The sequence below is a fragment of the Acomys minous genome (assembly GCF_964271855.1).
Source record: "Acomys minous genome assembly, chromosome: 5".
Taxonomy (NCBI): Eukaryota; Metazoa; Chordata; class Mammalia; order Rodentia; family Muridae; genus Acomys; species Acomys minous.
In genome coordinates, this window is record NC_140494.1 from 24,973,887 (window position 1) to 25,045,975 (window position 72,089).

At 42.6% G+C, this 72,089-nt stretch overlaps 1 protein-coding gene across 1 annotated transcript; it reads right to left on the reverse strand.

Moving 5' to 3' along the window:
* Positions 1 to 3,435: 3,435 nt before the first annotated feature.
* On the reverse strand, positions 3,436 to 59,570 carry LOC311597536 (uncharacterized protein; the record flags this gene model as incomplete). Its single annotated transcript, XM_084781729.1, has 17 exons — positions 3,436 to 7,754; positions 9,363 to 10,562; positions 13,676 to 13,887; positions 15,675 to 15,889; positions 16,687 to 16,977; positions 19,206 to 19,332; positions 31,871 to 31,983; positions 34,254 to 34,332; positions 40,128 to 40,341; positions 42,115 to 42,250; positions 42,555 to 42,588; positions 46,808 to 46,956; positions 49,133 to 49,193; positions 50,983 to 51,089; positions 54,287 to 54,460; positions 54,617 to 54,731; positions 59,317 to 59,570. 15 exons carry the CDS (start codon positions 59,568 to 59,570, stop codon positions 13,677 to 13,679), a joined length of 2,280 nt encoding a protein of 759 aa, XP_084637855.1. The 3' UTR covers positions 3,436 to 7,754; positions 9,363 to 10,562; position 13,676.
* Between the last annotated feature and the right edge of the window lie 12,519 nt (positions 59,571 to 72,089).

Genomic DNA, 72,089 nt, shown 5'->3' on the forward strand with positions numbered 1-72,089 from the left:
TTCCCAGTGGAGAGCTAGCTAGGCACTGTCGTCCCCCTGGGGAAAATGTTTAGGGCCAAGAGATCCTTGCTTCTCACTCCCATCTGTTCTTTTTGGATGCCAGAGCCTGTGTCTTCAATTCCCTCAGTGGTGACAGCCACTATGGACACACCCTCAATTCACTCCCAGTGAGATCCAGCTATGCACTTTTTGAGAGATGGCTTACACACACACACATACACACACACACACACACACACACACACACACACACACACACACACACACCTGCTGGAAGGAGGTAACTAAGGTGGTGTTGCCAGGCCTGCAAGGTGCTAACTCCTTCCTATGTGGCCCCATCAGGTTTCCCTTGAGGATCCAGACAGTAGCCCTTCATCAAGGCAAGGCCTGGTTTTTCACCACTAATTGAAAACCTGATTCAGTGTTTTTCCTGGGCATAATTGTCCTGTGCTTGGGATTCCTCACTCTTTCCTGGGTTACCTAGGAAACCATAACTGTTGCTGGCTCTGCTGTGCTTTCCTCCTCTGTTTCATATTACATAGCCTAGGCTGTCTTGGAAGTCCCTATGCAACTGAGCATGGCCTGTTCCTCCTGCCTCCACAGACTGAGTGCAGTAACTACAACCATGCTCTTCCTCATTTTAATCAATACAATTTACTGACAAATGCTACTTCGCAAAGAATTTTAATTACTGAGCCAAGCATGCCTGTATTCTCTTGCTCCATAACTTAGGCAAACCAAGTGGCAATGAATATTGCGGAGCAAGCGTCTGTGGGGCAGAATGTACAGTCCCTGGATTTATTCCAGGGTGTGGTATAGCTGGGTCACATGGTAGATTTATAAGTAGTTCTTTGAGCATTCTCTGTTCTGATTGCCAGAGTGGCTGCACTAGTTTGCATTCCCACCAACAGTGAATAAGGGTTGTCTTGTCCCTGAATCCTTGCCAGCACTGGCTTTCAGTGTTTGTTGTTGATGAACTTAGCCATTTCTTTCCCTCTTTCCACCCCCTCTTCCATGACGTTCTCTGAGAATCGGTGGGAGAAGTGTGACACAGATATACCACGTAGAGCTCTCCAGAAAGTCGTCTTCGCTACGATTTGATTGGTTATGGGCCTGTGTATCAATTGCCATCGACTGCAAAAAGATGCTTCTTTGAAGAGGGTTGAGAGAGATGCTGACCTAGGGATATAAAGACACATACTTAAGGGGCAGTTTAATATTATGTACATTTAACAGAATCATAGTATTAGATATTAGGTATGAAGCAGACCTTAAATCTAATCAGAAAATGGCTGATTGCTTCGTTAACATTTGTGATACTGCTGCATCAGGGGAAATATCTTTTCAGGCTAGATGTTACTGTAGCTTGCAGGATTCACATCAGGGAAGGCTTCTCTCCCCTGGTAGCATGCACAGGCGCTTCCAGGTGAATATCACCTTGACGTTTCCACTTCCTATGACTTACATTCTTGGATTTTTTTTTTTCAGCAATAGGTTCATAACATTAGGCTCTGGGAAATAACTAAGAGCAATGGCAACAGCCTGTAATGTTTGCAAACTGTCTACGGGACACCACCAACCAGCAATACAAAAGGGGGTCATCTATACTTGTAAATGGGTTTTTTACTTGCTAGTCTACCGTATGTGGGAAAGACATCCTACATATGTGTAGTTTATGAACGTTCTGTAGTAGTGGGTTTTTCACATGCCAGCATCCTTTCCACCCCTCATTTTCAACAAGTACAGACGCACCTGCCCCTAGAAGACAAATGCGTTCTCCTGTGTGTGCGGGGACGGCAGTGATGCATACTCCGCACGTGCAAATGTGGACAGCTCAGAAGAGAAGCCCCGTGGGAAGCACTGTGATCGGTGACCTCCACATTGCTCTGTCGTGGACTGACAGATGACATGTGACATGTCGTGAAGTAGGGGGGGGGGCTACAGATCCCTCAACATCAGAGTGGAGGTTCAGTGTCCTTGTTACAGAGGAAGATGGCTCTAAGCGGCTATCCACCAACTTTATGCCTCCACCTCCAGGCCCAACGTCTATGTTCTTGTCTTCTCCATCAAGGCAGAGGCCCTGGTCCATGGAAGAGCCATGAGAACTGTAGGCAGGGAGACGTTTGCTACCTAGAGACTGTTAGCACTCATGTGGCTTGAAGTCACCTTTATTCATTTATTTTCATCTTTCTTCATACTTTTCTTCATTTATTCCTTTACTTATTTTATACATTCATTTTAATGTGAAGGAAATAGAATTCAGATCCATACTCAAGCAGACAAAATCAGCCTGGATGCGCTATGTCCAATCACTGTATGTATACCTATATAGATAAGTGTGTGTATGTATGTATGTATGTATGTATGTATGTATGTATGTATGTATGCGTATATACTAAGTATGTATGTTAATTAGTTCTCACTATATTGTCCATGTGGGCCTGGATCTAGTGTCCATTAACTCTTCCTCCACCACAACACTGCTGAGCCAGGTGTTACTATTTATTCGTGTGTACTTTAGACAGAATTTTGTTGTGTTGCCCAGACTGGCATGGAATTTTGGGCTCCAGTGATCCTGCTGCCTCAGGAGTTTCCATGGAATGATGTTGGCTCAGTTTATTAACAATTAAACTTTATTATACAACCCAACTAACACACACAAGAAGGAAAAAAAGGTTAAAGGGATAGAAGAATAAACCTCCTGGAATCCTTCGGCAGGACGGGTCCTTAGGTGTCTCTGTCCCACGAGCTGGTCCAGTCCCTTCCTCTTTCTCCGCGCCTCCTCCTTCTCTGATGAACCCAGTCCAGGATGGCTATATCCCAGGCCTGCTCCTCTCCTCCAGCCAGTGGCTGGCTGGGCACAGCCTCCTTTGTTACTAGTGTCAGTGTTTTTTTTATCAACAAGGTTAAGATCACTGTCAGTTTCTCTGGAGTATTTAATCCGCTTCCTTTCTGGAGAATCAAAAGATTGGAGTTTTTCCCTTTGATCATTTTCTTTTTTTTTTTTAAACCTTTCCTCACGTTCTCTCCTTTCCAGATAGGCTAGCTCTTGTTCTGACTGTTTTATCTTCCGGTGAATTTCCAGGTTTTGCTTGTGTAGGTCTGACAGTTGTTGGTGTTTGAGAAGAACTTCTTTGTTGGGAAACTGTCTTCTTTAGAGTAGACAAGCTAGTTTATTTTAGTCAGTGAGTTTGTCTTCTTCATTCTCTTTTTTAGTCAGCTCCTCTCGTGGCTGAGGCTGTGGTGTGCGAAGCTGTACAGGAGGGGCCTGTTTCTCTTCCTCCTCTTCCTCATAGTCACTGTTTCCTCCACCAGAATGACCATGGAGCACACAAGTGAATAAACTCTACACCACACTGGCACCCAGCCTGCTCTGGAATCTGCGGCTGAAGCATGGTTGGGCAAGAGGATCCTAGCCCAGGGACCCCTGCAGCATCTACACCTGACATCTACCCTCGAGTACTGAGTCTGGCCGCAGACTCCTCCTCCCCATTCCTGACAACCTAAGGCAGGGCTCCCAACTGCACCGGACATGATATGCTAATGCACTTTAAATTCCTCACTCTCATTCATTGAGAGAAATGAGCTGGTGGCATGAGACAATGGTGCCACAGCAGTGGGAGTGTCATAGAGGCTGCTAGCCACCTGGCAACTGGAGAACAGAGAGAAATAGAGATTGAGGTATCTCTCCAGAACAAGACAGTATGCGGTCCATGACCTCTATAAGACCCCATCCCTCGCATTCCACCACTTTCCACTAATGCCGCCACATTTTGAAAGCAACAGTGGAGTAATCCACTGATAACAGAGCTCTAAAGGGCCAATTACTTCTTCCATGACTGCATCCATCAACCAGGAGAATGAGTGTTCAACATGTAAAACTTCCTGGGAGACACCTCATACCTAAACCATAAAAATCTATGTCAGCAGGACATTAATCCCACTGTATCTCCGTTATGATGATTCAAACTCCTCTGAAAGGCTGAACTTCCTAATATCTTGAGAATGAAGATTGTAGCACATGAATTTTGGATGGAAATATATCCAGATAATACATGAGACTTGGGCTGTCTGTAACTAAGGCTCTAACCTAATGGGAATTTGTTCAACCAATATCAAGTCTGTTGTCTCACTAGTGAGTTTTAGCTTAAAAAACAATGTACTTACTTCAACTGTGTAGTAACTTCCCATAATTTTTAGGAAATTGGGGGTCTCACTGGGTTGCTTTATTTTTACAAAAGAAATTGCAATATTTGTTAGTATGTAGATTTAAACTGTTGATAGCTGCCCAAGTCAAATAGTTATGAAAGGCAAGTAGCCTAGATGTCCATCAATAGGTGAGTATTTGTTTTCAGGGATAAACAACCTCAGCTCAGTTTTAGGCAAGTTTGTATACCACTTATGGTATTTTCACAAAATTAACTATGAACATTTCTTTCCTATCTTGTCTTTCAGAAGGTTTTAAAGGTAACATACAAACAATGGGTTTTGTTATGGAATTTGCATGTGTATGTTCACAAAATGATCATTTCTTTCTTCTTGTGATCATTTTCTACCTCTGCATGTTAGACACACATGTATGTATATATGTATTTACATTTATTCACATATAATTTTAAGGTGTTTTATTTTTGAAAAGTTCATACATTATAACTGTGAAACATGATTGTAGCTATTCCCTGTTTACCCACCCAATTTCCCATAACCCCTCACAGTTTTAAGTATAATTTTTAGGTACTAAAGAATGCATGTGGTTTTTTTACAAAAAAAAATATGCTTATTTCACTTTACATAATATCCAGTTCCATCTATTTTCTACAGATGTCATGATTTCATTTTCCTTTACAACTGAGTAAAATTCCGCTTTATATTTTATCAGACTTTCTTCATCTTTCCATGAAGGACATCTCAGTTGTCTCTCTTTCCTAACTATTGTGACTAGTACAGGAATAAACATGAATACGTAAGTGTGTCTGCAGCATGGTGACTTAGAGCCTTCTACGTATGTATTCATAGATGCAGGCCTTTTAAAGACAAGAGGAGGTGACGAAATGCCTCGCAGAACTCTGTTAGTTATTAGTGAAGTGCTCCTGGGAATAAACCGTGCTGGGCATCTCTGGTTTCAGTGTTAGGATGCCAACCACTGCCTTTTCAGAGGCCTGCCTCCTTTCCCGTTCTTGAAACACAGTACACTGAGTCACAAAACAAATGCTTCTCCAGCTGTTGACCAAGATAGTCTTCACCAGAACGCTTGGTCAACAGTACACGTGGTATTTGTTTCCATGTGTTTTATGAAAATATGGCCTCAATAGACTCTTTTTCACACTACAGGAATCCAAGCTCTTCCAGCATTGCTACGAGAGAACTGTATTTATCTATAGGAAGCCCCTGTACTCCAAAATAGTTTTCTATACATCTAGTTGTCTTGGGTTATATATTCATTTCCTCTTTGGGAGCTTTGAAAACTTCCAGTGGATGATCTTTCTTGAAAAAAAAATCATTTTTTAAATCAATTTCCTGGCCTTCCTTTGGCCATAATGACCATCATTTCCAGGAAACACTATAAGAGTAGCAAGCATATATGATTTTTGTATATTTCTCTTTGGAAATCTTGCATGTCTTTGATTACTGTTATGCCTTCACTTAACACATAAGAAAATGTAATCATATTTAGATGTTTGAAGAAAGTTGCAAATTGAAAGCCAACACAAAACATATTCATAAATCTTAATCACAAATAAAGTAAACTCAAATCTTCAAAGGAGCTTTCCAAGATAAATGCACTTTTGTTTGATCAAAGAATTTTTTTTAGTTTTATAACTTACATGGCATAAACTACTGGTAAAAATCATATTTATATTTTGGTTTCATTCATCTTGATTTTAATTATCCTCTTATATCTGAAATATTATTTCTCACCCATAGGAACCCTAAAAATATACTCCTACTTGACAGGAAATCAGAGATGGTTTGAGTCTGAGTCCTGGAAGTCTGAGCAAATCTTGAGAAATAAACCAGAAACCAAAGGAGCCCTGTTTTCTTGGTGCCAGATAACATACGGTGCCTTATCCTGGATCATCAAGGAAGTCAAATGTAGGTATTAGCTGATACTGTCAATAAGATCATGGTGAGTATAGACATGTTTTCTGCAACTGGACAATTTCTCAACAAAACATTTTATTTTCATGATAAAGTTATTTCAGGAACTAATTGGAGTTGTTTTCAAATCTACATAAAAGTATGGTAAATTAAGACTTTATTCAAATTCAAACAGATTGTTCTAATTGAAAGTACTTCATACTCTTATTTGGCTGTGGAGGAAAATTCTTCACCTAAGGTTTCGCTGGTATTTCTTCACAGATGCAGCATTGGATCTTTATTTTGTTTCATTTGTGAAACCTGGGGGGAAAAATGATCTGTAATGTTCTTGCCCAGAATCTTCCAGTGGTGAAATCCTCCAACGCTGTTCTTCCTGTCATGGCTGAATCAGTTCAAGTCCCGGGGTCTTCCTCCAAAAATACCCAGTGTTCTCTTTGGCATCTTGGAGGACTGGTTCCATCATGGAAATGTGATAAGTAGCTGGCGATGATGAAATGTGTGGAATATGTTCCTGGTGTCAAAGTAACGAGCCTGGGAGACTTGAGGCAGCATCCCTGAGGGGAGCTTAGGAGACTGGACTGCTGAAGTCCACAATCTACTGAGAAGAAAAGAGTCTGAGATTTCTCTGCATAGGGGTGTTTCTAATGACTAACACGCCTTCCAACCGCCTTTGCCTATAACACTATCTGGTGGTGAATTTTCAATAAGACAGCTTCCAGAGAAATGACTCCAGAGAGTGGGCAGTGGCAATATCTACTGAAAAAAAAAGTGGCACTAAGCTTAATTCCCCCAGGAGAATTAAGGAGAGTAAGCAAAGATATGTGACAGTAAAAAGAGAGGGTGCGCCATCTCAGGGATTGAAAATCAAACTCATAGCCTATTTACTTTACATGTGTGAGTTTATATTGGATTTTTTTTTTACTTTTTGGCATTTTACTCTGAATACTGGTTCATAATTGCTCCACATCCTGCTCAGTCTTGGTAGCATCATCCATTTCTATAGAACGTGAATACCAGCTGAAGTGTGTATGAGTTTGAACTGTTTCTTCACTGTCTTCTAATTCTACCTCTTGCTTTAGCTGCTCTGAAAACACAGTTATATCGCCCTCCTGTAGGGGTCACTCATGTGGTCTCTTCTGAGAGCAGACGTGTCATAGGCCATGGTTTTCAGTGATACATGGGCACCTTGGCCCAGATAACCACCCATGTCCTTCATGGAGAGTTTTAGTGGCTTCCTGGGATTGCTGATCTATATTGACATGGTTGACATAAGGAACATTGGTACTCCCAGCTTCTCCACTGGTTGGTTCCCTAAGCTTCAAAGCCTTGAGACTCTCTCAGCCCTCTGGGCCTGTAGTTCCAGCTGCAGCTTCAGTGTAGCCCATGATGCCTTTCGCTGACCCAAGCTTTAGATTGGTCAAGTTTTTGTGGTCACATTTTTTTTTAATGATTTTTCTCTAAACTCTCAACTTTAGTGGCATCTCCAAAAAGATATTCTGATACTTTATGTTGCATTCTTAATGGACCAATGTGAGTGGAATGCAGGCTTTCTCGGAGCTTATCCACCTGAATCTCAAATGATGAGCTGATGGAATCACCCTGGTTGAGAGCAATGTCATCAATGAATCCCAGACTTTGTTATCACAGTCAATTGCCTGAAAGAAAATAGTGAGGTGAAAATTCCAGCTTCAATATTTAAAATCTTGTCCTTAACATGATTTTCTAAGCTAACAGTAATGATTATCACTAATGAGGCAGAATATAGAACTATTAATGTAAGTGAGTTGATAGCTCAATATTAACATGACTCTTGACTAGTTTTTCCTTATAATCTATCACATTGATATTCAATTTTTGAAGACTTTTAAAATATAGAACACTTTGCAACATTCTGTGCTCTTGCTCCTCCCTGGGAAATTGTGATTATACCTGCAAGGGGGTTGTGTAGGTATTTCAGTAGGCAAATTCTGACAGAAATATTGCTTATGACACTTTTCTTGAGAGACCTGATGTAGAGAAGAGTGAATGTTTTGGAAACACAATTGACACTATAAAAATAAGTATTTCCCTAATATCACGTATTGAAAATAGTGTAGAACCGGTTAGGAACCTGAAACATTCTATTGTTATAATTTGGTGAAGATTTATTTGATGCATGTGTGTTTATGGCAATTGTAACATTAAACATGGCCGCGCATTCTTTGATACCTCTTTGATCAATAGGTGGTATTTAATTTCTCTTTCCTTGGACCCAGTGTATAGTAGGATGATGAAAGAAACATTATTCTTCAAGTTTTACTTAACCTAAAAAAATGCAGTCCCTTCAGTAACATTATCATGAGTTTCCTTGGATACCCTCATTATCGGCATGTAAACGTGAATGTTCACACAGATCACTTTATTAAAGTAGATTAGGGAGGCACCAAAGGATCTGTAAGCTAAAAAAGTGGGTAATTTTAGAATGTTGAATAACTTCACAAAGTTTTATTTATTGTTTTCCATTTTGAGGCATCTGGTCTCTCTGCTTAGCATGGCCTCCAGCTTCCAATGCTCTACTCTTGTCAGCCTTAGGTAGCTGGAGACAAGACTATCCCACCACAGGGCTCATATGCGTATGCCACAGGGTGAAGGGGCAGCGTGCTTTATGTAGGAAATAGAGTGAAGTAGAAGCCAGAGGTCATGGGGCTTTAGCCTGAGTCAACAAACAGTCCTATTCAACCCTGTCTTTAGGGCCCAAGAATTAGCATAGTGGTTAGAGTTCTAATTCACAGTACACAGGAGCTCCATTGCCAATGCAGTCAGCCAGCTTTTTTGTTAAAAAGTAACTCGGGTCACCATTTCGCTCTAATTTAATATCCCTTCATGAAACAAATGCAAGTTGTATGGCTATTGGGTTTGGTGTATTTGAATGGCACATTTAGAATAATAGTTGACAAACTGAATAGACATTTGAAAAGCATAAAAGTTAAGTAAAACCATTGAAATTTTAAAAAATTAATTATTCACCAACGATCCCAAATCCAAGCATGATCAGGAGGCTGGAATTAAAAGATGATTAGTTTGAGAATACACTGAGCAAGGTCATTGGCAAAAACTCTCAATGTGGCCGTGAACATTTCTCTGGGATGTGAATCACTATTTGTGGAGGAACCATGAAGCCCTGACTCTGGTTCCAGCATCAGGCACAAAAAGGGCCTTGTTGACTGTCGTGTGCAATGTAAGGTCTACCACTCTGAAGCAATAGTTGATCAAAACTATTTTACCTTTGATGAAACTCTAGAACATTTTCAACACTTCAGATGTCGGAGAAGGAAGTGTAACTCAGCAGTGAAGCTTGGACGTATTTTGTAGGAATCCACATATTTAATTCCAGCAGTAAAGGAAAAAAATAGCTCCAGTTATTAAAGCACACTAAAAATAAACATAACTCACAGTAGTGGCTATGTAACTCACAAATTATATAAAGCTAATTTTATTATGTGCCCTAAACATTTAAAAATAACAAATAAAGAATAAGCATAACTACATGATCTGCTGCATAGAACTTGGTGTGTTAAACAAATTCTGAGATGAGCGAGCAAACATGAGTGTATAAGCAATGATCACAGCATGGATGCTAAGAGTCAAGGACAAATCTCTCATGATAGTAACGGAAGGAATACGGTTAGACGTTATGGAGAAAACTCACTTAATAGAGGTGAACTTGAAATCTGAGGGTAGAGCTATGGCCTTTTGTAATAATTTCTCTGTAGATTTAGACAAAATAGAGAGAGACCTTAACAATAAAGAGATCCAAAGAGACACACTGCTCCCACCAAAGGCCAGAGGTAATGGACTCCTCATCAGTGAGGTTAAGGGCTCCCTGTGTGCCATGTCTCCTCTGAGCTTCTCTTCCATTACTGTCAGTTGAGACAGCTAGCCTCTACATGTTACTATAGTACTTGAATTCCTTGAAGAAAGAACCTCACCTGTAGCATTCTAGGAACTGCCTTCCTGATTCACCCTGAGATAGTTATGAACAACAGCATAGGATCTTACGCAGGGCACTCAGCGGAGACCACAGTGTGGAGCTGTGTCTTACATACGGGCACCTTTAAACTGCCTTAGGAAGTCCAGCATGATCTGACTAATTCCACTCAAGAAAACTGCAAGAGCAGCAGAACTGCTAGACCTGATTCAAAATAAATTATTCTTCAACTTAAGGAAAAAACACCCCCTTTTTCTTGAATATATTAAGGGGAAATGCCTTCAAGATCTTTGGATCTCATCTTTGTTTACATAAGAACTCACCGTGCTCCTGTAAAAAAAAGCATTACCTGGATTTTCCTGCAGCAATGGATGAGAACTGCCTGCGTTGCAACACATTCAGCAATTTCACCTTCGTTCGCTCTTTCTTTGCTGTGCTCCCATTTTACACGTCTGAAAGACTTAGCCTCTTATCTTTAAGATGAAAACTCAGGCGGCTGACAAATTTAAAGTATACAATAATGTAGTTAATACCTTGCCCTTTAATGATGTAATCTCAGTGCAAATGTTGTTCCTGTGTGACTTACTAGTTATACATGAAAATGACAGAAACAAATGAGGCAAGCAAAGGATGCCTGCACACAGGCGCAAGCTACTTTTCTGCATATAAGGGAAGCATGAGAAGACCACCAAAACTCTATAGCAACTGCACGGGGTGAAACTGAAGTGAAGATTTCAACAGTAGAGCTACACAATAAAAAATAAACTGCATACGCCTGCTTGCTTCTTGTGTCCATGCAGTCTCAACAGAGGAATATCAAATGACTGAGAAACACTTAAAGAAATGCTCAACCTCCTTAATCATCAGGGAAATGCAAATCAAAACAACGCTGAGATTCCATCTTACACCCATCAGGATGGCTAAGATCAAAAATTCAAGCGACACCACATGCTGGCGAGGATGTGGAGAAAGAGGAACACGCCTTCATTGCTGGTGGGAATGCAAACTAGTACAACCACTTTGGAAATCTATCTGGTGCTATCTCAGAAAAATGGGAATAGGGCTTCCTCAAGACCCAGCTATTCCACTCCTTGGAATATACCCAGAAGATGCTCCAGCACACAGCAAGAAAATTTGCTCAACCATGTTCATAGCAGCCTTATTCATAATAGCCAGAACATGGAAACAGCCTAAGGGTCCCTCAATAGAAGAATGGATAAAGAAACTGTGGTACATATACACTATGGAATACTATTCAGCTATTAAAAACAAGGAATTCCCGAAATTTGTGGATAAATGGATTGAGCTAGAAATGATCATAATGAGTGAGTTAACCCAGAAGCAGAAAGACTCAAATGGTATATACTCACTTATATCTGCATATTAGCCCAAGGGGCATGTCCCACGAAAGCCTTCACTTACCAGGAAACTGAGACAGAGGGGAGGACATTCTAGTGGGACTCTAGATGAGAGAAGCATGGGAGAATGGCAAAGTAGAAGGATCCAGAGGGTCCTAGAAGCCTACAAGTAGAACATTATGATAGGCAGATTTGAGCACAGGGGTCCCGCTCAAACTAAGGCACCAGCCAAGGACAATACAGGCGGTAAACCTTAAGCCCCTACCCAGATCTAGCCAATGGACAGAACACTCTCCACAGTAGAGTGGAGAGTGGGATACTACTTTCTCACATACTCTGGTGCCTCAACTTTGACCATGTCCCCTGGACGGGGAGACCTGATGACACTCAGAGGAAGGACAGCAGGTTACCAAGAAGAGACTTGATACCCTATGATCATATAGAGGGGGAGGTAATCCCCCTCAGGAACAGTCATAGGGGAGGGGAATAAGGGGGAAATTGGGAGGGAGGGAAGAATGGGAGGATACAAGGGATGGGATAACCATTGAGATGTAACAAGAATAAATTAATAAAGGAGAAAAAACAAAAAAAATAAACTGCAGCTCATTTACAACCCATGTAGGCAGTCTCTGTTTTTCTAATTCTGCCATCCCTACAATAAACGCTATCAGCGTAGGTAGAATCCCCACCATACAGTGCCTTAACAGTCAACATGTGTGCGGCTGACAGCACTGATATTTCTAGGGAAAGCACAGACTAAGAAATCACCCCCAAAAAATGGGAGGGGAGAAATGGATAAAACTGAAATATAATTTGAGAGGGTGGCAGCCATCCTCAAGAAAAGCTTGACTTAAAATATTGTCTGGGTTACATTTCAGAACCTTGTTGTTGAATCAGGATTATTATAGAAGATGAGTGCTTTGCTTTATTATGTACATTTTTGCTTTATTATATACATTGAGATGTATCTTTAAACCTTAAAAAGTTTTACGGGTATTGTATGCAATGTACCTGCATGTATGTCTGTGTTTCTTGTGCTTTTTCTTTGGTTTTAGGTTTGTTTGTTTTTTTTATCGGGTGGGAGTAATTTGTTGTCTTTTTCTTTTTGGTCTATCTGTTTGCTTCTCTTTTTCCTGGCTTGTTTGTTTGTTTATTGACCAATTTGTTTTCTAAAAAGAGAAGGTATAGATTTGAATGGGCCAGAGGTGGAGAGGATTTGGTAGGAGATAGGGAGGAAAAACTGTGATGAGAATGTATTGTCTGAGATTTTTATGTTCAATTTAAAAAGAGAAAGAATGATTTTTTTCTTTGAAAGTATCTCTAGAAATTACTCAGCTATTGTTTAACTAAGAAACACACATCAGCACGACCCTGTGTGTAGTAGGCAGTAAAATTAGCAAGATGGGGTAAAGGTGCTATGAGGAACATGAAAATTTAAGGCTTATTTTCATTTAAGAAAATGGAAAATTTTAACTTTAAAGTTAAAGTTATTTAAAGTCCGCCTCAGTCACAGTCATAGGGGAGGGGAGTAAGGGGAAAATGGGAGGGAGGGAGGAATGGGAGGATACAAGGGATGGGATAACCATTGAGATGTAATAAGAATAAATTAATAAAATAAAAAATTTTAAAAACTGATGTTTATTCTGTATTTTTGTAATTCATAATGTGCTCATACATAATTTAAACTAAAATATGCACGTGATTGTTGACTGTCAATTTTTAACTTAAAATGACAGATGTTAACCCTGGAGATTGTTCAGAAAATCACTAAAAATCTTAAGGCCCAGACAAAGTATTGTCACCTAAGAGCTAGAAAAAAAATGAGGCTAAATATACCTTAGGCTATCTAAAAATCTATTTTTAAGACTTGTACTATATTTATTGTCTTATGGGTGGGAGGCACATGCATGTGACATGCATGTGGCAGCACCCATGTTGAAGCCAGAGGTCAGCATTGATGAGTTCTTTCCTCCCCCCATGTGGGATGCAGGGATTGAACTGTGTTGTCATGATGTGGCAAGCACCTCCACCCACTGTGCCATCTCAACAACCTCTGAACATGTCATTCAGATGCCAGCTTTAAGGGAATTTAAAATGTACTAATTTAGCTCCATTCAGTGACTCAGGCTAACAAGGGGGTATCTCTGCACAATGAGGACCCTGAGTCAGCTAAACACTCACTAGTTCATCAGTCTGCATATACAACCCCAAGAAAACTGAAACACAGTAGAAAGTTGAAACCACAGCTAACCTTAGTGAGCTATCCATCCAAGCTCCGATTCTAGGCCGTGGGTTTGAAATAGGCCCCTGACATGTGCTTCTGTTCTGCTCCAAAGGTTTCTGTCAGAAGGCCCCTCTGGAGCAGACTTGCAGTCAGTGTGGATGTACGAATGTCCGTTCACCTCATTATCAATGCCAATCCTCGAGTTGGTGTGCAATAGCCTCACAGGAGTCCTGGAGATCCTGCAAAAAAACAAATACTTCATGTCACATTCCTTTCCTGGATGACCCCTGAAACTGTATTTTAAAAATTGCTGTAAGGAAAAGTGGAATTTCCCAGCAAACCATCTTTTAACAATCAAAATAGTTGAGAGAATACCCATTTTAACAATTGCACGTTTAAAATTCATATAATTAGTTCATACAATTCAAAGGTGATTTGTTTTTACCACGAGTCATATACTTTTATTTTACTACACTGGTATAATGTTTTAATAAATGATTTTATTGTTTATAGATGCGCACAATTAGTTTTATTAAAATTAAGATTAATTATACTAGGTAAAATTTTAGTGCCTAACAATGTTACATGCTATATAATTTCATTTTTAATTAAAAATATATATGCAATATAATCCAATTATACATTTTCCTTCCTCAACTTCTCCCAGGTCCTACTCATTTCCTTACCCACTCAACTCCCCATCTTTTCTTTCTTTTTCTTTTAAAAAAAAATCAAGAAACAAAAAAGATCAAGAAACATACACTTGTACAATCACAAAAACAGAAAACAAAATGTACAAGCAAAAAGATCAATAAGACAAAAAAATGCCTAGACAAAGAAACATGATGTAAAGAGTACACAAAAATATCACTGACTTTGTCTTCTCCTGGCCAACTACAGGGCGTGGAGCCTTCCCTGAAGTGTGATATTGCAGACCATGCAAGAGAGGCTGAAACGGTCACCAGTGATGCAAGACTTTATTTGCAAGACTACTGCCTGCCGGAAGGGTTGTACTTGGAAAAAAATTTTGATACTGCTGTATTTGAAGTGTAATAAGGTAAGATACGTTGAGTTTGATAATATGTTAATTGGTTTCATAATTGCGGGCATTTAAATACATATAAATATGTAAAATGTCTCTACTTCAGAATATGCAGCTGAATGACTAAGTAAAAGCTGTTATTGCATGCACTTGGTGAGCCGGGTTAGGAAGATGTAAATATTTTCAATCATTCTTCCCACTCTTCATAGTTCCTACCTTTACCTGGAGATGGTACAAGTAACCAGATTTAAGGGGGAACTCAGCGGCTGAGTTGGTGATCCAAAAATAACTAAGCCTACCCCCCGGAAGCCAGCAGTTCATAACGTCTTCATCAAGACATCAGATTTGGGACCTTCCATTTTTTGCCATTTATTCAGCCCTCCCTCCCACACTGAATCAGCAACTGTGTTTAGCCACTTCATAAGCTACACTTCCCTCCACCCCTGTAGTGGTCCTTAAAGACAACAGTGTGCTACAGTAGGGAAACTCTACTGTACAGTTTGCCTCTACATTCCATCGAGGTGACAACAAATTTGGAAATTATAGATAATTAATTACTAAGGGGCCAAAATAATAGACTTGGTGGTGCATGCTACATCCTTTGAGTTTCTATTATAACCTTCCCTCAAACACTTCTACTTAAGTGGACATTGATGAGAAGATTTGTAGAAATACAACTGAGAGTAAGAAAGCTGCCCAGAAAAGAAAGAAAGAAAGAAAGAAAGAAAGAAAGAAAGAAAGAAAGAAAGCTGCACATGTACTTAGCTGAATGCCCACACCTCGTGTTAACTTACAGGAATATTAAAAGGGATGGAAGCTGCATCCAATCATCCCCCAGCAGAAGAGGAAGCAAAGGGGGGTTCACTCATGGGTTCTACTTCTGGAAGATAACGTTCTTTCACACTCCCTTACCCTCGGGAGCCATTGACTACAATAGTTTAACTTCAGCCTCCTGTGTTTCCAAGAGTCCACGCTCTGACTTGCCTGTCCAGTTCGTCCTTCAGGGCTTCCCCTCTTCTCACTTGGTCCTCGTATATCTGCTTATATGCTTCCAGTTGTATTTTAGTAGAATTCCTGTGAGATTCTGCTTGCAGCATCTCGGCTTCCATTTCACCCATTCTGCTCTCCATATCCACTCTCATGGACGTGATATAATCCTGCCTCAGTTTCTCTTTCTCTTTGTCGAGGGCAGCTTGTTTCTAAGGGGCAGTAAAAAGACCCATTTTAAAAGGGGAGGCCCACGGAGAGTTGGAAGGGAGCAGGAGGAATGTTGAGTGTGATCAACGTGCATTCTGCTCATGTTTGAAATTACCAAGAATAAATTAAATAAATGACCTCAAATAACAGAAAAGTTCCATGTTTAATTTACAAACATCATTGTTTATATTTTAAATAGAAGAAAAACTCCGTTGAAAAATCACTATACCACAAATCATTATTGTAACACTTTCTTTACTTTTGAATCCATGATCCAAAGAACATTTTAATTGTATGAGAAGGGAGTTGGAATTTAAACTATTTACCATTAACATAAATGTATTTAAGCAGGATTATTTTTAATGAACCCCTTGGTGCTGTAGACTGAACCCAGGGACTCCTGGATGATAAGGAGATACTCCAGCACAGAGCTATATCCTCACTCCTGAGTTAATCTTATCATAACTAAAAAATTAATAGTCTAATATAATTTTATACTAACAATAGATTTTTACAAACAACTGAAGTACATTATAAAATCCCACATCACAATGTTTTTCTTTCCCCGCAATTTTCCACATAATCTTAAAAATCAAATAATTCCCTAATAAAGCCAGAATTCTGAATGATGAATTCATTTAGTCAAAATGGAGATGGTTGGCTATAGAAATGGATGGCTTCTCTTTCCAGAAATCCACAGAAGAGACTGCCATGAAATACGTACACTGATAAAGGAGTTAGACTGAAAGTAAAATTGAAGTGGAAGAAATTAAAGTACACCACTGAATAATATAGTCACCTGTAAAAATAGATTCACGTCGTTTATTCTTTTAATTAATATTCTTCTATGTTCCTCTTCAATGGCTTGCTTATACTTTTCTAGCTCACAACGTTCTGTCATGTGGTTTTCTATGTGGGTTTCAAGGTGGAATATTTCCTCTACGAGCTTCCTATTGCTTTCCTCTAGCATTTCACATTTCTCCTGGGCTTCTGTTGTCTCTAGTAATTTCTTCTGAATAATCTCATCTTCCTTTTCTAGGCGTTGCCGACATAATACTGCCTGTTGCAGTTTTGTTGAGATCTCTTTATGCTGTGTGAAAACAATTAATATTGTCTGGTAATGTAGTAGGCAGAAAAACGTCAACACAACATCAATAGCCATTTTAGCATGAATTTGGCTGCCAACACCATGAAGAATATGCTAAATGTTGATATTGTGTGCCCCAGTAAGTGACACACATGCTTTTCCAGCTTCACTTGCCACAATTTCTACATGAGACTTAAGGAAGTCACATCAATTTCCTTTGAACAATTCTGAAAGCTGCCTCCCAAAATCATTTTCTAAATAAGACCCTAATTAATAATCATGTGTTATAAAATTATTATGAACTGTAGATAATTTATGATAATATGAATGAAATACTTCAGTTGACGGACATAATTTAAAATAATAGATAATAAAAAAGAAATGACAGATAAATTTTACAATAGCAGATATGGTGGATTAGAAGTTGTCATTGTATGAACTAGTGAAATAGAAGAGCCAGGATTGAAACACTTGCCCATCTTTCTTAAAAAAGACAAAGCTGAAGTTGGGAAAGCTCATATAAATATTCTTTACAAAGAAGCATCTAGATGTGGCTAATTGTCAGCACCAAATAACAGCAGGATAATGGCCCTGTGCCCTATTAGAGGTTTCCAAGTGAGGCTGATGTCCCCTCTGGGGCATGGGTGACATGCAAAGACAGGAAACTGACCAGGCTGTGGAAATGTAACAAGGGCCTGAGGACTCCTTGGATGGAAACAGGACCACTGGCTGTGGAGATTGAGAGAGGGGATGACAAAGGAGCCTGAGTCTGAACTCCTCGGTGTGCACTCTGGACTGAGCAATGTGTGGAGTTGATGCCCATCCCATTGCCCAAGAAAGTGACACAAGAATGTGAAGGGCTGGAAGAGACCAATCAGTGGGAAAGTAAACACCAGGAAATATATCTTCCACACTATCTCAGAGTTTTAGAAAGTTCTAGATGTAGCAGTGAAGGTCCCCAAAACAACAGAGGGAAAATTGTAACCCGCAGGATGGGGATTTCATATTTATAGCAGAAATCCCAGTCCTCACATAGAAGTGTCGCTCAGTAGGAAGGGCACAGTGCTTTAACGTGTTTAAATTGCTGGTATGACTTTTCTTCCCATGTGAGGCCATTCCTCTAAAAAGCAAACAATGGAGGGTTAGGGTTAGGAGAGGCCACAGCACTGTGAATAGGAAGAAACACCATGAATGTCATATCTTCTGTTGCATTTTCTTAATTTCAATTATTTTTAGAGATTTGTACTGTCTTTTATTTTAAGCATGTGTCTCCTATATCTCTGTATATACTTCATGTGTATTTTAGTATTTCCTTTATCACTAGTTCATATGCCTTCCTTAACACCTACACTCCTGGTTTTTCTATTCCCTCCTTCATTACATTAATGAGTTATGGTTCCCTTAAAATCTAAAAAAAATAACCTATAAACTATTTTCCCAGTCAGGAAAACTCTCTGAGCCTTATCAGGTGCACAAGCGTAGTTCACATGTGTCTTTTGTCCAACTTAACAGCAGAATGGCAGTCCAACTGTTGTGTCTGTTACATCAGTCATTTCTTCCCCACAGATCATAAGAGACGACATACTTTCAAGAGAAAACAATTTAAATTGGAGGCTCATGTGTAATAAGTAACAAGGTGGGGAAATGAGAAAAATAAACCTAGAAGATATATCCCTCCAAAAAGACGCAGAAAAGACTTTTTTTAAATTTGAGAAATACGGTTATATGTTCTCTTTCTTAAATTCCTAATGTTTACTTCTCATCCCCTCCTGGCCTGAAAATTTTCTCCATAACATACAAACTACTTTTGAGGTTTTGAAATTCCATCTACTGCTTGAACAATTATTTATCTTTGATGGATTGCCTGATTTCTCTGAATTTTAGGGCTACACACAATGGCCTCTTTATATGAGTTGAAAATTATTCCAAGAATCTTGTCTTGAACTATGTGATTCAGCATGAATCCTATTGGTATCAATAGAAGAAAGTAAATATATAAAATTGTTGTTTCTGAAAATATAGGGTCTGGGTCATGGTTTTTCTGACTCAAGGTTGGGCAAGCATGTTTAGTTTAGAACAGCATAGGAGTTTTGAGATGCAAACAGGGCACATTTTCAACATAAAAATGACATATTTTATATGATCGCATGTTTAAAAAAATTAGAATCTTCTTTCATATTGATATTATGCTAAATTAGGTGATTTTCAGCCCCAAATTAATTTAAATTTACCTTGCATCTTAGTGAAAATATTGCATCCAATTCACAGTGATTTGTACTTGAAGAGCACCCACAGGTGCACTCTCCATTTTCATGTGCATCTGTGTCCTTCTTCAACATTCTACACAGGTTCTTGTATCTAGAAACAATGTGCAAAAGAATAAGGTAAGAATTATCATCATTGTGTGTGTGGTTGTGTATGTGTGCATTTGTGTTGATTTTGAGATAAGCTGGTCTTGAGTTCTTTATCCTGCAGACTACACTTTACAAGTATTTGGATTATAGTCATAGAACAATATGCCTCCCTAGTAGCTGAAGTTGGTTTGTTGTTGTTGTTGTTGTTTTGTGTTGATTTGGGGGTTTGGTTTTTGTTGTTTGTTTGTTTGTCAATTTGTTTTTCTTATGGTATTTCGAGTAAGATTTTTCTGTATAACCTTTGCTGTCCTTGACTCCCTTTTTAGAACAGGATGGCCTTGAACTCACAGAGATCCTCTTGCCTCCACCTCTTCAAGTGCTGGGATTAGAGGCTGGTGCTACCATACCTGGAACTTAGTAAATGAAGTTTTAAAATTATAAACACTTATTACATTTTAAATCAAGAATAGGTTTATTATATAAAAAGAAAAAAATTATGTTTATAAACCTTTCTTATTACTATGGTCCTATTATTATTTTAGAACATTATCTTGCACATTGGAAAGGAAGAAGTCAAACTATGACTATCTGCAGATGACATGATAGTATACGTAAGTGTCCCCATAAATTCTATCAAGGAACTCCTATAGCTGATAAACACCTTCAGCAAAGTGACTGGATACAAAATCAACTATACAAATGACAAATAGGCTGAGAAAGAAGTTAGGGAAACTACACCCTTCACAATAGCCACAAATAATATAAAGTATCCTGGTGTAACTCTAACCAAGAAAGTGAAAGATTTGTATGAAAAAAACTTCAAATCTCTGAAGAAAGAATTTGAAGATTTCAGAAGACGGAAATATCTCCCATGCTCATGGAATGGTATAATCAACATAGAAAAATGGCCATCTTACCAAAAGCAGTCTACAGATTCAATGCAATTCCAATCAAAATACCCACACAATTCTTTACTGACCTTGAAAGACCAATTCTCAACTTCATATAGGGAAACAAACAAAAAAAACCAGAATACTAAAACAATTCTGTGTAATAAAAGATCTTCTGGAGGAATCTCCATCCTGGATCTCAAGCTGTACTATAGAGAAACAGTAATAAAAACAGCACGGTACTGGCATAGCAATAGGCTGGTTGATCAATGGAATCAAATCAAAGACCCAGAAATAACCCCACACACCTATGGACACTTGATTTTTTGACAAAGAAGCCAAATCCATACAGTGGAAAAAAGATAGCATTTTCAACAAGTGGTGCTGGTCTAACTGGATGGCTACATGTAGAAAAATGAAAACAGAGCCATATCTATCACCCAGCACAAAACTGAAGTCCAAATGGATTAAAGAGCCCAACATAAAACAAGATACACTAAGTATGTTAGAAGAAGAAGTGGAGAAGAACCTTGAGCTCATTGGCACAGGAGACAACTTCTGAACAGAACACCAATAGTTCAAGCCCTAAGAACAATCATTAATAAGTGGGACTTTATGAAACTGAAAAGCTTCTATAAAGTGAAGGACCCTGTCAACAGAACAAAATGACAGCCTACAGACGGGGAAAAGATCTTCACCAACCCTACATCTGACAGAGGGCTAATATCCAAAATATATAAAGAACTCAAGAAATTAAACACCACTAAACCAAATAATCCAATTTAAAAGTGGGGTACAGAACTAAACAGAATTCTCAACAGAGGAATATTGAAAAATACTTAATAGACAGAATCTGGAAACAACCTATACGCCCCTTAGTCAGAGAATGGATAAGGAAACTGTGGTACATTTACACAATGGAATACTATTCAGCTATTAAAAACAAGAAAATCTTGAAATTTGCTGGCAAGTGGATGGAATTAGAAAAAAGTCATCCTGAGTGAGACAACCCAGACCTAGAGAGACACACATGGTATATATTCACTCATAAGTGGATATTAGCCACATAATAAGTGATAGCTACACTACAATACAGAGACTGATACCTCAACCAAGGGCCATGTATGATGTGGACCTAGACCCTCTGCTCAGATGTAATAGCACAGTCTCCTTGTGGTCACACAATGTGGAGAGTAGGGACTCCTTTGGACATGCACTCTGGCCACCAAACTTTGATTGCTTCCACCTGGCAGGGCAGTCTTGCCAGGCTTCCGAGGAAGAGGTAGCAGGTAGTACAGATGAGATTTGATGGGCTGAGGTCAGATGTTATGGGAGGAGGGCTCCCCTTTCTGAGGGCTAGAGGAGGGAGGAAGAGGGGATGAGGGAGAGATGTTGGACCAGGAGGTGATGAGGGAGGGGGATACAATCGTGACGTGAAGAATTTGAACTGCAGAATAAGCAGGTAACTTATATTACTAATCCCACTATATTGGGAATAGCTGTGAGGCTATTCTGGTCTAGGCATAGACAATGCTTCTTGTTGGCTACAGAATCCCTGTGAATTATTATTCGATGCCATTCTTCGTACAGCATGAATGAAGATTTACAGATATCTTTTTTCCTCCTCATACAAAAAGCAGAAAAGCAGCCTTAATTGTTCTGTGCATCACACATACCTTATACATTTATAATTTTAGGACATATATATATGTATAATGCTTGTGAGAAATTGTACATTTTCAGAACAAAAGAACTGGACACTGACATCCTGCATCCTTCATGTTCCAGCACCAAGTGCTTCAGTTGCTGTTCCTCATCACAACATGACAGCTCCCAGGACAGCTTCAAAGAAAGCTTCCAATCCCAATTGGTCCAGCATTTCAGACTGTCCCACACAGGACTCTAATTAAGCCTAGAATTTCTCAACATTTAGAAACCGGACCACAAATGCTATTCCTAGCTTGTTTAACCACTTCCCCAATTTTATTTGGGTCCCTACAAAGGTATTATTCATCCCAAATCAGCCAGAAGAAATCTTAAGAGAACGATGCCCCATTTCCTTTAAGGGCGGTCAGGTTTTTGGTTGTTTTCTTGGGCTATAGAGGGTTAGTATCAATGGGAGTTGGTTACAAGTTATTATTGGTCTTATTTAGAGAGGAAAAAAGGTTAGACTCAAATATGTCTCTCTTTTCCTTTGTCTTGCATTCTTAGGTTTGGAGACAGGGGTGAAAAGAAAGATGGGGGACTATAGAAATATATAGTGAAGATAGAACAAAGAGTAGATTAGTGAATCTACTCCTCAACTTAATGCCTTAATTGTCACTCACAAGGTTATAGAATTTTGTATATAGATGCAAAATAAGTTTAATTCTAGATACAGTGATATAGAATTCAAATGTAAAATTATTCTTCACATTATATATATTTTTTCTACTCTAATATGAGTTATTGTACCCATATAACTCAATTATACTACAAGGTTTACTTTCAATACTTTAAAAGTGCTAGTGCAGGCTGTTTGGGGTAAGTAAGTTATACAAGTTAATTGTTAGTTGATCAAATCATGGCCATATCAACTACTAATCTATTTTCATCACATCTTAGGTGCAACAGATAGATATGAATCTATAGAAATATAAGGTAAAATAGATAAGGTCTTCAAAAACCTCAGAGAGATACAGAATATGGCAGATAAAAATGTTTTTATTATTTTGAATATTCACTGACAATGAGACAGGTTAACTTCTGGTAATATCCAGCCTGCCAAACAGAGGATGATGACCATCAGAGAACCTCCTTATGGAGATGGCTTCAAATGTGGCAAACAAGCCACTGGGGAAAATGTCCTCATTTCTACCATAGACAGAATTCTGACTTTTAAAAAAGGGCAAGCTTGGGTGCAGGCAGAATCGATGACCAAACTCTGCCAAGACAGGGTAAGCAAGTCCTCAATAGTTCCTGCCTTACAAATATGTCTGTCAGAGATATTGGGCCAGAAAGCTGAAAATGATGCTCCAACATTATAGAGTTTTGGGTGACTGCTCAGGTAGCAAACTGTCTCTGTGATTCTCTCATTTGGGAAGCTGCTTACCTGCAATCCTTGTATACTCAGGTAATCAATTTTATTCCTGCTCAAGTCTATGATTAGGTTGAAGACCTGATAGTTTAGTTTTACAATTAAGCTTACTTGTTTAGGCATTAAGATGTTTTTAGGTCTAGATCGAAGTTTTAAGTTAATAATGAGGAGATATGATAGATATTGATTTACATTCAGAATTTTAGATGTACCAAGATAGAAAAGATGTTTTCTTCAAGGCTGCCAAAATACAAATAGCCGAAACACTAAGAAGGTAACATTTATATAATTCCTGATTTTTCCATGGTTCTTCTTGCTGTGGTAGTTTATTGTATATATGCGTAATAATACACAATGCATGTGTAAAAAATATTTAAGAAAAAAGAAAAAATATATTGCCATGGCAGTCTTAGTTTTAAAATAAAAACGTTGAAATATGTGTGGTAAATAGATTATTAATGTTGTAATAATTAATAGAATTCTTATAAATATTTACTTATTTTTTGCTTTTTTATATTCAGTATTATTTATTTGACTGTGTTTGCATCTGTGTGTGGCTGTATGCACAGGAATGCAGATCCCCTCATAGGTCAGAAGTGTTGAGTCCCTAGAAGCTTGAGTTACAGACAGTTATAAGCCACTTAGAGGTGGTTTCTGGGAACTGCTTTGAGTACTATTATTGTGTGTTGGTTAATTTTTTGTCTGCTTGACACGAGTTGGAGTCATCTGAAAAGAGCACCTCAACTGAGAAGATGTATCCTTCAGATTGTTCTAAGGGCGTGCCTGTGGGAGCATCCTCTTGATCAATGATTGATGTCAGAGGGCTCAGCCACTGTCACTAATACCATTCCTCCCTAATCAGGGTTGGATAAGAAAGCAAGCTGAGTGAGTCAGGAGAAGGAAGCCAGTAAGATGTGCTCTCATGACTTCTAACTCATTTTCTTCCTTGACTTCCTGCCCTGACTTCCTTTCATAATGGACTATGATTTGGGTATGTTAGCTAAAATAAACTTTTTCCTCTCCAATTTCTTACGGTCGTGGTGTTTTATCACAGCACTAGAAAACCTAAAGAAGACAACTATCCATAACTAAGAGATCATTCACCTAGATGAAAAAGACAGTGTTATGTTACAGTTTCAAAGCTTTTAAAAATTCTAATTTATCTTTTGTCCATGGTTTATGAGGAGAAAAAGGACATAACAAGAATAAAGGAGGAGAGTTCTGCGACTGAGGAGATGCCTCAGTGGGTGGAACGGTTGCTAGGTGAACAGAATGTCCTTGTCTTAGATCCTTAGCACCAGCATCAAGCTGACAAAGCACTCAGGTGTCACATTCAAGTGATCAATACTGAAAGAACTTTTAGGCCAGCTAGACTAGCCTAAAAGTTGACCTTCAAGTTCAGTGGGAGACTCTCAAAAATTAAGGTAGAAAGCAATAAAAGAGGATCACTGAGAATTGACCTCTGGGCTTCACAAATGCATGCCTGAACACTGACACACATATACCCAAATGAATACATTCATCCGGGACACATGAGCACACATGAAGAAAGAACTATGCATTCCACATAACAGTACCAAGTGTGTTTGGTATCTGTAAGCTAATTGGTTAAACTATAATATAAAATCAAGAATTTAGAAAAATGTAAAAAAAAAAAAAGTCTCTTAGGCATAAGTTGGGTGAGAAAATAGGCCAGATAGTGCTTTATGAGGTAGGTTATCAAATGTAGAACTATAGGGAAAGAGAAGTAGCCCCCATAGGCATACGTGTTTGAACACGTGGGCTCCAGTTGCTGGTGCTGTTTGAAGAGGGCATGGAGACTTCAGGAGGTGGAGGGTTGATGAAGGAAGTAGGCCGTTGTGGAGGGAGGGCTTTATACACTCATCCAACTCCTCATTCACTCTCTGTCTACCTGCTATGTGAGGATGAAACTGTGGTCAACCAGCTTCCTGTTCCCTGTTCCAATGTCATGCTGTGCACTCCCAGCCATTGTGGAATCTATCCCACAGTAACCATAAGCTAAAATAAAACTTTCTTCTTTGGTTGTCTTGTTTGTGCTATTTTATCTTAGCAACATATAAGTAACAACTCAAACTATTAAAGAAGAAATCTAGAGTACTTCTTAGTTCAATTTTCGCAAAATACAAAAGACACAAAATCATATGCATAATGTTCAATCACAGGAACATGCTAATTATGCTTTAGAAAAATCAAAACACGTAGGAAAAGACACTTAGCAAATAAAAACGAAACAAGCCAGTCGTGTTGGGAGAGTCAAACATTTTGTGAAATTTTTCATTATTTTTTCAAGTGATAGAATAATGACAGATCTTCCTTTTATTAAAAATCAGAAAGTTTTTTATGTTATCTATCATTCTGTCTACCTATCCAGAAATGAAGGGGGCTTGAGAGAGCAGGAGAGGGGGAGGGACCAGGAGAGGGAGAGGGACCAGGAGAGGGGGAGGGACCAGGAGAGGGGGAGGGGCCAGGAGAGGGGGAGGGGCCAGGAGAAGGAGAGGGACCAGGAGAGGGGGAGGGACCAGGAGAGGGGGAGGGACCAGGAGAGGGAGAGAGGGACCAGTAGAGGGAGAGGGACCAGGAGATGGGGAGGGACCAGGAGAGGGAGAGGGACCAGGAGAGGGAGAGGGACCAGGAGAGGGGGAGGGACCAGGAGAGGGGGAGGGACCAGGAGAGGGGGAGGGGCCAGGAGAAGGAGAGGGACCAGGAGAGGGGGAGGGACCAGGAGAGGGGGAGGGACCAGGAGAGGGGGAGGGACCAAGAGAGGGGGAGGGGCCAGGAGAAGGAGAGGGACCAGGAGAGGGAGAGGGACCAGGAGAGGGGGAGGGGCCAGGAGAGGGGGAGGGACCAGGAGAGGGGGAGGGACCAGGAGAGAGAGAGGGACCAGGAGAAGGAGAGGGACCAGGAGAGGGAGAGGGACCAGGAGAGGGGGAGGGACCAGGAGAGGGGGAGGGGCCAGGAGAGGGGGAGGGACCAGGAGAGGGGGAGGGACCAGGAGAGGGGGAGGGACCAGGAGAGGGGGAGGGACCAGGAGAGGGAGAGGGACCAGGAGAGGGGGAGGGACCAGATGAGGGGGAGGGACCAGGAGAGGGGGGGGACTGGGAGAGGGGGGGGAACAGGAGAGGGAGAGGGACCAGGAGAGGGAGAGGGACCAGGAGAGGGGGAGGGACCAGGAGAGGGAGAGGGACCAGGAGAAGGAGAGGGACCAGGAGAGGGGGAGGGACCAGGAGAGGGAGAGGGACCAGGAGAGGGGGGGGACCAGGAGAGGGGGAGGGACCAGGAGAGGGGGGGACCAGGAGAGGGAGAGGGACCAGGAGAGGGGGAGGGACCAGGAGAGGGGGAGGGACCAGGAGAGGGGGGGGACCAGGAGAGGGGGAGGGACCAGGAGAGGGGGGGACCAGGAGAGGGAGAGGGACCAGGAGAGGGGGAGGGACCAGGAGAGGGAGAGGGACCAGGAGAGGGAGAGGGACCAGGAGAGGGGGAGGGACCAGGAGAGGGGGAGGGGCCAGGAGAAGGAGAGGGACCAGGAGAGGGAGAGGGACCAGGAGAGGGAGAGGGACCAGGAGAGGGGGAGGGACCAGGAGAGGGGGAGGGGCCAGGAGAAGGAGAGGGACCAGGAGAGGGAGAGGGACCAGGAGAGGGAGAGGGACCAGGAGAAGGAGAGGGACCAGGAGAGGGAGAGGGACCAGGAGAAGGAGAGGGACCAGGAGAAGGAGAGGGACCAGGAGAGGGAGAGGGACCAGGAGAAGGAGAGGGACCAGGAGAAGGAGAGGGACCAGGAGAGGGAGAGGGACCAGGAGAGGGAGAGGGACCAGGAGAAGGAGAGGGACCAGGAGAGGGGGAGGGGCCAGGAGAGGGAGAGGGACCAGGAGAGGGAGAGGGACCAGGAGAGGGAGAGGGACCAGGAGAGGGAGAGGGACCAGGAGAGGGGGCGGGGCCAGGAGAAGGAGAGGGACCAGGAGAAGGAGAGGGACCAGGAGAGGGAGAGGGACCAGGAGAAGGAGAGGGACCAGGAGAGGGAGAGGGACCAGGAGAGGGGGAGGGACCAGGAGAGGGGGAGGGGCCAGGAGAGGGGGAGGGACCAGGAGAGGGAGAGGGACCAGGAGAGGGGGAGGGACCAGGAGAGGGGGAGGGACCAGGAGAGGGGGAGGGACCAGGAGAGGGGGAGGGACCAGGAGAGGGGGAGGGACCAGGAGAGGGGGAGGGACCAGGAGAGGGGGGGGACTGGGAGGGGGGGGGACCAGGAGAGGGAGAGGGACCAGGAGAGGGAGAGGGACCAGGAGAGGGGGAGGGACCAGGAGAGGGGGAGGGACCAGGAGAGTGGGGGGACCAGAAGAGGGGGAGGGACCAGGAGAGGGGGGGGACCAGGAGAGGGGGAGGGGCCAGGAGAGGGGGAGGGACCAGGAGAAGGAGAGGGACCAGGAGAAGGAGAGGGACCAGGAGAAGGAGAGGGACCAGGAGAGGGAGAGGGACCAGGAGAGGGGGAGGGACCAGGAGAGGGGGAGGGACCAGGAGAGGGAGAGGGACCAGGAGAGGGGGAGGGACCAGGAGAGGGGGAGGGGCCAGGAGAGGGAGAGGGACCAGGAGAGGGGGAGGGACCAGGAGAGGGGGAGGGACCAGGAGAGGGGGAGGGACCAGGAGAGGGGGAGGGACCAGGAGAGGGAGAGGGACCAGGAGAGGGGGAGGGACCAGGAGAGGGAGAGGGACCAGGAGAGGGAGAGGGACCAGGAGAGGGAGAGGGACCAGGAGAGGGAGAGGGACCAGGAGAGGAGGAGGGACCAGGAGAGGGAGAGGGACCAGGAGAGGGAGAGGGACCAGGAGAGGGAGAGGGACCAGGAGAGGGAGAGGAACCAGGAGAGGGAGAGGGACCAGGAGAAGGAGAGGGACCAGGAGAAGGAGAGGGACCAGGAGAGGGGGAGGGACCAGGAGAGGGAGAGGGACCAGGAGAGGGAGAGGGACCAGGAGAGGAGGAGGGACCAGGAGAGGGAGAGGGACCAGGAGAGGGAGAGGGACCAGGAGAGGGGGAGGGACCAGGAGAAGGAGAGGGACCAGGAGAGGGAGAGGGACCAGGAGAGGGAGAGGGACCAGGAGAGGGAGAGGGACCAGGAGAGGGGGAGGGACCAGGAGAAGGAGAGGGACCAGGAGAGGGGGAGGGACCAGGAGAGGGAGAGGGACCAGGAGAAGGAGAGGGACCAGGAGAAGGAGAGGGACCAGGAGAGGGAGAGGGACCAGGAGAGGGAGAGGGACCAGGAGAGGGGGAGGGACCAGGAGAAGGAGAGGGACCAGGAGAAGGAGAGGGACCAGGAGAGGGGGAGGGACCAGGAGAAGGAGAGGGACCAGGAGAGGGGGAGGGACCAGGAGAGGGAGAGGGACCAGGAGAAGGAGAGGGACCAGGAGAAGGAGAGGGACCAGGAGAGGGAGAGGGACCAGGAGAGGGGGAGGGACCAGGAGAAGGAGAGGGACCAGGAGAAGGAGAGGGACCAGGAGAAGGAGAGGGACCAGGAGAGGGAGAGGGACCAGGAGAGGGGGAGGGGCCAGGAGTGGGGGAGGGACCAGGAGAAGGAGAGGGACCAGGAGAAGGAGAGGGACCAGGAGAGGGAGAGGGACCAGGAGAGGGGGAGGGACCAGGAGAAGGAGAGGGACCAGGAGAAGGAGAGGGACCAGGAGAGGGAGAGGGACCAGGAGAGGGGGAGGGACCAGGAGAGGGGGAGGGACCAGGAGAGGGAGAGGGACCAGGAGAGGGAGAGGGACCAGGAGAGGGAGAGGGACCAGGAGAGGGAGAGGGACCAGGAGAGGGGGAGGGACCAGGAGAGGGAGAGGGGCCAGGAGAGGGAGAGGGACCAGGAGAGGGGGAGGGACCAGGAGAGGGGGAGGGACCAGGAGAGGGGGAGGGACCAGGAGAGGGGGAGGGACCAGGAGAGGGAGAGGGACCAGGAGAGGGGGAGGGACCAGGAGAGGGAGAGGGACCAGGAGAGGGAGAGGGACCAGGAGAGGAGGAGGGACCAGGAGAGGGAGAGGGACCAGGAGAGGGAGAGGGACCAGGAGAGGGAGAGGGACCAGGAGAGGGAGAGGAACCAGGAGAGGGAGAGGGACCAGGAGAAGGAGAGGGACCAGGAGAGGGAGAGGGACCAGGAGAGGAGGAGGGACCAGGAGAGGAGGAGGGACCAGGAGAGGGAGAGGGACCAGGAGAGGGGGAGGGACCAGGAGAGGGGGAGGGACCAGGAGAGGGAGAGGGACCAGGAGAGGGAGAGGGACCAGGAGAGGGAGAGGGACCAGGAGAGGGAGAGGGACCAGGAGAGGGGGAGGGACCAGGAGAAGGAGAGGGACCAGGAGAGGGAGAGGGACCAGGAGAGGAGGAGGGACCAGGAGAGGAGGAGGGACCAGGAGAGGGAGAGGGACCAGGAGAGGGGGAGGGACCAGGAGAGGGAGAGGGACCAGGAGATGGGGAGGGACCAGGAGAGGGGGAGGGACCAGGCGAGGGAGAGGGACCAGGAGAGGGAGAGGGACCAGGAGAGGGGGAGGGACCAGGAGAGGGGGAGGGACCAGGAGAGGGGGAGGGACCAGGAGAGGGGGAGGGACCAGGAGAGGGAGAGGGACCAGGAGAGGGGGAGGGACCAGGAGAGGGAGAGGGACCAGGAGAGGGAGAGGGACCAGGAGAGGGGGAGGGACCAGGAGAGGGGGAGGGACCAGGAGAAGGAGAGGGACCAGGAGAGGGAGAGGGACCAGGAGAGGAGGAGGGACCAGGAGAGGAGGAGGGACCAGGAGAGGGAGAGGGACCAGGAGAGGGGAAGGGACCAGGAGAGGGGGAGGGACCAGGAGAGGGAGAGGGACCAGGAGAGGGAGAGGGACCAGGAGAGGGAGAGGGACCAGGAGAGGGAGAGGGACCAGGAGAGGGGGAGGGACCAGGAGAAGGAGAGGGACCAGGAGAGGGAGAGGGACCAGGAGAGGAGGAGGGACCAGGAGAGGAGGAGGGACCAGGAGAGGGAGAGGGACCAGGAGAGGGGGAGGGACCAGGAGAGGGAGAGGGACCAGGAGATGGGGAGGGACCAGGAGAGGGGGAGGGACCAGGAGAGGGAGAGGGACCAGGAGAGGGGGAGGGACCAGGAGAGGGGGAGGGACCAGGAGAGGGAGAGGGACCAGGAGAGGGAGAGGGACCAGAAGAGGTAGACAGAGAGAGGGGGAAGGAGGGAGACAGAGACAGAGACAGAGACAGAGACAGAGACAGAGACAGAGACAGAGACAGAGACAGAGAATATGAGTCATCAAATCATCCGCTCCTTTGTCTCTGAAGATTTTGCATCCATGACTTCAAAAAGTTGTAAACTACAACTGCTGTTGAAAACTGTATCTGTGCTAAACCTGCACAGGCCTTTGACAACGTTACAAAAATAATAAAAGCTGTATTAGTTACCTAGTTGGAGTTTTTATTGCTTTGGTAAAACACCATGGCTGAAAGCAACTTGGAGAGGAAAGGGTTTATTTGCTTACACTTCTATAGAATCCAGGACTACTAGCCCAGTGGCAACTCTACCCAGAACAGCATGGGGCCTCCCACATCAATGACTAATTATGAAAATGCCCTACAGTCCTACCAATAACTGGATCTTAAGAAAGCACTTTCTCAACTAAGGCTCACTTCTCCCAGATCAAGTTGACCTAAAACTAGGCAGCATAGAGGCCATAGAGGAATGCTGCTGACTGGTTTGCTCTTGCTTGGCCTGCTGTCTTATACACCCCAGTGCCACCTGGCAGTGGTGGAACCTACCCACAGTGGTCTGGTTCCCCCACAGGAAAATGTCTGAATAGGCTTGCCTCCGGGCCGACCTTTATAGAGGTATTTTCTCAATTGTGGTTCCCTTTTCTCAGATATGTCTAGGTTTGTGTCAAGATGACAGGAACCAACCAGCACAATTAGTGATTACGTATCATTTAGGAAAGATGTGGGTTAGTTGTTTTACATGAAAAATTAGTCTTTATGTATTTTTATCTCTATAGGATGTCATGGAACAATACCTATATAGAAGACCAAGGCATCTGTGTTATCTAGTTTACATACATATACATGTTTATAAGTTGAAGTAAACACAGGTTTAACAAAGTGTACATTTCATAGGTATATGGTCTATACAAGTGGAAAAATAGTACATCTTTTATGAGTATATTGTAATAATATATTGTGGCTAAAAACGTATAATTTGAAAAAAGTTTCATCAATGTGAATTTTGATCTTTTTAAATAATTTCACGAATAGAACTTAGATAATAATATGCAGGGATATAGATGAAATGAACAGAAACCGATTTCAAAATACAAATCCAAAATATACTAGGAAGATAGCGGTTGACATTAGAGGGCACATTCACTGCTACCTACTGCAGTCAAAATAATCACAGATAAGACTCATTAATGTTGGCCTTCAAAATTTTTTAATTGTGTTGTAAGTTTTTTATATGCATTTGAAAGTAGAGCTATTTGTTTCATTATAGGAATTTACAGTAAGATTTTGGTAAAATCACTCTTTAGTCATAGATGAATGATTTGAAAAACAATTGTCTTACCTGATTATTTCCTTTTTTAGTTCACTATCTCTCCTCCTCACTTCCTTCACACTGTGTGTCAATGTGTGGTATAACTCGATCTGTTTCTTTAGCTCTTCTTCAATGTTTTCAGACTTTGAAAAACATATAATTTTTAATATAGGCACCCATCTTTCTGTCTTTGAAATATTCCTTGCCATGAGTAAGACGCTTAGATATTTTCACAAAATATTTTTATAAAACTAATACCAGTAAGCACAGATTTTAAAAACAATGACTATTTTTAAATTATTTTATGTGTATAGGTGTTTTGCTAGAATATATTTGTATAGGCTAAGTATTGGTTAGTGTCAGGTGAGACCAGAAGAGGACATCAGATCCCCAGAAAGCCTGGAGTTCCAAACAACTGGGAGTTGTCATGTGGGTGCTGGGACCTGAACGCAGGACCTCTGCAACAGCAGCAAATGCTCTTAGGCACAGAGTGATATTCCTAGCCCCCAGCAAAACCTTTTCATAGAACAGCTCAAATTTATGACACTTCACCACTAAATTTTCTGATATGTAAATTGACCATTTTATTTGTTAAACATTGGAAGTGACTCCCTAGCTCACTATAGTACAGGATAAACACGCTACAATACACAGAGCCAATGAAGAGCCATGTAAAAGGAGCATCCAAGGGAGGATGCTGAAACATTACTCAGAAGGGGAAATAGAAAAGACAGAGGGTGGTTGACGAGGGAGAACAAGGTAGGCGAGAGAGATAGGAGGGTGGAGATCTGACCTGGGGAGAGTGGAGGCAGGAGGACCAAAGATGGGCAGAGGAAACAAACACTGGGGATGGGGCGGGGCATCTCTGTGACAAGCTGGAGGCCTATGTTAGGGAAGGCTCCTGGTAGAATATTAGGGGGACTCTGGCAGAGACTCCAAGTTGCAAAGGCTATAGTGTCTGAAGAGGACACCCTCTAACTAAACTAGAGTCCTAGTAGAGAGAGGGGAACACCAACCCACCCACAAAAATTTCAACCCAAAATTTACCCTGTCTACAAGATGTGCAGGGATAAAGACAGAGAAGAGATTGAGGGAGTGTCCAACCAATGCCAGGTCCAACTCAAGACCCACCCATTGGGAGAGAGCCAACCCACGACAGTGTTAACTATACTCTGCTATGCTTGCACGAAGGAGCCTAGCAGAGTTGTCTTCTGGGAGGCTCCACCCAGAATCAGGTTGAAACATGCTGAGACTCATAGCCAAACAGTGGACAATGCTAGGGTGTCTTATGGAAAATTGTGGGGGTGGGGAGAAAAAGGACCTAGGGGTGACAGGAGAGCCACCAGAAGACTAACATAGCCAACTAGCCAGGTCCCAGAGGGGCTTGCTGAGACTGAAGCACCAACCAAGGACCATGCATGGACTGGACTTGGGTCCCCTACACAGATGTAGCCAATGGGCAGCTCAGGATGCATATGGGTCCTCTAGTAAGGGTAGCAGGGCTGTATTGGATATGGAATCTGATGCCAGCATTTTGTTCACCCCTCCCCGCAAGCGGGACTGCCTTGCCTGGCCACTGGGGAAGAGAACACACACATGAGCTGGGGGGGAGTCTTCTTTTCTGAGGAATAGTGGAGGGGAGAGGGGGAAAGCAAGGGAAAGTGGGACTGGAAGGAGAGGAGGGATGGGGCTGTGACCAGGATGTAAAGTGGATAAAAAAAAATAATTATGATGGTTTATATCCTTCAAAGTAATCAATTAATGCTCTTGCCAATAAGTAAACAAAAAAGAAAAATAAATATTAAAACAAACCAATAAATACTCAAGAGTTCACAGAAAGGCTTAGGCTAAAGTGAAAATCCAACATTTTAATCAAATATTTATATCTTATAATCATACACTACTATGGAATATTAGCAGAGATCAAAAAGATAGCTTCACAATTGCTTTCTACACAGCATTATTCACAGTAGTCAAATATATGAAACGTACATTTCTACCATTGTATGAATATATAAGCTAAGTAGGTAAGTATCCAACATTGAGCTTAGACTTTCACAGTATTTATCATTAAGTTCTTACTACTAGCAGGATATTATAGCTGATTTTTTTTTGTCTCAGAAGTCTGTAGGTGAAGTAAAGCAGAACATGAATTGGAGACTGCCCTGGGCTATGTATTTGTCCTGTCTCAGAAACAAATCTTATTCTAATGGTCATAAATTTTACAAATTCAAAGAACTCCTGTAAAGCTGAGAGAATCTGAACTGCTAAGAAACAGTAACTATATGTTGTCAGAGAGAATACTCATATCTCCTTAAATGTGTTTATACATTACTGGTGGACACCGCAAGGCTTTTTTTTTTTTAGTCTTACATAATTAGACACAGAATAGGCTTAACAAGCGTGTTCTTACCGGGGCTCTCTGAAGCTGCTCAGTCTCCTCTTCACTGTACCTCGTTGTAGCTACTGAGTCTGAATCTTCATGCCTAGGCCTAAAAACATATTTTAGAATGATAGTGCTTACTGGACATGTTTAAAATTGCCAAATTGGTTTTTGGAAAAACACATATGAATGATTACAGGAATTCTGAATTTTTTAAAAAAATATACTGATTTTTTTTGAAACTATAAATCTTTGGCCCTTTGCCTGTATAAACTTTAAAGGTAATTTGAACAAATATGCATTTTCTTGTTTGTCTTAGTGGTGCTGGGTATCAAAGTTGCAAGCGTACAAAGCATACACACTTCCACTGAACTTCCTCCACCAACACAAACTATGAATTTAAAGTAACTAAGTCCAGAATATTCCCTTTTATTCCAGAAGTGTGTTATTACTAAGTGTTCTTCCTTCATTACTTGTTTGAGAGCGCCCAAACCATTCAGCAATCTGATTTCGTTATAGACCTCTGTAAATGATCTGCGTTGCCCACACTCCTGGTAGTGTGTTCATAAAGTACCTCATGAATCTAAAAGAAGCAACACTTGGCCACTGTGCCATAGTCCTGCTGCCAAAGACACAACCCTGCCATCAGGCCTTCCCTGTCATCAGAGACTAGAATTTCTCTGAAACGATGAGCTCAAATCACATTTTCTCAACCAAGTTGACCTGTCAGCCTTGAGAAATATGATTAATACAGGAAGTTGGTGCCAAATCAGCACTGGTATGGTGAAAATCGCCATATACTTCTTAGACTTTGGATAATTAATTTGAGGGCATATGGAAAATTCTGGAGCTATGGCTTACAGTAGGCCCAGAGTGAGATCAGCCTAATGAGCTACTCTTACATAAATCCATATGACCAGAACACTCACAAAAAAATGTAGGCATTACGAGTTCTGATCATGAGGATTCAGGTGAAATAAAATACTCTTCCAAGGAGTTGGCTGGGGCCAAAAACATTAATTCTGAATCCATGCCCTGAAACGGTCTGTGGTATTAAATTTCAAAGTAGTGAATCAGTTTATTTAGTGGAGTAAATATCCCCCCAAAAAAACATTACTCTTCAAGCTATGCCATTGTTACTGTTTGTGGTTTTAGCTACATTTACAATGATAAGCAAGAACAAAGAAGTTGAACAAGTCGATTAAAAAGCACGCAGTTTGGTAAGAAAGGGGCTCTCATCATGGTGGAAGTAGGCAAAGGAAATTTAGACAACATGGCTAACTGGGTAAAGGAATACAAGTGAGAACACTTTGCATTAGGAGGGCTGCATTGGAGATGAAGCCAACCATCAAAGGTCCGGGTATAAAATTAAAACTAAGTGGGAATACTTCGTTTAGGATGGCAGTGACTGAACAAGAGCCCTGGGAAGACAGGCCCTGGGAAGCCCTGCTGCAAAAACCAGATGGGGAAGTGTGTTTGAAGGTTTAGTGCCCTGTGTTCCCAGGCCTGGATATTACTTGAGCTGTAAATACACTAGATAGTAATCATCCTGGAGAAGATCGTATAGTATAAGTGAAATGCAAGAGTTACAGAACACTGGAGGCGTGGACCAATGTTACAGAGGAAAGCCAGCAGCCAGGCAATGTGTACAACAGTTACAGAACACTGGAGGCGTGGACCAACGTTACAGAGGAAAGCCAGCAGCCAGGCAACGTGTACAAGAGTTACAGAACACTGGAGGCATGGACCAATGTTACAGAGGAAAGCCAGCAGCCAGGCAACGTGTGCCGGGATAAGAATCCCAACAGGAAGCCTCGGAGTGGGTCATGTGTAAAGCAGTGAAGTAAATGCTAAGTTGTAATAGGATATTGCAGCTATCAGAGATAAAAAATGTTAATGAGGGAAGTACCAGTAAACGAAGGAAACTGTCCCAGGAAACAGACCACATGTGTTACAAATGGCATGGCAGAGGCAGGTTTATCCAACTCTGTCAGGGTGCATATGGTACCACCACATACCCCAGATATATGTGTGTGTATGTGTGTGTGTATATTCCTGCTTAGTTTCAGTCTTCACTTGGTACAATCTCCACTAATATTTTTTATTTTTATCTTTTTGTGTATGTTATGCAGCAGCCATAAACCTATGTAACTCTTCCTATTTTGTGAAGATTTACAACTAGGAACTTGAGTTCCGGGAAAGATTTTGGCCTTTTGAATAATTTGGAAACCGGTAAGATTAACCAACGTTTGAAGTTATACTAAATAAATTTCCCGTTATGAAATGGCCACAAGCTTGCGGGGGGCAGGAGACAAATGGTATAGTGTGAACCTGAAATAGTCATTCAGTCTCATCTTCTGCAGCTCTGCCCCAGAGCCACTCCATGGCCTTGCCCTCCTAAGTGCACTGAAATGTCCCACGAGCTACAAATCCCAACAAAAAACCAGGAAAGAGAACTTTCCTCATACCCTGGATCACAATGTGTACCCTGTGTATTGTCCTGATATCAAACTAGAACACGGCCAGCCCTTCTTTTTGTGTGTTGCTTTGGCTACGTTACGTGACACCTATAATGTCATTCACCAACTGTAGGAGGATTTCATTGGCTACAATGCCAAATGTCACATTATGCGGGCAATAGCAGAAATATTTATGGACCAATAGTCAAGGACTACTGCACATGCTGTTGGTTTTAGAAATCATCATACACTCAAATTGACAAAATTTACCAAGCTTGAGGAGTTAATCACCTACAGTGACCTTTGCTTATGTGTACAGAGCAACACCTCATGATGATTTAAATATATATTATCTACTACTGCTCAGCCAAGGTTATATGTGTGGTCTTGTTTATTTCATCTGAAAAATGGACATAAAGTTTTTAACTGGAATACTGAAAAGATTAAATTGGAGGCTTTGATTAAAACGCTCAGAAGAGTACACAGCATAAAGTGAGCTGCACATAATAATTGCACCTTGCTTTAATAGGATTGCATCTGGTCACCTTTTAGATTGTAAGACAATGAGTTGATGCACTACTGAAACTGGCAGCATATAAAGAGCATGAAGCTCAAGACACACCTCAGAACTTCATGGATGTTCACTAATCTCTTTAGCCTGGCCATTTTTTACATTTGTAGTAATTTATAGGTTACTTTCTTAGTACTTCTCAGCTGGCAGTGATCATGTAACTCAATACATTAAGGATCTCTTGGCTTAAGGAGGAGGTAACAGACAAGACGACAGGAAAGCATCTCAAGCACTGATCTGAAAATATGATACTGTGCAATCAACATTCCCCAGTCAATTAAAGGCAGCTCTTATGCCTCAATCTGACAACATTTACGGTGGAATAAAGGGGCATATCTACAACCACAACACCTGAAAGGGCAAGGCAGGAGGATCACAAGTTCAGGTCCAGGATGGATTAAACAGAAAGCTCAAACCAGGTCTAGACCTCATGGTTACCATCTTAGACCAGCAAACAAACACAACCAACAGCTTTCAACTTCCTTGACATATTGTCCTTTACTGTACTGGTCCTCCTCTTCAGTTTGTGGATAAAACAGTGAGCACTTCTTCACTGATTTTTTTTTTATTAAAGATTTTTCTTTTTAATTGTGTGTGTGTGTGTGTGTGTGTGTGTGTGTGTGTGTGTGTGTGTGTGTACACGCACGCACGCGCACATGAGTGCAAGTACCACAGAGGCCAGAAGAGAGCATTGGATCCCCTAGATCTGTAGTTACAAGCTGAACTCTGCTCCGCTGTCAGAGCAGTGTGCACTCTTAAAGGCTCAGTCTTTCCCCGCATACTGCTCTTCTGTTTAAGGATTATCTTAAATTTCTGTTTTATGAGAATAAGCTTGCTCTGTGGTTTGTTTTTTCAGATATTAATAATTGTAATGAGATTTTAATGTTCTCACATGTTTTTCCTTCCTAGTTTTCTTCTCTTCAGAGAGTATAGAGTAAGGTGACATATCTAATATCATGAAAAACCATTTTGTTACTTGGCAGTATTCTGTTACCACTAAATTTGGTATACAATTTAACAAATAGTACAACACCTCAGCAAGTTAACAACTTTAAAATGTTGTTTTCTACAACTGTGGTTATTTGTATCAGAGATTTAGTCTAATTAAATAATTACTTTAAAGCTTACTGTATTTTTTGGAAAGAAGTTGGTGTGCAGCCCTCATTCTACACCTCCCTAACGCTGTGACCCTGTATATAGTTCCTCTTGTTATGGTGACCCCCCCAACCAAAAAGACATTTTTGTTTCTACTTCATAATTGTCATTTGTTACTGTTATGAGTGGTAATGTAAATAAATATCTGTGTTTTCCAGTGGTCTTAGATGAGCCTTCTGAAAGGGTCATTTAACACCCAGGGTTGAGAAGAGCCACTGGGGTAGAGAATGATTAGGATCAAAATGTATTATTTAAAACTGTCAAAGAATTAATCAAATTATTGGTTTTGAAATTGTTCTATTCACAGAAGTTTAATTTGATGGGAGTTAATTTTAATCTCCATAAAACATAATTATCGTCAAAGATGTTTTACGATGTAATGAAAAATATTCAAACATTTTCCCAAGCATATCGCCCATTATTAGAATCAAGTCTCATGGAAGCCCTCATGAACATGCCATCACAGAGTTTTTATATTTCTTTTTGAACACTTTCAATTTAGTCTGTGAACTATCATTTAATTTGTAACCAGCCTTAAAACACCTTGAGGAACATGAATAACCTAGTAATTAATGACATACGAAGTATCACATGTCTTTTAATGTACAAATTCGAATGTCTTTTCGAATGATTATTTTGAATTATTTGGACACTCTTTCTTATTTTGTGCATGTTAGGATGAAATAATATTAGGTTTAACTGTGGGGAAGTGTACTGCTTAAGTTCTTTATGTAAAACTCTAGATTCAATACACAGCACCACTATACTAAATGCGTTTTTCTTTTCTCTATTTTCTAGATGAAGAGATACAGCATTTCTGGGCCTGCTAGCCCACACCTTTCGTCCCAGTGCTCTAGAGGCAGAGGCACATGGATCACTGTGAGTTCAAGGCCAGCCTGCTCTGCAAATCAAGTCCAGGCCAGCCAAGGCTACACAGAGAAACCCAGGCTTGAAAAAGAAACTGAAAAAAGATAGAACAAGAGATTTAGCATTTCATATTCAGTTGGTGGAACTTTAAATTAATATAAATTTTGTTTGGGACAATTTAAATATAACTATTAAGTCCTTTTATAGGTTGTACTTCCTTTACCTAATTAAATCAATTTCAAGGAATTTACTTAAATATGTATTCAATAATTTCATATGGGAAAATCATGTTTATAAATGATATTCTTTGCAGCATAATTGTTATAAAATATATTAAAATCTCAATTGTTGTCTCACAAATAGTGAAGTTTCTTTCTAGATGTTAAAACTGTCATTTGAAAGAACACATACATAATTATGGGAAATGGTCATAATTAGCTATAATTTTTAATTACATTAATTTCAGTCATAATTAACCATAATTTTTAATTACATTAATTTCACACTCCAAAAGACTATCAATTTCTCAGAAAAGCATAGAGGCAACTAACCTGAAGCCCTAAAAATCAAACAGATAGGGGCAGAAGGTCACAAATTTGGATCCTCCATGGACTATATAAAGATATCTATCAAATAATAATAATAATAACCCAAATCTAAAAAAGTTTTGTCCCCTCCAGGCTCTTCCAAAGTTAGTGACAAATTACAAAAATTCTGTTCAGCATCTAATGTAAATATTTAAAACATTTGTCTACTATTGACACGTCTTACCTTGGATTACATAGCTCAGCTTGTCTACTTAACATCTGTTGTAAACAGCTGAAACATTTCTCTGCTATTGGCACGTCTTACCTTGGACTACATAGCTCAGCTCGCGGATTACCCTCCTCAGTCTCTAGATGAGGGTTTTCTTTCGTTGTTTCTGATAGTTCCTTTTGTAGTGCATCAAGATTATCTGTTAAATTTTTATATCTTTCTGTAAGTAGATTATATTTATGTGTTTTAAGCTCAAATGATCTTTTCTGTGAATGAATTCCACACCAGATTATCATTAGGGCGCCACAGTCTGTATTGGGGAGGAAGTACAAATAAAGAACAGTGGCATTTTTAATACACAAAAATAGCTTAGAGTTTCACATAAACTTGATGGTGCGATGCAGAAAGGTACAGTGAGGGCCTGCACAGTGCAACACGAGGGAAGAGCCGCAGATAAAAAGGAAAGAACCAACTTTTGACATCAAATAAGCAAGCAGGAATTTGTCCTAAAGAAACAGATGCATAGGCATGAATCAAAAACGAGAAAACAGCTGGTCAGAGTGTGAAGAGGTACATTGCAGGCCATCATACACGGCTTCTAGAGGCTACTGTCCTCCAGCTCTAACTGAGATTGAATAAAATGCGTATATTTTGATTCTGAAAGAACAGAAATCAGGGCAGGGGTATCTGTGTGACAAGCTGGAGGCCTAAGTCATAGTAGTCTCCCAGGGTGATATGAGCTGGTCTCTAGCAGAGACTCCTATTAGCAGGGGTCATGGAGACTGAGGAGGACACCTCCTAGTCGGCAAGTCTTCTAGTAGAAGGAGGGGAACACCAACCCACACACAAAATCTTCAATCCAAAACTACAAGATGTGCAGGGATAAAGATAGAGCAGATATAACTGAGATGGAGGGAAGGTCCGACCAATTCCCAGCCCAACCCAAGATCCATCCCATGGGGAGGAAACAATCCCTAACATTATTCATGGTACTCTGCTGTCCTTGTAGACAGGGGTCAAATTGTCCTCTGAGATGCTTCAACCAGTAGTACCTCAAAAGAGAGGCTGAGTCCCACAGTCAAAGCTTGGGCGATGCATAAGGAACCTTGGAGAAAAGTGGGGGTGGGGGGGGATAAGAGGAGGTGAAAGGGTCTGGAGGTGACAGGAGCCTCACAAGAAGACCAATAGAGCCAACAGACCAGGGCTCAGGGTGGCCTGCTGAAACTGGAGCACCAGCCAAGGACCTTGCACGGACTGGACTTAAGACCTCTAAAAAAAAGATGTAGTAGGGATCCAGCTCAGGAATCTGTGGGTCACCTAGGAAAGAGTCAGGGCTCTCTCTGATACAGATTCTCTTCCCAGCTTTTCAATCAACCCCACCCCCACCCCCCGGCAGGACTGCCTTGCCAGGCCGCAGAGAAAAGACCCATTCGCTCATGATAGGATTTAATAAACTGGGGCGGATGGAAATGGGAGCTCCCCTCTTCTGACGAATAGGGGTGCGGGATACGAGAGAGGGAGGAGGGTCGGTCTGGGAGGTGGGGACGGATGGTGCTACGACCAAGATGTAAAGTGAATAATGAAACGTATTTTTAAAAAGAGGCAATAGAAACAGCCTGTAGAGCGTCTCCACAAAGTAGCGTTATGCTTTCTAAACGCAGCCTTCATTGTGATGGGAGACGTGCCTAAGGGCCGCTGACTATAGGCTGTGGGCAGAGCCATCATGAAACAGTTTTTAGCATCCGTCACCAAAGTGACCCCAGGGAGATGCTTCACTCCTCCAGCCCAGTGAAGAGGCGAGGAAAAAAAGCACAGCCTGCCCATTTAATGGATCCGCTGCTTAACGGGTGAGGCATTTTGTTTTAACATGTGAGTCTGACTTAACCACCCAAAGGCCACAGTGTGGCACGCGCTCCCTGAAGCTCAGCGGGCTTGGTGACAGCTCCTGCTGAGACTCTGTTCTTTGATGTCAGGCTCATCCTTGACATGAACGATACTCCAATGCACCCGTGCCTATTGGACAGCGCTGACAGTGTGTGAATTCACCATCACAGCACACAGAGGTCACCTGCGATGCTCCTACCTTTGTTCTGCCTCCAGCACTCTCCGATTTGAGCCAAGAGAGTGTCAGTTCTGAGCAAACCATAGTCCTCTGAGCTTCTTTCATATGGTGGGATTAGATTGTTATGGTCAGACATGCGAGTTCCTTGTCCTTCGGCCTATAAATTGAATAATAGCAATTTCACTTATCCTCACAATATATACCCCATATGCTAAATACGATGAAGAAACAGGCACCTGCTTTTTACGTAAGTAAAAGATCACGTGCTTCTGACAGGCCTGATTTTGACAGGAAAGCTACCTTTTCTATTCATTAATTTAAACATTTTTCAAGTGAAATATTTCCATATGACAAAAGAGCTTTAATTATTTTATATTATATTTCTAAGTCACTTTATAGTGTATTAATCTGACTTTTATACTGTATCTTAATAAATATGATTTAAATTCATTTTCCCATACCTTGTTCTTTTCATTGGAAGTTGTCTCTGAAGGCCTACAAAAACACAAAATCCTTTCAGACAAATATTAAAATTTTTAAAATAAAATGCAAAAACTGTTTATTTCCCCTACCTGTAAAACTTACCACCTATTACAAACTGTAGACAAGAATAGGAGCATAGATACAATGTCCACCACAACTGCAATTATAAAAGGACTAAAGTTAAGACTGGAGAGACATCTCAAGTTAACGGCAGGTGCTTCTTTTGGATAAGAGTTGAGTTCAGTGGCCAGAACCCATGCTGAGTCATTCACAACCACCTCTAACTCCAGACCCACGCACATCAGACACCTGTGGCTTCCGCAGCCACCTGAATACATGCCTGCATACTCACCTATGGGCACAAAACATACCAGTACTTAATAATAATAATAATAATAATAATAATAATAATAATAATAATAATAATTTTCTATTGTTGTATTATTTTATATTATTATGTGTTATATACTATATTATGATTATATAATTATAATTATTTTATAATATATGCTACATAATAATATTATATATATGATAATACTATTTATTGTTATTGTTATTATTATTATTATTATTATTTTAAAAATAAATCTAGGTTCAATATTATAATAGTTAAAATGAGGGAGAAAACTTAATATTCCATGCCTTATTTGGTAGACGTAAATACATCAGCATTTCTATTGTTGATCTCAGTAAAAATAGATTAGAAAAGTGGTTAGAAAAATCCACTTTAATAATTTTGATCTATATATATAACACTTTACAGATGGAAAGTGTTAGCTTTTCTAATGCTCTACTATGCAACTGCTACCCATTGTTCCAAGCGTGAGACTTGTGCTAAACATATTTCAATTCTAAAGATAACATAGGTGAGATTGTATAATTGTAGGAATTAAACACAGAAGGACAAGGTGAGTTAATGGCAGATTTTGAATTCAAACTCAGAAATTCTGGATACTAATTTATTCCATACTACTTTACGAAAATTAATTTTCATCTTCAAGTAGTTTTCATTGAGGTAATAGATGATTTACCTAAATTATCACCTGACTTTGGTAAAAAATGGTACCTAATAACATGATATATTCAACTAGTTTTGTTTAGAAAGTATCTCACAGGCCAAATTCCCAGTTCTCCTACCTCAGACTCTTCAGTGTTGAGAAAACTGAAAAGAAGCACTTTTTCTTTCAAAACCTAAAAAGACTTGGACTGCTGTGGGAGCTGAGTTGTTAGGTGACTAAATTGCAAGCATGAGGCTCTGAGTTTGATTTCCCAGGAGTCCTGGGGAGAGGGGGAAGAGCCATGTGGTGTGGTGTGGTGTGATGAGCACTAGGAATCCTGCACAGAAACATGAAGGCACCTGTAGCTTCCTGCCTAGCCACCACAGCCTACGTGTCAAGTTCCAGACGAATGAAAGACCGTGTCTTGAAAACAAGGTGGACAGAACTTAAGGAATTCAGTCACAGCTGTTCTTTGGCCTCAGTACTCACACACACACACACACACACACACACACACACACACACATACACACACACACACAGTAAAAAATATTTTAAAGATAAAAGACTTTATATCTAGGAAATTCGGACACGTGCTTTTAATAAAATAAATTTTCTAAGTAATTCTAAATAATCTGTGTTGCATTGTTAATGGTTTTCTTTTCTATATTCATAAACAATCCCTTTTCTCCAAATTGAGACCTTAGTTCGTAACATGTTATAAAATTGCAGCCATGTATGATACTATCAAATCCACAATGAGTGTCATCCAGTGTGTGTGTCAGGAGGGGGGTATGTTTTCTATTACACATTCTGAAAAGCTATGTGTGCCAGTTTAACTCTCGAACCAGAGTTGTCATGCTCAGTCACTGAATATGTAAATGAACAACATCTTACATGAAAAATACAGGTATAAATATAGGTTTTAAGGACATTGTCTAGTATAACTTCACAATAATGTATCGAGATTTCCAATATGTAGACATGAAAACTAAAATAATTGAATAAACACAATCCTCTCTGTTGGATCAATCTAACAGCAGGATCTCACAGTGTGATGTCAGCGTTGATGACTCTTCAGAGCATCTCCACCATCAGAGGGACAGCAAGATCCTCAGTACCCACACATATGGACCACATTTCTATAAATATATTTAATGCATATATTATTCATACTTGACGTGCATGCTATATATGTACATACACATATATAATTTTATAATTATATGTGGTGTGTTATATATAAAGTATATAAATGTCTTCAACTTAGCTGTGCATGTTTATTTTTACAAATCATATTTTTGTGTCTCAGGGTGATCAATCTCCAGATGAAAAACAATTAAATTTTTAAAATAATCATTTAAAATGTTTAGGCAGCGGGCACGGGTCCGCGAGGTTGGAAAGATGAGGTCCTTAATGCATTCTGAGGAGGAGGATTGTGTTCCAGAGCTACACACAACTATTCACCCCCGAGAGCCGCCTGATTGGGAGAAAACACTTAGCACAATGTACTAGAAATGCCCAAGCCGAGATCATCCAAGGTGGCGTTGATTGCATACTGTGTCTTATCAGCAGAACAGCAGTGACCGCACAGCCACCAAAGGACCATACTGAGAGCTACAAAACACAGTGCTGGTGTTTCCCAGAAAGGAGGAAATCCTGTCATGTGGATCGTCCATGCCCTCCTGCTGCAGGACCATGGAACCACACTCAGGTGACCACCCAGGGACCCCAGGCCACCGCAGCTAGAGTAGCCTCTGTTTTCGGGTTGCGGCCCTGTGCCCTGCCGACCAAGGAGATGGCATTCGAGGAGGGGGTGCTGTTCGAGTCAAGCCTGAGCAAGGACTGCACTACCCACACCACAGGCCTCATGGACCTCCTCTCACAGGCTAGGGCCATGCTCAGTGCTGAGAGCTGGATCATGCAGGAGTGGATACTAGGGGCAGCACAGAGGCCCATAATAGATGGGGCACATGATGGAACCAGAGACTCAGGAGGCACAAATCCACAGAGCCACAAGTTCCCCGGGGCAAGAAGCTGAGCTGGGCCAACATCAATGGTTTCTGTGAACTACTCAACCAAGGCTTTGAGGGGCCTCCACTTGCCACCTGCTTGATGGCCCACAGGAGGCCATCCAGCCTTGATGTCCAGCAACAATCTGGCAAATTGAACAGGAGCAGGAGAGCTGGCCCTGAGGACACGGAAGCAGGACAGCTGATCCTGAGGACACAAGACAGGAGAGCTGGCCCTGAGGATGTGGGAGCAGGTGAGCCAGCCCTGGGGACATGGGAGACTGAGAGCTGGCCCAGCCTTGTGGACACAGGAGCATGACATCAGGCCCTGCCCTGAGGACACAGGAGCAGGAGATCCAGCCCTGCCATGATGGCACCGCTATCAGGAAAGCCAGGCTTGCCCTGAGGACACAGGAGCAGGAGAGCTGGCCATGCCATGATGACACAGGAGCAGGAGAGCGGCCCCTGCCCTGAGGACACGGGAACAGGAGAGCAGGTCCTGTCATGATGACAAGGGAGCAGAAGAGTGGGCCCTGTCCCGAGAGCAAGGGAGCGGGCCCTGATCCAGGGCTCTGAGTGGACCTCACCCTAACATCTACTCCATGTATGACCTGCTAGAATACATGAAGAGGCTGGACCTGCAGATTCAAAGATTAAGAATCTCCTTAACACACAGCAACAATGGGATATCCGACAGCAGTCCCAGTGAGGATCTGGTAACAATAGTGTAGGCCTCACACCAGACCCATGACTCGTAACAATGAACATTTGAAAGTAAACATATGTGGACAAAAGGCTATACTGCGTGATACACTGCAGCTTCTGTGACAAGATTTTTTGTCTGTCTGTTTTATTTTACTGCGGGGAAGAGAGGGATTTTGGTGCGTGACGTGTAAATTGTGGACATTCAATAAAAGTAAAAAAAATAAAAATAAAAAATAAAATGTTTATGCATGCTACTAGACTACCCTTCAGAATCTATCAATTTTACCTATTAACGGTGCTTGAGAACTCTTTCATTTTAATGTTTGCCAGCCCAGGTTGTCATTTTAATGAAACGTGTCAGTAGAATTGGGAACAATAGCATCGGATGGTTTATTAGCATCTTATGATCATGCAAGCCTGACTGGCCAGGATTAAGAAATGTGAACATGTTTGCCATTGCTGTGAGCTTCGCTGGAGAGTAACATCTGCTGGTAAGCATCCCCGTGGCCTTACCCATTGTCTTCTCGGTTCTCCTCAGCAGGAACCTGCTTTTCTTCAGCCTTTCCGTCCTCTCTTTGTGGAACTACAGCAGCAGCACTGTGATTCAGGATTTCTGATGCTTGCTCAGCGCTGACTTCATGCTTCTCAGTTTTTTCTGCGGCCTTTGAAAGAAGGTAATACTCAGAAAAACTGGTGTTTTCGTATATGAACATTTTGCTTTCATTCATTTTTATCACTTTATCTCATTAGTTTTTTACCATTTTACTTTTTAAAAGCTCTCTAGGTCTTTCCCCCTCCCCCCCCCCTTGGTTTTTTGAGACAGGGTTTCTCTGTGTAGCCTTAGATGTTCTGGACTCGCTTTGTAGACTAGGCTGGCCTCGAACTCACAGCGATCCACTTGCCTCTGCCTCCTGGGTGCTGTGCTGGGATTAAAGGTGTGTGCCACCACGGCTGCAGCTCTCTAGGTATTACAGGAGGCTCAGAGGTTTAAGAGTGCTTAAATGCTCTTCCAAGCCAGCCTAGGATATAAAGTAAGATCTTTTCTCAAATAAATAAATGAAGAAGCAAATGGGCTGCTTGAATACTCTTTTTAAACATTGCTCCTAGAGGCAGCACAATCTATGAATTTGAGGCCAATCTTGTGTACATATAGTTCCAGGCCATCTAGAGTTGGACAGTGAGACCCTGTCTGAAAAGAAAACAAAATCTAAATGAAAGCTAGACCTAACTAAATGTGAGGTCCATGATGGTGGCACATGCCCAGGTACTCAGGAAGCTGAGACAGGAGGACTTTGGGTCTGTGAATATTATGCTAGCTAGGACAACTTAGCAAGATCTGATCTTAGAAAAATAGCTTTAAACTGTGTGACAGTCATATGACCGCGTGGTTGGCCCAAGAGGAATGCAGAGACTCTGAGGGGCCAGTTGTGTCCCCCAACTCGGCTATCAGACTATTGAAACAATGGTCCCCATGGAATGGAAGTATGCCCCAGAAACTCAGGCACGGGAATGTGAGCAGCGCCAGGCAGAGTCAGCACACTTGTCTCCTCGAAAGACAGTTCAGACAGTTCCAACAATTGTCAATCACCTTCTAGGACAGGAGTGAAGGACAGTTAATGATGGTCAGTTATTTGATGTGCATATCTGAGCCCCCTCACCCCATTGAAACTTTAATCTCACTTCACATCCCACGAGAGGGACCTGTGCATTTCCTGGGTCTCCTAGGCTCCCTTCCTGATGCAGCCAATTGAACAAACCCACTGTGCCTTCTGCCCACTTTTAACCAGACCCTTTTAATCTGAGGGTGACCAAGGCTAGTGTGGGACATAGGCTGTGACCTGCCTGTTTGATTACAGATATATAATTAAGACATTTTAAATACACTTGTTTTATTTTTAAAAGAAATATAAAACCTTTTTTTCACTGTCACGTGGCTTCCCTGTTTCCCTATCAACAACATCACGGTGAGTTGATATTTACAACATGAGGCTGTACGTTAAAAACTGAAGGAAAGGTCCCATATAAAGGAACAAAGCTTGTTCAAGTTGAAGATTTCCAAGAATTCAAGTGCTTTCACGTCTTTTTTTTTTTTTTTTTTTTTTTTGGATATTATGTTTTTTTTATTTAAATGGGAAAAATACTTCAAAGTTTTTATGAGATTTTCTCTGTTTTATTTTTTTTCCTCCTTTATTAATTTATTCTTGTTACATCTCAATGGTTATCCCATCCCTTGAATCCTCCCAATCTTCCCTCCCTCCCAATTTCCCCTTATTCCCCTCCCCTATGACTGTTCCTGAGGGGGATTACCTCCCCCTCTATATGCTCATAGGGTATCAAGTCTCTTCTTGGTAACCTGCTGTCCTTCCTCTGATTGCCACCAGGTCTCCCCGTCCAGGGGACATGGTCAAAGGTGAGGCACCAGAGTATGTGAGAAAGTCATATCCCACTCTCCACTCTACTCTAAGAACTCAAGAAATTAAATACCACCAAACCAAATAACCCAATCGAGAAATAGAGCATGGAACTAAACAGAGAATTCACAACAGAGGAATATCAAATGGCTGAGAAACACTTAAAGAAATGCTCAACCTCCTTAATCATCAGGGAAATGCAAATCAAAACAACTCTGAGATTCCATCTTACACCCATCAGAATGGCTTTCACGTCTTGATCCAAATACTTATCAATAAAGATGAAACGCTCCTCTTGAGGGAATTTTTTTCCTTAATGAAATATCCAAGTGAAGTCGAGACAGGGAAGCCAGTGTAACACTGGGAAATAAACATCACACATGCCCGACTCAGAGTGGGAAAACAAACTCACGAACAAGAACTTTACCTTGTCTTCGTATTTCCTTGATGAATAAATGGAACCACAAGGATCAGAATCGCTGGGGTTGCTTCAGAGAAAAAACATACAGCAGACATATCTGAGTTTGTTCCTTTCACACACGGCTGCGCAGTGGGCTACTGTGTGTTAATTGAGGGCCCTTTACTGGTGCCATTCCACTTAAGGCTTAAAGGGGCTTTTAGCTACCACATTCTGCCCGTGCTTCTCCCAAACTATGAAATATTCACCAAAACCCCAATCAAAAATCTAGTTCAGAGAGCGACAGCAATGAACTGGCAGAGCATCAGAATAAAACATCGCAGAAATCACAGTCATGAAGGCTGCACTGATGCCTCATTAATGACTCACGTAAATTTGCTACCTGAAGTGAAACAAGTCTGGGGGATGAAACACAAGGCAGAGCGATGCATCAGCCCCTCTTCCTGGTGCAAGACTAAGTCGTGCAAATCGGAATTAGCCACATCCACTCTTCAGTTCAGAGCATGCATATAAAAAGAACACATGGATTCATTTTTGTTCAATGTGGTACAGAGAGTCCCGTGGAACAATTGAAATTTTTGCAAGATAAAAATGTACAAAATGTAAAGAATAAATGAATATGCTGTGTTCTGGGAGAAGGACCAGGGGCTATAAAAACATTAAGTTTACAAAGTACATTCAGCTTTTCTATGTAGGTTCTACTTTTTCAGGTCCACATAAATTAGCAACCACTAAATCCTTCCACGGCTGTGCAACTAGTTGAAAGTCTGCGGGAGAAGCAGAGCCCTGTCGGGGTTTACCTGTGTTTTTCTAATGGTTTTCACATTAGGTTCACAACCTATACAACCTACAACGGCAAAGAAACTTGAAATGATAATAGGCCCAATGGCCAATAGGGTGTGTGTGTGTGTGTGTGTGTGTGAGAGAGAGAGAGAGAGAGAGAGAGAGAGAGAGAGAGAGAGAGAGAGAGAGAGAGAGAGAGAGAATAGATTTGGTCATTCTATGTGCCTTGCATGAGTCTTTCCTAGTATTCACTCAGGCTGACTGAAATCTTTTTTTTTATTTTATTAATTTATTCAGATTACAACTCAATTGTTATCCCATCACTTGTATCCTCCCATTCTTCCCCCCTTCCCGCTTTCACCCTATTCCCCTCTCCTAGGTCTGTGACCGAGGGGGACCTCCTCCCCACTATATGGTCATAGGCTATCAAGTCTCATCTTGGTAACCTGCTTATTCTTTCTTTGAGTGCCACCAGGCCTCCCCACCAAGGGGAGGTGGTCAAATATGGAGCGCCAGAGTTCATGCAGGCTGACTGAAATCTTAAGGCAATCCCTATCTGCAAAGTTTAATAGTGTTGAGAATGTTAGGGATTTACCATCAAACAAAAAAAAAAAAAGAAAAAAACTTTGTAGAAAACAATCATTGAAGAGAAAAATATTTTCAAAATGTGATTTCATTTAATATAGCATTTTAAAAGAAATGAATATCAAAAGCTGAGATTAAAAATAAATGTCAAATCTTTCATTTTCAATCAAATATTAGTGTGTAGACTTGAAAATTTATACTTTTAAAAACTCCAATATTAAACATCATCAGCTAATATTAAGACATATTAACAAACAAAATCAAGTTATTAATAACAATTGTTGGCCCTATTAAAAAGTAACACAAATCCAGCTATATTGCTATAAGTATTGTTTCACCTGCATACTTTTCTATCTAATTGAATCTTTGTGTTCATATCCTAATAAGCATATTTATATTTTTCTTCATACCAATTTAATGGATCAGGCTTGAGTTTGTACTCACTGTAGATTACCAAGAAGATAGAAAAATAAAAGAATGAACAACCGTACCTATCCGGTTCATTAACTTTCTTTATCTTTGGTCTCTGGCTCACTAAAATGTCTGCCAGGTTCACATTGTTTTCTTTTAGAGCCAGTATAACCGGTGTAAAGCCATCCTGCAGAAAAATAATAATTTATAACTCTCAGAACTTTGAAATTCTCAAGATAACAGAAAATCACATGGAAGACTCAGCATTGTTCATGTCTTCTGAGGTTCAGTGAGCCACAGCCTCAAACTGCTCACCCCCGGATTGCTTTCACACCCACTGCCTTCCCTTTGTACAGCTTCTGCCGCCTGGAGCTGCCCTGGAACCCATCTTCCTGACACTGTTTCAAGCGTGGGCTGGTTCCCTAAGCTTTGCTTCTACCCTGGCACTCACATGGTATTTGAGTCACGTGACTGCTCAGAGCTAAAACAAAGGTTCTTGAGGATAGGAATTATGTCTTTTATATCTACTGCCCCAATCATTAAAGCATAGAAGTAAATGTTTTCAGTGTTTACCTTCAGTGATGAGTTAAATTGCATCTCGGGAGCAGGTTTCAATCCTCCATATTCCAAAGAATATTTAATTTCCCCCCAGAGTACTATGGCCCACATAAATGTCATGATATTCTGTTAGAAATGTTATGAGACTGAGCACAATAGGTACAGTATGGAAGAAATATCATGGCATGCCTAAAACTTCCTACAAGGTAGCTTTGTGTCAAACATTCACAGCTTCAGTGACTCAGCATTGACAGCATTACAGAAGTCTGTGCATTCTCACCAGGCTATGGAAGAAACTTATTAGACTCTACTTATGGTATCAGGAACCCATGGTAGACACTCTGTTTTGGATGGTTTATTAAAACATAGTTTGTAAATTAGATGGCATGAGCTCCAAATGAACTTTGCTGCTTGTTAGGAAGAGGTCATTGGGACCTTACAAAAATTGATATCTCACCATTAAGAACTCCTGCACTCAGAAGGGCAAGTAGAATATATCCTGGAAGCAGTTAAAAAGGGGGAACAGGATGGGACCCTACCATAGATGTCCTCTGAAAAACTCCAGCTAGCAGGGGATCAAAGAACAGTCTATCATTCACGGCCAAACTTCGGGCTGAGCGCTGGGAGCCTTATGGAATAATGGGGGGGATGGAAGTCCTGGAAGGGACAGGAGCTCCACACGGCCAACAAAGCCAACCATTTCGGACCCAGTTGCGCCTGCAGAGACTGATGCACCAACCAAGGACAATGCGTGGAGAGAACATAGACTCCCTGTTTTGATGTAGCCGATGGGCAGCTCATTGTTCATGTGTGTCCCCTAATAAGGAGAGCAGGGCTGTCTCTGATATGGACTCTGGTGACTACTATTTGATCACTTCCCCTGGCAGGGCAGCCTTGCTGGGCCACGAGAATCCTAATGAGACCTGATAGGGTGGGGTCAGACTGTAGGTGAGGCAGGCTCCCCCTTTCAAAGGAATAGGGGAGGGGGTTGGAGAAAGAGGGATAGAAGTTGGGAACAGGAGGAGAAAAGGTGGGGGCTACAATAAGGATGTAATGTGGATAAAGTATAAAAAATTAAAAATAATTATTTTTATGCCTGTTCCTTTTTAGTTACTACTAAAGGTTTTTTCGGCAAAGTATAAATCAAAATTAAAATATAACTGTTAATTCAAAGTCTAATAATCATCTACATGAATTATTTTAAACAACGAAAACCACTAACTTACTGAATATGGCAGTGCAGCATTTGAAAAGACAGAAGGAGACAGAGAGAGATAGAGACAGAGAGACAGAGAAAGACAGAGACAGAGAGACAGAGACAATGATTGAAAGAGTATCCAACTAACCTGCTCACATGTTCAAAGAAAAATTTTGGACACAAAGATTATCTTCTTTCCATTAAGCATAAACCTTTCACTTACTCCCACAACTAAGAGAGAAAATTCTTTAAGATACTCTGACATTTAAAATAAAGTGTTCCCAGCAAGCTGAAACACACATGGGCCTCATGTATACGGGCTCAAATAACAGCTAAGGCAGTTCCATTTCATAGGAATTCTAGTCCAGTTTTCCGCAGAGGTTCATACATTTAAATGTACATCCAATCTGCAGAGAACACCAAGTGTCTCTATGAGCCATATTGAGTGTGGTCTATGAATACATAGCTACAAGGCAAATATTTCCACATGAAATATTTTTAACATTATTTAATTAAAAGCAGAACTACACATAAGAAAAAAGACCTGTGGCAGTCTTTTTCATCTTTTGGTAGTGGATAAGAGCATAAAGATATGTTTTGGGGGTAAAAGTTAAATCTAATGTGAAGCTTCACAAATTCAGAACAGCAATTTTCAATGTACAGGAGTCCACTGTGATGTTCAGACTCAGCATCTGGATAATTTCAGTGTGTGAAATTTTTTCTTGAAAGTTCTTTACAATAAAGCGCTAATAAAAAATCAGCACAAAATGTAGTAAATTGAACATATGACCTTGGAGAACTTCTCTAACACTTCTTTTTACTCCGCTTATGTGGGATTACCTTGGGCTATCACTAAAATAAATATTTAGTTGGAAATGAAGTTATGAAGCTTAAGTTATGAAGTTCTGTAGGCCAGGCATGATGGCAAAACGTCCGCAAGCCCAACACTTCCGAGGTGAAGGCAGGAAGATTCAAGTTCAATGTGATCCTCTTCTACATAAAAAGTTCAAGCCAACCTGAACTGTATGAGATTCTGTCTCATAATTAAAGAACAAACCATCTTCGTGGTGTTGCCAGGGCTCTGTGAGCTGAACAGACGTGCTGCGATGGGTACCACGTGGCTATACCTGACAGGATGATTCGTGATTTGTGCACTTGTAATGTAGAAACCCGTGTCTTATTGATGCTTGTTCACCTGAGGCCCTGAAGGTCTGAGACAGTATGAAATTCTGAAAGACTTCAGTTTAAAAGAGTAGCCTGGGGAACCTGGAAAGATCTTTCAAATGGCCATGAATGGAGACAATAATTCTCTTTGTAACAGTCATCAGGAAAGTAAAGCAAAAAAAACAGTGCAGTGTCTTTGGGACGGAGTGCTTGGGATGAAGGAGTGCCCATCTAACATGACTCTTCCAGCGATGTAATAATGTGTGAGAACTGAGAATGCACATATTACTTGTATCTTTTAAGAGATTGTTCTGTTAGAGGTATAGCAGAATCCCAGGGAAATTGTCAAACATCCATGAGCAACCCTTAGTAGGTTGGCAAATCAAACTATACATATGCAAATAAGGCATTCTACAGCAGCTCCAGGGCAAATAATCTGGAAATCAAAGCCCTGTGGTCACTACCTTGTTCCTTATACTGATGTTAGCACCATGTGCCAGCAGTATTTTTGCCATCGAGGCGTTGTTACTCCAAACGGCATAGTGCAGAGCCGTGTTCCCACGGTTGTCCGCTGCATTTGGATCAGCACCATGTCTTAACAAAATGGCCATGCATTCTTCATGCTCATACTGGGAAGCCTGTGGGTATTATAGCAAGAAAGAGATTGGAAAGATGAGAAAGCAAGACAGACATTCCATGGAGTTCACTAATAATGTGCATTTAGCTGAGATCATCTTTATTCTCAGCATCAACATCAAATCCATGTCCTACTGGAACACTTGGCTACAATCTACCTTAATTAGTGCCGTGCTGTTGTCACTGTCACGGAGGTCAATGTCACACTTCCATTCCATTAGGAGGACCACTACACCAGGATGTCCGTGTGCACAAGCATAATGCAAAACAGTTCTGTGAAAATGAGGACTTTTTAAAAGATTTTTACAAAATAAATCAAAACCACACAATTATTCATGGGATTGTAAACATTATTAACATGTAAGTGATTCTCTTCTGATGTACCGAGAATACTTATCAGCCCTCGTCATACATCTTATTAAGTTGGGGCAGCCAATTCATAGAATTTTTTTTTGAAGTGCTGAACACGCCAATATTGAGCAGCATGCCTGATGTCTTAGTGGGTTGCCAGTGAGCAGCATGCCTGATGTCTTAGTGGGTTGCCAGTGCAGTGATGAGACACCGTGACCAGAGCAACTAAGGAAGGAAAACAACAAATGGCCCTGGTAGCCTTAAAACTTCCCTCTGAAACTTGACAAGCCAGGCCTCCATTTTCCGCACTGGCCTCAATATTATTTTTTTAAATGATTTATTTATTATGTATACAGTATCCTGCACATACACCTACATACCAGAAGAGGGCACCAGATCTCACTATAGATGGTTGTGAGCCACCATGTGGTTGCTGGGAATTGAACTCAAAACCTCTAGAAGAGCAGACAGTGCTCTTAGCTTCTGAGCCATCTCTCCAGCCCCTGGCCTTAATATTCTTATCTTCTAAGCTCCTTACAAAACAGCTCAACAAGCATTGGGCACTCGATGGCGTTTCTAGCACGATGTTCCAAAATCCTTCCACAGCCCTTCCATAAACAGCAAATACTCCAGTAAGCTAGTACCAACTTCTCTTAGTTAGGGTTTCCACCGATCTGAGGCCACATCATGGCCAAGACCTTGAGCTGTTGATAAACAGGTTTATTTCACTCACAGTTCCATATAACACTTCACTGCCAAAAACAGTGAGGGCAAGAACTCCCACAGGGCAGGAAGCCAGAGAGACAGAAGCTGAGACAGCCAGAGAGGAGTGCTTCTTACTGGCTTGCTCCCCATTTCTCCCTCAACCTACTTTCTTGTTGAACCCAGGGCCACAAACCCAGCAATGGCGCCAACCACGAAGGCTGGGTGTTCTACCGTCAGTCTCCAATTAAGACGGCCTACGGATCCTATGGAGACATTTTCTTCATTGAAGTTCCCCCCACCCCCACCCCATCAGATGACTTTAGCTTGTATCAAGTTGACCTGGAACTACCCAGCACAATTTGCCGAAACAACTTTCCTGAATTAGAACTAAGCTCAACTTGGATTTGAATCCTACTTTAAACTCTGTTGCTGCCACTATTTAGCCTCTCAACACCTAAATCCCTCATTCATAAAATCAGTATCAAATTATACTCATCTCAGGAGACATAGTGAGATGAGTCAATGAACACACATGCAAAGTTTTTAGAAGGGTTTCTACCATAAAGCTGCTCAGTGTTTAGCTATTTGGGTAACTCTGTATTGAGACATGGTCTTGTTACAGAGCTCAGTCTGCTCTTGAATACACAGTGCATCTCAGGAGCTTTAACTTTGCAAATCCTCCTGTTGAGGCAACTGATACCTGGCCATGCAAGTGAGCACACTGTGGCTGCCTTATGACACTCTTTTTCTCACACTCTGAGAACTATGCACTAGAATGCCACTTATAACGCATGATGTATTATTAACTTTTATTTGACATCAGTTTTTAGATTTCATAATGCATAAAGTAGGTGGGCATCACAACCCATGGTTCCTATATTAAATCACATGTGACATATTCTAAAAGATACTGGGAATTCTAGTCCTAATATTTAAATAAATAGATAGATAATAGATAGGTAGATAGATAGATAGATAGATAGATAGATAGATAAGATGTGAAAAGTATGGTAGGTAAAGAGGGTATGATAACAAATTTAAATCTGAAGAAATAACTCAATAATCTTTAGCTAAAGAAAAATCAGGAATCAAGTGAAAAAGTATGGACTATCTCATTCAATATTTACATTTATACAATTTACAGAAATAAGATATTTCAATGATTAATTCATATGAGAATCTGATACCGCTATCAACACGGCTACTCCTTATGATTTAGTTTCAGAAATCTTTTTTGAAAGGAAAGAGGAAGAGATTCATTTGAACTTGAGTTCTACTTCTTTAGACTGTCTAAGCAGGGCAGGAAAATCTGGACACTTTACAGGTGCGAGGCATTTGTTCCACTCTGTTCCTGGCTGTGAATATGGTGTGACTAGGTCCCGCCTCTGACTTCCAACCACAATGAACTATACCTTAGAACTGTGAGCCAAACAAGCCATTCCCTCCACTATGCTGCCCTTGCCAAGCTGTTTAATCCTAGCAGCATATATGAAACTGTGATAAGAGTTATGACCTTACAACATTTCATGATGGGTAACTGATCTTCAGTACAAAATACTAAATTTACCAGAAATATAAATATGGCAACGGCCAGTGAGAAACATATGCAGTATTGTGCAGACTCTCTGAGGGAGAATACGTTTTCATAGAGTATGAGAATCAGATTTTCAAACTGCAGTTATTAATACATGGGCTTACATTAATCATTCAGTGTTTATCCAGCACAATGAAAGGTGATGCATATATAACCGTCCTGTCCAAGATTTTCCCAAGTGCAAATGCACACGACTTTCAAAAACGCTCACAGTTGTTCCCTTAGTTCTGTGTTTCGCTTTTGCTGACCTCACGAAGCCACACTCTTTGCTCTTCTGTTAACGCTTCTGCCTTTCTAGTCACCTTGTCTCTAACCTAAGCATTTCTTTTCCTCTATTCTTGGACAAGTCGCTATATATAATTAGTGTGCTTCAGCATTAAATAACTTCTTTATTTTATTGTTTAACAAAGGAGTGAAAAAAACAAAGGACTGGGCAGATTGAGGACAGCTTTTCATTTTGAAGCCACAGTTTCCTTATATCTATTACAATTGTAGTCATTAGTAAACAAGTTTAAGGGAGACGTTCATAGATTCAAGGAAAACCTGCAATTGTGATAAACTTACTCAGCATCTTATTTTAAGGATAATGGAACTAGAATGATGTTGTCTAATTATTTCTGTGTAATAAAACCATGTATAAAATAATATGATTGCATTAACAGCTGTTCATTACTTCTAAAAGGATTAAGTGCTGGTAGACTACATCAATATACGATACAAAGAGTATATAAGAAATTATGTGTAAAATATTCATACACTTGCTCTTCCCAAGAAACATTTTCATACCATTAAATGTGTTATTACATATACTTCCTCATGTGACCATGGCAGAAATCACCGATAAGAAAAGAAGGAAGGCACCTTCCTATATGATGACATATGAGAAGTTAATTATTTGTGATGGCCAGATTGATAAAAAAAAAAAAAAGTAAGCAAAAGAAAATGACTGAATGCACAGAGATGAGGAAAATCCCTGCAGTCACAGTACAGTTTTCAGACAGATTAAAAAAAAAAAAAAAAACACAGAGAAACAGAAAAGTTTGGCAGGAAAGAGGAAGCAGCCTATGTGGCTCTCCATCTGCCCACAGAAACTGAGAGTTCTAAAAGGATAAGCCGCGCGTCCCTGAAAGTCTGCCCGGGGCCACACGATAAGACTGCAGTCCCCAGAGCCCTGAAATCCAGCTGGAGATCCCCTTGGAGAATTACTCCACACAGTAAAGCCAGGGCTGGAGCGGTCCGCGTTGGTTCTCTACACCCTCCCCCTGCCTTTACTCGGTCGCCATCTTGAAAGGGTGCCTATTACTCTAAAACTGAGCTTCTTTCGGGGATTGAGTGAAGATAATTAAAGGGCAAGTGGGTAAGGATGAGGCAACCTCTTTACAGTGCCTGGGTAAGAAACTCGTGTGTCATCAGGAAATCACAGAAAGGAGGAGGGCTGGATATCCAAACGGTAAGAAACCCAAGAGGGCTGGGTGGTGAAGAGCTCTATCGTCAGGGGCCCTGTCCTCTTTTCTGGTTTTTGGGTTTTTTTATTTGTTTGTTTGTTTGTTTTGCTTTGGTTTCATTTTATTTTTTAAATGTTTTTAAAATAATTTATTAAGATTACATCCTGATTGTTATCCCTTCACTTGTATCTCCCCATTGTCCCCTGTTCCCCTCCCCTAGACCTCTGAAGGGGACCTCCTCCCCCACCATATGACCACAGCCTATCAGGTCTCATCCGGATAGCCTGCTTCCCCTTCCTCTGAGTGCCACCAGGCCTCCCCACCAAGGGGAAGTGGTCAAATAGGGGGCACCAGAGTTCATGTCAGAGGCAGTCCCCGTTCTCAGCACAACCATGGAGAATGAACTGTCCGTTGGCTAGATCTGAGTAGGTTTACTGCATGCATTGTCCTTGGTTGGTACAGCAGTTTGTGCAGGCCCCTCTAATTCCAGGTCCACCAACCTTGAGGGTCTTCTTGAGGGCTCCATGGCCCTGTCCTCTTCAGAGAACACTAGAATAACTGCCAAACACAGAGAATACCACCCTTGATGACTAGGACGCACTAATGTCAAGGGTTGACATACTACGCAGCACCACTGAAAGCCTTGGCAGTTCCGTACTCCCCTAATTCCAGGCGCTAGTTGAGGAAGCTGACACTTTTCTTTCTCCACATGCCCATCAGCCGGCCTCTTCCACCCGCCCCCCTACATGCCAGCCCCAGTCACCTGTTCTTCCGGTCTCGGTCATCGGTGCCGTTTTTCCCAAATTGGAGTCTGTACTGAATCATGGCAGCATCACCCCGGCAGGCAGCCTTGTGGATCTTTCCAAAGGCTGTGTAGCTTTTGAGGTGTCTGACGGAGCGGAGGCTAATAGCACTCCTACACTGCCTCCCAGGGCCTGAAAAGGTCTTGCTCTGGCTGGTGGATGAACCTGAGGAAGACTGCCTTTGATTCCAGAAGCCGAAGGACTTCTTCTTCATGGTGGATTTCCCCACCCACCCACCCCCGACTCACCACAACCCCTGCCCTCCCCCGTGTGCTCTTGGCCACCCTCAGAACCAACACCGTGATGTAGATCCGATAGAAGCCAAGCAAATCTTGCCGCTGCCACCAGGAACAGGATAAAACAGTCAAAAGCAAGAGCTTTTGATAGATAGAGTTCAAGCAGTACAGGCACTCCTGTCAACGGAAGTCCATCCCACTGTTGCGACGCAACGCATCTAAACACAGACACGTGCACGCCAACCAATGGGACAGACAACCTTGGTCCAACAGCTGTGATAAGCCAGAGGTTCTCTGCATGCTTACTGCGCGTGCGCAAGACCTGATCCGGGAAATCAGTTTATTAGCTCAATCTATCCTCGCCTTTAAACATCAGAGGCCTTGAGAAGCCAGATTATTGCTGAGGAACCTAAAGACTGCACTGATTTACTCTCAAGGCGCAGTTTTCTAAAACCTGTCAATCAAGCCACTTTTTGTTTGACTCCCAAGGCAAGTGCCACTGAGCCCCCGCTGCTGTCTACGAGAACCTAACGGGTGCCACCAGGCAAAGGACAGTGACTTTGGTGGCTCCAGAAGCAGTGACGAGTGTAACATCTTTGTCTTTCATTGTTGTTGTTGTTTTGGTTTTTGTTTGTTTGTTTGTTTTCTTTGGGGTGTGGAGGTTTCTATACAGGGCTTCTTTGTGTAATGGAGATCTGGCTGTCCTGGACTCACTTTGTAGACCAGGCTGTCCTTGCACACACAGAGGTCCACCTGCCTCTGCAGCCGGAGCGCTGGGATTAAAGATGTGCGCCACCACGCCCAGGCATCTTTGCAATTTTTTCAGCAGCAATGTATGAACCTCTTTGCCTGACGAAATGCAAAGCTTTGTGCCCCGTGTGCCGGTTCGGCTTTCTTCTCCTTGGAGCAGTCTTGCCTTCGCTATCTCCATAGTGTTAGTGGTGTCTCCTTGACTTAGGAACCAGATACAACTTTTTCAACATTTAAATAGGTCACTCCTTTACTCATTATGGGCCCTAGAACTGCTTTTTCTTCTGGATAACTATGTCTATTTGAAATGGGACTGAACATGAGCCTGGAAAGGACTCAGCAAACAGTGGCAGGCTTTGTGTGAGTTTCTGCCTCCACCTTCCTGCCTTCAGCTCTTTCCTGGGCTTCCCTTGTAAACGAAAAGGGACTCTTTCCTCCTCACAGCTGGCTAATGCCACTGCTGCAGAACAGCAAGAAGCCCCCCTCCCACACCTACAGCACTCACCTTGAAGGCTCCTGTGAATCTGTACCCATCTGCGTATTGGATGAGCATCATCCGCTTGTACACTTCACCAGGAGCATACAGGAAACCGACTTGTTTTCTCCCTATCATTTTTCTCAAAGTCCTCAATCTTAAACACTACTAATAATCAATAAATAGTTCTGACAAAAAGAAAGTCAAGTACTACTACTTGAGCTCATAATTTATAATGTAAGTAATGTTGCACATGTCATGGTGGTCCCTTCCACGGTTACAGTATGTGCTCATTTGCAAAAACAAAAATACTAATGACTAGAAAAAGTTCAATAAGGGATGGTGGCTCTGTTTGGGAACTGGCTGATCTTACTCTAACCTTAACATTTTGTGATTGACTTCTTGTTGCATTTATTTTAAACTCTCCCAAATTATCCAGCCATTTGCAATATCAGTGTAATCCTGGCATCCTCACTGTTACTGTTTTATGCCTTCTTGTTAGCAAAATATGAAATTCTGTGAAGAAAAATACTTTGATTTTTTTGTTTTGTTTTGTTTTCTGAGACAGGGTTTCTCTGTGTAGCTTTGGCTGTCCTGGACTCATTCTGTAGACCAGGCTGGCCTCGAACTCACAGTGACCAACCTGCCTCTGCTTCAGGAGCGTTGGGATTAAAAGAGTATGCCACCACACCCAGCTACTACAGGACCCTCTGTCTGTAGTAGTAAACACATTGCTTGCCCTGGAAGGCATTTTTATCGGGAATGTAGAAGGAGGTTTCCTGTGTCATTTTGGCTTCTTGGTGACATTTCCACTGTTCTTAAAATCAGAATCTCTTCTTGTGTTTCAGGCACTTCTGAAGCTCTTCATCACCAGTGGTGAGAACTGAGATGTCACTGTCTCCCCCAGGCCCTGGGGCAGGAGCCAGGTGAGGTCTTTAGCATTTGAAAGAAGTTCAGCCCTAACTCAAGGACTATGAAAAACAAACTTCTGTATGGTGTGCCCAGGGATACTGAATGCAACTATAAAATTCATAGCAAAACTCTTTATTCTTTAAAAGAAAGAAATGGAGAAGGAAGGGGAAAGAAAAGAGAGAGAGACAGAAAGAAAGAAAGAAAGAAAGAAAGAAAGAAAGAAAGAGAAATTCCTAACAAAATCTGTGTAACAGAGAAATGTCCTCAACTAACATGAAGGCCTGTTTTGTGCGGCTGAAATCTATTTTAACAGAAACAGCATTTATGTATCTTAGATGGACTGTCTTGGATAGTTTTCATTTTGTCTGTAATACTAAGCTTTCTAAGAATTACATATTTTGAACAGACAGTTTCATTGGAATAGTCTACCTTCTTCTTTATTTTTCCCAAATGTTTGAGTGAAGAAAACTCCACTCCTCCACCATGACCGTCTGAGACTCATGGGAAGAAAGAGCTCCTCTGCGCCCTGAAGAGTTCACTACTGGATGGCCCATCAGGTCTCATCCCAATAGCCTCACACAGGGCAAAGGATACAAAGTCATTTCCGTTTCTTTAATGACAGTCTGGCTCCCTCTAGTGGCCAGTTTTCACATTTTAGAGGGGTTCAGTTACACCTTCCCTTTACAGAACCCACCAATGGGCAGCTCAGGCTTCATGTGGGTCCTCTAGTAAGGGGAAAGGGGCTGCCTCTGACATGGACTCTGTTGTCAGCTTTCTGGCCACTTCCCCAGAACTGCCTTGCCAGGCCAGAAGGAAAGAGAACGCGCTCAGTCTTGATGTGACTTGGTAAGCTGGGGTGGATTGGAAGTGGGGCTCCTTTTCTGAGGAATGGGGGAGGGAGAGGGAGGATGGAACTGGGAGGTGAGGAAGGATGGGGCTAAGATCAGGATGTAAAGTGAATAAATAAATAAATTGAAAAACACAAGACATTTCACTTAGGAAAGCTTAAAGGAAAATGATTGGAGTTGATTCTCCACATAAGCTATTTTAGCAAACATTATATTTGGTCTTTGTTTTCCTTACTATCCCTTGTACGTATAGCTACAATTACCAAATAAAAGCGTAGGACTCTCCAGGGATGCTAAGCAACATTTGCTCATCCATTTATAAGACACAGCTGTTCATCCCTCAGTGAACCCTCCTCTCCCCGTCGGTGACCGGCTTGTCAGGTAAGGAACACGGGCTCGGGATCCCTCCCCCAGGACACACAGCCTCTGAAAGGTTAGCAAAACTGTGGGCCTAACAAGCTGCTAGCCCTGTCGTCCCAAAAGAATCACACTGGGTGGGGCTGAGTTTGTGCCTCAGTTGCCGGTGTGTGCTGAGCATGTGTGAAGCTCTGGGCCCAGTCCCTGGCACCACATAAAACTGATCGTGGAAGAGCATCCTGTCCAAATGTGGGCAATACATAAATGAGCGCTGATAAACGGGTTGTGCATAAATTTCATATCATTGTATATTACTGTTCCTTTCACCTTTCTTGATCTTTCTTCCTTTCCTTCCTTTCTTAACCCTTCCCTCTCTCCCTCTTTCTCTTTCCATCCTTCCTTCTCTTTCTTTTGGTCCTCTTCCATGCTCAATTTCTCTTAGTTTGATTTTTTTTTTTTTGGATAGCCCCACCCCCACCCCTTCCTCACCATGTAGCCTGGGCTGGGTTTGAACTTGCGACTCTCCGCCTCTACCTCTCAAGTACTGGGGTTACAACTCTACTCTGCTCTACTCAGTTCTTTGTAATCATCTTAAAATGTAAACTATTCTTAGCTCTGGAGCAGGGGTTGGCATTGTAGGAGCCTGCAGGCCAAAGCTGTTTGCAGAATGTTTTTGAAACTAAGTCTGCTCAACCCCCTGCCCCTTGTTTTCCCTCTTGTAGAATATTCCCATTAATTCTTCACAGAAGAAGAATTCTTACAACAGATATATATATATATATATATATATATATATATATATATATATGATTAATTCAAGCAATATTCTGCCACCCACGGAAACGTGGGCTTCTCACTTTGGTAACTGCTCAGCCTTCCTTAGAAGCTCACTTGAAAAGCTAAGGTACCATCATGTTGCCCCCATGCATGTGCACAAATCCAAAGTGATGCTTTAGCAAATCATTCTTTAACCAGGTGGCCTGCTGAGGATTCTCCTCTCACACCAATACACTTATTACAATAGCCATAAAAAGGAATAGCACATTAAGAACACACTTGAATTTTTATTTAGATTTAATGCCCCCCCCCCCAGTGGTCCCAACCCAGAGGAACGCATGTGAAAGGAAAATGGAGAAATTTACCTTTGGCTTTTTGGAGAATTTTCTAACGCTTATTATTAATACAATAATAATTAATTGTAGTTAATATAACACTTAATGTAATAATTTAATTTTCATTTCAAGTGATATATGTTCATAAAAGATAGATGATTTCTTAAGCTATAGCAAAAAGTTATAGCAGCCCAAACAAAGGGTAAATTCAAAAGTGCTCTGAAGTTAAGTTTTACCATGTTGTCCTGGCTTCTCATCTTTCTAAGAACAAGGTAGTAGGAAGCAGGTAAGGTGCTAGGTGTTGAGGTGAACTTCACAAAAGGGCTCACCATCTTGTGGCCACACAAGTACCCATGGCCACATGGCACAGTGAGGCCCACACAGAGGCTCATGGCAGAGGAAGGGCAGGTCTCTCTAGTCACAGTTCTCCAGGCTGGCTGCATAGCAGACTTCTCTTTTTCCTTTTCTTTTCTTTTCTTTTCTTTTTTTTTTTTTTTTTTTTTTTTTGCGGGGCAGGGGAAGCAGGAGGTTGAGACAGGGTTTCTCTGTGTAACAGCTCTGGCTGTCCTGGAACTCACTTTGTAGTCCTGGCTGGCCTACAAAGTGAGTCCAGAACAGCCAAGGCTACACAGAGAAACCCTGTCTCAAAAAAAAAAAAAAAAAGATTTTTAAAAAATTATGTACACGGTGCTCTGCCTGCAAGCACACCTGCAGGCCAGTAGAGGGCATCATATCACATTGTAGACGGTTGTGAGCCACTATGTGGTTGCTGGGAATTGAACTCAGAACAGTCAGTGCTCTTAACCTCCGAGCCATCTCTCCAGCCCCCGTAGCTGACTCCTCTATGGAGCACCTGAGCATAGCTTCCCTCCATTTCATCCTCAGTAGCCCGGCCTTGTGCACTATGCTCCCTGGCTTTAATCAGCAGCATGGACTTTCCTGCTTCCCGCTGCTGTGCATTTAGACATGCCACACGCGGCCCTGACAAGCCCGCCCTGCAGAGTCTCTACCTGCGTGCATTTCCAACAGGAACCTCAAGCTTCGCAGCCCTGAACCTCCCCCATCTTCTCAAGATCTGACTTTATAAAATCTTTCCCCACCCCCCCCACCCCCCCACCGCCCCCCCACCCCCCCACCGCCCCCCCACCCCACCTCCTCTTTTCTCTGTGTCTCTTTGGATCTCAAAATGTTACTAGGCTAGCCTTTAGCTAGCTTTGTAGCCTGGGTAGGTTTGAATCTGTGAGTCTCCTGCCTCAGCCTTCTCAGCAGCTGGAGTTACAGAGCTCTTGTCCCTAGGCCTAGTGTCATCAAGTTCTTCTTTAGTAACTTTTTCTAGTCTGATAGTGAGATTTCCACGGCTGAATTTTTTTTTTTTTACTGGAACTCAGCACCTCATACCTAAAAGGAGTGTGTGCTGCCTCCCAGTACCCTGTGGTTCCTTCCAAAGATGATAAACAGTCCTCTCTGCTCCTTGACTTCATTTCCCAGGGAGTGGGATTGCATGGGCACTGTCATTTTCTAACCCCACACGGGGCTGCAGGCCTTGCCTGTAAATTGGGCCCTTGTAGACCACCAGCTTCTACAGGGTCCTGGAGTTTCCATTTCACAGATGAAAAAGAACAAGGTCTTAATCTAAATATGACTATAAAGGGAGCTTTCCTTATGTGGAGTTGACTGCCTCTCTTCTTAACTTTTTTTTTTTTCTCTTCAAGGGAAGTCTCACTATGTGACCCCAGATGTCCTTGACCTGTCGATCTTCCTGCCTCCATCCCCTAGGTGTTGAGCTTATGGGGGTGCGCCACCAGGGATGCCACAATTTAAGTAGTGTGTCTCCTCAAGACTGATGTCACCTATAAAATGGAGAGTGTCCATGTGTGACCATGTCTGTCCCAAGTTAATGACAAAAGCAACAACAACGACAAAAATAGTGAGTGGTTAAAAAGCATCTGGAGAGATGGCGCAGCAGTTCAGAGTGCCTACTGTCCTTGCAGACAACCTGAGTTTGGTCCTCAGCACCCATGTTGCGTGTGCTACAATCACCTATAACTCCAGCACCAGAGGGTTAAACTCTTCTTTTGTTGGTGGTGTTTGCGTTGTTGGTTTTTGTTGATGTTTTGAGACATGGTCACAGTGTAGCCATGGCCTGCTCATAGCTCACTATTTACACCAGGCTGTGACTGAACCCAAAGGGATCCACCTGCCTCTGCCTCCTGAGTGCTGAAACTAAAGGCACACACCATCATGACCGACCAACTGGTCTCCACACGCATGTGAATATACCCACACACAAACATAATTGGGGGAAGGGGGGATTTGAGACAGGGTTTCCTGAAGGAGAGATAAACATGTTTTTGTTTGGATCCCCAGTGTGGGATGAGGAACAGACTTGTGAGAGAGCAGGTGATGTTTATCCCCTTAGATGCCCAACCACTGTGTTGGGGAACTTAGGTGTTACCAGCTGAAAAACGTCCTTGAATAAATTCTGAGAGGAGATACAAATGTGAGCCAAAAACAGGAGACGTGGTCTTTGGAGACTTGGGATTGAGTGACTGTTCATCGCTGGCGTTCAGACCGCTCCTCAAGAGAACTGCTCCAGGGAAGGCTTCCGGGCTTCAGGCTTCGGCTGCTGCTCTGAGCTCTGGTGGAGGGTTCAATTTCCAGTTGTTCCAGGAATCAGCAGAAGAAATCCTGCTGATGGTGCCAGGAGACTCGTCCTGGGAGCTAAGACCCATAAGGTTTCATTTTTATGTTCTTTAATCTTCTTTTCCTTAGGTTTATGCTAGTTGGGTTATAAGGGAGGTACACTTATTTGATAAGTTCATAAAAAATATAATTGTTAAGAAAATTGAGCCTACAGTTTTCTGTGTAGCCATGGCTATCCGGGACTTGCTTTGTAGACCAGGGTGGCCTCAAACTCACAGAGATCGGCCTGCCTCTGCCTCCCTGAGTGCTGAGATTATAAGCATGTGCCATTGCACCCAGCTGAGACACATAATTTTAAATAAATCTTTTTACAAGGAACAGATAGTGTGATGCCATACAAAACATATGTGTATGTAGGAAAAAGAGTGTTTTTCTTCTTCTATATTTTTTTCTTTTTGGTTTTTCGAGACAGGGTTTCTCTGTGTAGCCTTGGCTGTCCTGGACTCACTTTGTGGACAAGGTTGGCCTTGAACTCACAGCGATCTGCCTGCCTCTGCCTCCCTCCCAAGTGCTGGGATTAAAGGCTTGTGCCTCCAAGGCGGGCAAGAGTGTTTTTGCTACTGACATTGTTGCAATATACAGCATCTTTGCATATATAAACATCCTAACTGCTTAGACACATATAAGTATTTCTCTTGGATGTGTATCTCAGAATAAATCTAAGGACAATAATGTGTCTATCTCTTCAACACCAATAGATACAAATAAATTGCTCTGCAAAATGGTGTTATCCACCTATATCCCTGCCAGTATGAATATGATGAAGCTTAATCCTAGTGCTCTGGAGACTGAGGCAGGAGAGTCCTAGATCAAGGCCAGCCTGGTCTACATAGGAAATTCCTCAGTCTTCATTATCCTGTATCACTAAGTGGTATTAAACTTTATGTCTTTCAGCCTAGAGCCAACAAGATTGTTCAGTGGGTAAAGGCTCTTACCACAGAAGCCTGGTGACCTGAGTTTGAGCACCAGAACCCGCATAAAGGTGGAAGCAAAAAAAACTGATTCTAAAAGGTAACCCCTGCCCATCTCTCCATGTTCTCACTATATAGCTCTGGTGGGCGTGGAACTCAGTAAGTAGAGCAGGACAGCCTTGAATGCGTAGAGATCTGCCTGCCTCTACCTACCTAGTACCACCATGCCAGGCACAGAGTTGTCCAACCTCTATGTGTACACAATGGCCCATGTGGTATGTGTGTGTGTGTGTGTGTGTGTGTGTGTGTGTGTGTGTGTGTGTTCTCTCTTTTAAAGATTTATTTATTTATCACTCATACAGTGGTCTACATGTACATCTGTAGGCCAGAAGAGGGCATCAGGTTACATTATAGACAGCTGTGAGCCACCATGTTGCAGCTGGAAATTGAACTCAGGACCTCTGGAAGAGCAGCCAGTGTTCTTAACCTCTGAGCCACTTCTCCAGCCCAATGTGTTCTCTCTTTTAAAGTGTTCATGCAATCTGTGAGAGTATGCACCTGTGATAAACTCCAGTTGGTAATATCTATAATATGCTTATTTCAAATACTTTCCTATACATTTTCTTTACCATATAGGACTGTACCAATTTTAATATAAATCTCATAAAATCAGAAAAGCTTCTTTTATTCTCTGTAACTTTTTTCTAGAAATCAGTGCCTTGGGGTGTGTGTGTGTATGTGTGTGTGTTTCTTTGTTTGGTTATTTGTTTTGTTTTTGAGACAAGATCTCTTAATGTAATCCAGGCTGGCCTTTAAACTGTGATCCTCCTGCCTCAGCCTCCAGAGCACTAGTATTAATGACATACACCATTACACCTACATTTCTACCGTGAAATTTAATAACACTATCTAAAAGTCAGAATGAGCATAGTGTTATTCTTTTGTAATTAATTCTCATAAATGGTTATTATAGTTCAGATTTTCTCTTCTTCCTTGAGTCTGCTTGGAAATTTTCTAGATAACTTCTCACTTGTCTACACCTTGACACTGACTGGCACAGAGTTACTTCTGGATGAAATTCCCTGGGGATGGAGTCTGCGATGGCCTTAGCACATTAGTTTGGAAAGGATGTTCTTACTGTGAGGGTCCCCAAAGAAGGGAGCAAAAGAACCCAGAATGACTAGCTAAGGTGACCAAATGACAGTGCTGACTGCACAGCACCTCAAGAGAAACACAGTCTCTCTGGTCTCGTCCTGAGCTAACCATGGACAATGGTAAGGCAGATCCTATGGCTCAGAAAAAAATCCCAGGAGGCTCTGAACAAAAAAAAAAAAGCATCTGTGGACTCTGGAGATTGAAATGTGATTCTCGGGCAGAGGGCAGATGAGTGGCTGCCACAGGGCCTCCCCAGAATGTAGAACTCTGTCAGCTGTTGAAGTCACGCCCCCCTCCCCCACCCAAAGCTGCTCTGAGATCTAAGGAACCTCTCCCTGGCAGAATTTAGGAGAAAAACGGTTCACAAGACAAGCCACAGACTCTCCCACCGCAGCTGGCCTTGGAGCGGCCATCTGTCTCAATGGCCCCTCCCCACCACGTGTTCTGGATTCTTAACCCCTTATCTAATACAGATGCTATGCTCCTTAGGCCAGGGTTAGCACACCCCGCTCCTTGCTACCAAAAATATGCTAAGTGATTGACATACTTCACCCTGGTAGTGACCGTTCCCCACCTGTGCTGCTGTCTCGATGACGTCACAAAGAGCTGCAATAACCTGGAAGACGTGGCTTCTACACCATACCTGTTGGGACTGCAGACGCCAGGGTTGTAAAAATTACTGCTTCACGTGACAGGATTTGGGAACGAGGGAGGCAACGTCTCTTCGGCACCAGGCCTGCTTCTTCTTCCTCTTGTATGCGTAGCTCTGAGTAGGTTTCTTTCCACCTAACATACAGGTGTGGTCTGGATAGTGGCTCCTTATCCTCTTAAAGTACCATCTACAGTGGCACTTTAGATGCCTTTTACAGTGGGTGCCAACCTCCTTCACCACAGGGATGTTTGGTTGTCCATCAGATGAATGTGTTGGTTGTATAGTGCTGCATGCCAAGTTACTTCCAGACTTAGTGGTAGCAGATGGACTTTGTAAAGCCACAATTTCTGTGGATCAGGAATCCAGCTCTGACTTAACAGGGTCCTATGACTCAGGGACTGTCCCAAAGCAAGGCGGCCTTGTCTCCTCACTACAGGAAGGCTGCTTCCAGCCAAGGCAGTGGGTGCCTTCCCAATAGTCTGCTGGCTTCCTGAGGACCCCACATGGTTTCCAGGTTGGTAATTAGAAAGGCAGATTTCTTCCTGACTTTGGGGGACCTAGGGAATATTGCTGCTGTTCATTCCCTAAGATTCCCCCCACCCCCAGGCTCAGGAAAGAGCTGAGAGGAAGCTCTGCAGGCCCCAGCTGCTGTTGTAGCTCCCGCCTCTCAATGCGCTGTGCTCTGGGTTCTGTCTGTCTTGGCATCATCGGACTCTAGTCTGTCTCTTCGTAGGGAAACTACTGGCTCTGCTGGCTTCCACACCCAGGCAGGAACCATTCCAGACACTACGCTCAGACAATCACAGAGCCCATCCCACCAGTTTCCCTTCCAGGGACCCCTAACTCATGGTACAATCAGTTTTACCTCAGATGTTGGGAAAAAACAAACAAACAAACCTTTGACAAAACCCAATACCCCTTCATGTTAGAAGTCCTGGAGAGATCAGGCATAGAAGGTGCTTATGTATGCATGTAACGCTTACTTTTGTGAAATTTCACAGTTTTCCTATTTTTACAAACACATCTGGGGAAGCAGTCCTAGCCAGCACATACTTTGAATATGGCGACAGTGTTTAATACCTTGGCTGTGCTATATAATATTTAGCCATGTAGACATCCCATTGAGAGACCTGAAGCCCGGGGCACTTTTTAAATCTCTAGAGGACATTTCAAATTTAGACCTAAAACATGGGACAACAAATTGGGCCAATTACCCAGTGCTTTGAAAATCAGACTATTGGGGGTTGTGTATGAGACGGGGTTCCCCCCAGAAGTTCATGTGCTTGAAGACTTGGTCCTAGGTTGCTGGCATTGTTATAGAAGGCTGTGGGACCTTGAATAGGCAGGGTGCCACTGAAGGACATGGGGGGAAATTGGCCTTGAGGTTTTGCAGCCTAGCTCCACTTCCTGTTTCTGCTTCCTGCTCCTATGCCTTCCCAGCCAGTAAGGGCCCTGTACCCTTCTTAAACTGTGATGTAGCCGGGAGTGGTGGCGCACGCCTTTAATCCCAGCACTCGGGAGGCAGAGGCAGGCGGATCGCTGTGAGTTCGAGGCCAGCCAGGTCTACAAAGCGAGTCCAGGACAGCCAAGGCTACACAGAGAGACCCTGTCTCAAAAAACCAAAAAAAAAAAAAAAAAAAAAAAACCTGTGATGTAAGGCACACCATTCCTTCTTTGTCTCTTATCAGGTCGCAGCAATGAGAAAAGTAGTAACACAGAGATTTTAAAAAAGAAACAATATGTTTACGGTGGTCTCTAAGCAGTCTTAGGCATATTAGAAAATGCCTACAAGGGTCCGGCTGGCATTCTGGAGGCCACTGACAAGCTTGAGGGAACCCTTCATTTTTCTGCACCATCCTAGACACCTAGAGAGGTTTCTGGACAGAGGCCACCTGTGCTACACACAGCAGAAAGTGAGAATCCAGAGTGTCCACAGAAAATATGGTTACATGCATACTTTTTTATTTTTATTTAGCTTCTTTTAGTGTATGTACATCTGTGTGTGTATGCCTGTGCATGTGTGTATATGTATGTATGCCTGTGTATTGTGTGTATCTGTGTGTTTGTGTGCATGCCTCTATGTATGTCTGTATGTCTGTGTTTCTGTGTATGCCTGTGTTTGTATATGTATGTCTATATGTAACTGTGTGTTTGTATTTGTTGTATGTCTGTGTCTGTATATATGTATTTGTGTGCCTGTGTGTGTGTGTATATTTATATGCCTGGGTGTGAATGTGTTTACCTGTATGTGTGTTTACGTGTGAGTCTAAATGTGTATCTGTGTGTGTGTGCCTGTGTTTGTTTGTGTGTGTGTGTGTGTATGTGTGTGTTTGTATGTGTATCTGTATGTGTGCCTGTGTGTTTGTGAATCTGTGTGTCTGTGCATGTATGAGTGTGTCTGTGTGTGCACATGTATAAGTGTGTGTGTGTGTGTCTCTCTGTGTGTAGAGTGCACAGATGCCACAGTGTACAAATTCCAATCAGGGCACAGCTTGTGAAAGGTTCTCCTTCCAGTGTGTGGATCATGCCCAGACTCAGGCTATTGTGCTTGGCAGCAAGCACCTTTTCCAGCAGAACAGTCTCATCGGCAGCTCAGACACTTCTTTATTTAATTTTAATTTT